The 67,047-nt window shown below is 39.4% G+C and overlaps 1 protein-coding gene across 2 annotated transcripts; it reads right to left on the bottom strand.

Moving 5' to 3' along the window:
• Positions 1–24,400: 24,400 nt before the first annotated feature.
• Positions 24,401–41,128, bottom strand: TMEM106B (transmembrane protein 106B). Of its 2 annotated transcripts, none has more exons than XM_082295053.1 (8): positions 41,024–41,128; positions 37,525–37,746; positions 34,724–34,787; positions 33,311–33,470; positions 32,370–32,510; positions 32,210–32,259; positions 30,618–30,671; positions 24,401–29,886 (listed from the first exon to the last, which is right to left on the bottom strand). In XM_082295053.1, exons 2-8 carry the CDS (start codon positions 37,742–37,744, stop codon positions 29,748–29,750), a joined length of 828 nt encoding a protein of 275 aa, XP_082151179.1. In that variant the 5' UTR covers positions 37,745–37,746; positions 41,024–41,128; the 3' UTR covers positions 24,401–29,747. The 2 variants fall into 2 exon arrangements, with proteins under 2 accessions (XP_082151179.1, XP_082151180.1); XM_082295054.1 differs by lacking the exon at positions 41,024–41,128 and adding an exon at positions 40,411–40,759.
• Between the last annotated feature and the right edge of the window lie 25,919 nt (positions 41,129–67,047).

Genomic DNA, 67,047 nt, shown 5'->3' with positions numbered 1-67,047 from the left:
GCATCATCTTTCCTTACTGACTGTCAAGGGAGCACACCTCTAACTTGAACAGAGCTGGAATCTGAGCCCCAGGAACTTTAAAATCCTTAATGACTAGAGAGCAAACAGGTTGATATTGAATTAAAATTCATGTTAGCCAACAAACAAAAAAGGGAAAATGAACATTAATATCAATAAAAATGTATCAGATCTACTCTGACTCATGTATGTGTGGCTAACAGCTGGAGGAAATTAATATATCCAGAAAATTTTAACATTTGTAGAAAAAAACCTGATCTTTGTCATTGTCTCTCTTTAAACACCCCATTACATAGGTGATCTCCAGTCATTGAGCTCAGCTCTCTCTGCCATTTATACACCAGTCTGCTCCATTTAAACTCAACCCCTTGATGGACACTAACTCTGATGGACACTTTTGTCTGCACTGATTGAATTTTAAAACTTGTGACAAAGATTTAAGAGTGTAATCCTAGAAAATTCAAGCAGATTAAAAAAAAAAATAGAAATCGTAATGTAAAAAAATGTTGGGTTTAAGAAGTTTATTTTTGTGTATCTTTTGAGCTCCTGAAAGGGTGCATAATGATGTTCTTAATTTCACTTTTTATAAATGCAAAATAGCAACTTTGTACATACATGCACACCTGGGAATACATGTTCATGCAAACAGAGCCTGAGGTGGCCTGGCATTCTAGCACAGTCCGAGTCCAAAAATCCTGTAATTCATACTTCTAAGACATAAGATTCTCCATTCACTAGTTTAGACATCCCATCTACAAGCACTAGCAGTGCCATCCCTTGCATTACCTAAGGTGATTTCGTCGTTTGACATTTTTTTAAACCAATTTCTTAGGCTGTGTCTCTTCTGGGAAGCTTCCTTCTCCTTGTTACAAAATTACAATTGCAAGTTATATGTGAATCGCCAGTGTGGAGAGAAGACAATTCTCCTTTTATCACCCAATCATTTCACAATTATTATTTTATTCATGATTATTCTTAAGCGGTTTAAATTCAGCATCAACATAGCTGGCAGATACCAAAATCTGGGGTCCTGGTCCCCACAACTGGTAATTCAATGTAAATAAAAGAGATATCTTTCTGCACCTAATTGCCAGCCACTGGGAGACTTAAAATTAAGAGGTCCTTGGATGAAATGAGCCCCATGGACACAAAATGATCCCATACCTCTGTGCTGATCCCACCCAGAGCTGTATAATGGATGTTGTACCATATATATAAAACTTAGATGATGAACAGAAGAGTGCAGAGCTGTAGCAAACACAGCTCTGGCTTGAAACACAGTAGAAGAAAACTCAGCAAAAATGTTTCTGACAACTTAACCCAAAACACTGACTGTACAAATTTAACTGAGTACACTTGATGAAGATGAGACTAATAAAAGCCCAGCTGCTTAGCACTTTTGACTTTCAGCACTCATACTTCTATGCAAGATGATTTTGGTTCCAAATTGCATGTTGCTGGCTGGAGATTAATAGGTAAGCTGAACATATGCTCTCTGTCTTGTTTTAGGAGGAAGGAATAACCAAAGTTTAAAAAGTGACAAAAAAGTCCAGTCCTGCATTACTTAGCCTCTTCTGTGCCCTAAACAAGGCAATCAGACAATACCAAACAGACCTTCCCCTTTTTTAGATTTTTTTTACATACTTTCATGAAGGGTCTTAGCAATTTTTCTAAGTCAAAACAGAATAAAAGAGCATAAATACAATTTAGTTAATACTGTTAGATTATGATATCTCCATCCTCTCTCTAAAATTATTCCCAGTGGCAGCAGTTTTCATTTCTAAAAATAATTTCATACCCATATTTTTATTTTGCTGCAATGAAAACTAGTGACAAACATGTCACCAATAGTATTTGCCAGCAAAATCCTTCAAAAGAACATATCTGCATAAAAAATTGTGCTAACAGTCTCATACATATTTGCTCATTTTTGGAAACATTTTCTGTCTTGAGACCCTGGACTGGTGACTACAGAGGCTGACAAAAATACTACAGTAAAGGATGTCAAATGCTGCTCTGTGAATTTATTTTAAGGGCTTGTTAAGGTGGATTGCAGAATTAACATAGGTAACAGGACCCTGTTTTAAGACAAATCATTGTTAAAGGGTGCTTGACTTAATTTTTACAGGACTGAAATTTTCGTGCTTTATGCTGTATTAGCTTATGGGCTAAAATAAACCACATGGCTGATGAAGTAAAGCCGAAACTTGTTTTTTGCTGTCGAGTAGAATTTCTAAAGTTGGTCACTTGCTTTGAGAAACTTGGTGTCCTGCTGCCCTGGCACCTTAAATTAAGTTGCCCCTGCATGTGCAAGTCAATATATATTTGCAAGGAAGAAAGTGACAAAACAGCCATGCTCTTTTCTATAAATCATACATCCTCCATTTCCCTTTCTTTTTAATGGCACTCAGAGGAGCATGTGGGCTGCAGATCACAAATGAAGGGCCATCACTTCCCTCCCCAGCCAGCTCAACAGTGGCATTCAAGTGTTCCAGATGCAATTCAAACTGCCCTTCACACTTAGTAATCAATATCACTAATGCTTGACTCACCGTTGGAAGTGCTTTTTACACTGCCAAAAGAAGATAAGGCTAATGGGAATCTGCACCATCCCAATGGCTCCAAAGACACTGGGTCCCTGCACCCCTTCTTAGCCCTCTGAGTCATCCAGTACCAACACCCTACACAAACAAAAACTCTTAGTACATAAAATCAACCTGTTGAGAAAATTGTGTTGTTCCTCAGAAAGAAACCAAAGTATATGAAAGACATTGCAAAAGCTCCATTTGCTTAAACCTGCCTGGAATTATCTTAGTGAAAATTTAGAGAAGCCAAATAACCCTAAGAAGAAAATATTTCTCATCATAAAGAAATACCCCACCAGTGGCTCCCTGCCAGCCCAGTCTGTGAGAAGGAAAGGAGGACACCAGCTCCTCTAGAGCTACACAATCAAAACCAGGTAGCAGTCATTCTGCCTACTCAAAAACCACTCAGTTGGAGTCTCCCTGGTGCAAAACCAGTGTCGTGGCCCAGGTACTGGCCAACAGCAGGCCAATGCTACTATTCCTAGGTGTACTTGTGGATGCTGTTTTTGTGAGTTACTGCCATTGTTGCAATGAGCCTAATCACAGAAATAAAAGAAGCAGTATATAGCCAAAGCCAAGCATGTCTGATTTTAAAGTGGTACGAAACAAGGGAAGTTGCAAAAATTAAAATTGTAAAAGCACGTGTTATATTTCTGTTTCATAATAAGAATAAAAATAATAGTCTGGAAAAAGAAAGTTTTATTTCCTATTTTCAGTGCTAAGAACACCTACATGGAATAATTCCATATTCATAGCTGTTTCTCCTCTAAGCTATTATCCATAAGCAGACATGGAAGTCAACACACAATACAGTCTAGTGCAGTGAATGGAGGCATTATGAGACGGTAAGAATTTTTGTCTTCTTTGTAATCCTCACATTAGCTACTGGCCATTATGGATTTGTAATAGAAGGAGATGACCCAGCAATCTGCACAGCCCATATAGTGCATCCCATTGTCTCACTGGGACTTAGTGAGCTGCTCACAGTTTATGGATACAGCAGAGCTAAAGTGGAGTGTAAATACCTTAATGTCTTCTTTGCTTATGTCATTCCTGAGCATTAGCTCTCCATCTGTAGAATATTGTCTGAGCTGCTACAGATATGTCTATTCAAATGTGTCTTAATATTCAGCTGACTGTGCCTTTTTGACATGTCCCATCAAATAGCCAATAATGATGTATTTTTTGGCACTCCTAAAACTGCTTCCCATGTCTCTCAATTACTTGCCCCCAGCAAAATGGCTGCAGTTATTAGCTTGTGCTTCACTGTGTCATTTGTGTTATTCTAGTTTGATGTGAAGTATGACTTCCTGCCACTTATTTGCTGATGGCAACTAGCTGCCTTTCCTTCCCCCCTGAGGTTTTGTTTCCCCTCCAAAACATACTAGATTTTTTGCTGGCCAGAAGCATAATTATTCTTCCTTGTCAATAACTTCCTCAGTTTCTGTTCTGTTTAAGTTCTGTTCACATCCAGCATATAGGTACTATACCTACTTAGTAACAAATAATCTTAATTATACTGGAGTGTAATTAAGAAGTATTTTCAAACTACCAAATCCAAACAGGATACTGTCTGATATGGTCAAAAAAAGACAGCCATAGAAAAATTACTTGGAACTTATGATTATGACTTTTTGTTGTTGTTGTTGTTGATCACCTTAGATTGTAGTCTTTGATTCCAAAATACAATTCCATATTAACATATGCACAGTAATGATACAAACTGCCTTGGCAGAGGTTTTTAGTTTGGTTTTGTGAAGAAGAAGGAGTGTTTAATTTATTCTGCTTAGAATCAGCCAAAAATTAAAGCCCACTGAAAATCAATCCTGTCTGTATTATTTCCATTTTCCAGAAGAAAATAACAATTTTGTAGATTTTTTAAATTCAATCTCCATTAAACAGTGACAGAAAAAGTCTTTTGTCCATATCTGGGTATCACAAATAGCTGTCCTGGAGTTTCTGATGAAACTGGTGGGGTAAACTCTTAACAAGGAACTGAAAACAAATAAGATCCAAACTGTGAAAAAAGAAACAAACAGCTGAAGTCAGGATAAAAGGCAGTAAAAGCATAGAGGCAACAAAAACATGTCTATCCCACATAATCCCATGTTCTGGACTACTTAATTACTCCTTTTACTGTTTTCTGTACATTGTATTTCCAGACTGTGCAATTAGATGATTGTTTGTTGACTGTACATATTACAAGTGGTACTTCAGCATTCTAATATTTCCTGATCTGTTTAAAGGACAAAGTGTGCCCAGGCCTCCCAGTGTTCAGCTTTGAATTTCCCCCTGAGTAGTCATCCTTCCCCTCCATACTCTATTTGGCAAAGCAGCAGCTCTAATCCTTCAAACCACAAATGGGTCTGACATGATGAATTTGGGATGTGAACCAAGTCTGTAGCTGAACAGCAAGAGCAGATATGAAACCAGCACAAAGATCACGCTAAACCTGTAGGTTTGCATTAAACAGTGCCAGGGACCATGACTGGGAAAATGGCAAATTCTGTGTTGCAGGACACAGCTCACACCCTCAGTCTGGTCCCTGGCCATATGAGCCAGTGTTCTCATAGGCCACTCCCGATGACATTTACAGGGATGAACTCCTTGAGGACCATTCCCAGCAGGCAGTGTGTGCCCCACCACGTTGTTTCATAGCCTAAGACTGTTTACATGGGCAGGGTACATCATGCCTGTTGGTCTCTTCATCAGTAAACAAACCTTGATACTTTTAATACACTAATCCAGGTGTAGCTTTACAGCCCTATCATCCCCCAGCGTGCCATAGGGGTATCTACCCCAGATTCACTATTATCCAATATGTCACCGTGTTAAGATTTGCACACAGGAAAACACACAACTGTGGTTCATCTCTGACCAAAAAAACCTTTCAGTTCAGTGGAACAGCAGCCAGCAGTTTAATTTTATGCCATATGCTATTATATTTTTATATATTGGGTTAGATATGTAAAGTGCTCACTCCACTTTATGTTCTTGCAAGGAAGAATTGCTCAGCATTCATTTGATATTTTATACAATGTCAAATTTAAAATATTTAGGATGAGAAATGTGAGAGAAAGTGATATAAACAGATTAATAGCGGACTGTTTAGACCAATTTGTATTGTGCATCATCTAAATGGAGATTTATTTATTATTTATACAATTGTTTATTTTTTTATTTTACAATATTCTTCTCACACCTTTTTTTTTTTGTAGCAAAAATTCAGCCTCTGTCTGAGCTACATTTCAGACTCGATAGTAGTAAAAATGTTCAGAGTATGTTTTCTTTATTACTAGGACTACTTTTAGAGAGACTCCACAGCTTGACAGGATCTGGAAAGAAGACATTCACAAGAAAGCTTGTTGAAGAATGAGAGAACTGTCATTTAGAGAGGTAATAGAGGCAGGAGGCAAGCACCATTGGATGGTCTATCACAGCTTTTTAGTTCCCAGTCTATTCTCACAGTAACGGATTCATTCCGCTTATGATTTGCTCCTAAAATCAGGCTTACAGTCTGCAGCCTAACATAAAAGCAACACAGAAACAATTGCAAGCTTTACAAAACAACACAAATTACTTTTCACAACATTAATCAATTGGCCTACATTTTACTGGGGAAAAGTCATCAGCGTAGACAATAATCATTAAAAAAAGAAAACAAATCTGTTTCTCCATCAGGTTCAATATTGCTAAACAGCAAAGAAATGAGAAAGCAAAACCAAACATTGTGAAAACTGTTTATAACCAAGATAGCTGGATAAAACAAGCAATTTGAATACATTCTGGAAGCAGCAAATGTCCCTCTAAATTGCCTGCATCTGATGGTTCACATGTATATGTGATTCACATAAAAATCAATATAAAGCTCTAACTATACTTTCTATTGCTCAGCAACTTGAAAGACCTCAGCATGAGTCTCACAGAAGAAAAAGAGAGGCTGATACTTTTACCTTGACACCTGTAACTTAACATAAACTGTAAAAAAAATTGGACATACTTTAAAATGGTTTTTATTTGTTCCAACAACATCTGAAAAGAAGTTGTTGTAGGCTTCGGTTTGAGTTCAGTCCTGCAAAGTACTAAGAAAGAAATCCTGGTGTCACCTCAGACACAGCTTAAAAAAACCATCATGAAAGAGAAACCTCACAACCACCACACTTACCTTACTTGTTCTAGCATAAGACTATACAGCTCCTCTGAAGTAAATGTAGAAAAAATTGGCTTCATCTTTAGCACAAGTGACAAGCACACACTGTAGAAAAAAATTCACCCTCCTTATCTGGGGTGGAGGGGGGGGGGGGTTGGCCCCACTTACACCTAGAGCTTCAAGCATTTCCCTGTAATGGTGCCAAAGGAGTGGTTTTTGGTAAGTGCTTTTGAACAAGCTCCTCTGAATGAAGCCTGCGGAAGCTAATTGCAAGCCATATTAAATTAAAAGTATCAGATGGTAAAATGTGGAGAGGTTAAATAACTGTAAAGCCACAATGGTAAATTTGCCTATTTCATAACAAAGTTTCTACCTATAATGCTGCAAGGGATGGAAAAATCTGGTTTTCTCTTGGCAAATTATTTCAGCTGTCCTAGGCAAAGCCCACGCTTAATTAAACAGGTGATATACATGTAGCCTTTAAAGTCCGGGTATCTGCCTGCAAGGATCACCCTGTTTCTAAAAGATACACTGTTAATTAAACAAAACTGTTCGGGCTCATCATTAAATAAAGCAAGAAGTAAAAGCTCCCTGGGACAGCTCTGTTGCAAATATCTTTCAAAACAGTGAGGTTTCAGCCGAAAAATGTACCATTTTAGTACACAGTACCAATGGCAAGAGGGACAGGTAATAGGAAGGCAGCTGAGCACTGCCCCTGACTGATGAGTAAAGCAATTCCCTGCTGTCTAGGAGGCCAGCAGAAATTGAGATGGTAACTTTGTGAATCAGCAACGCTGGTGAAATGGCTACAGCTTCTCACCTGTGGAGCTGAGGGCTCTTGTACCCCAGCCCATAACAGCATTAAAGCAATTGGCAAAGTGCTGTCCACAACATCCATCTCATCCTTATCAATGCTCTTGAGCACAAAACAATGGAAGGGCCATGCAAACATAAAAGTGAGGTTAGGAAATGAGTTTCCCAGTTTTAACTGCAAAAGAACAGGATTTATATTGCCCACACTAGCACTTTACTGCCCCTGCAGCTTTGATGAGGCTTTGACTTGGTTAAGTGTGAAGGTCTCACTGTGAGGTGAGGGAAACCTGCCGGGGGAGCTGGAGTTGCTGTGGGGAGAAGGCAGAATTGGTGAGAAACACCTTAAGCTCTTTCCAAGAGCTCTTTGGCAGAGTGGGAGGATGTTTTTCAGAGGCTTCATCAGCATCACAGCCCAGAGGTCTGCACCTTAACCTAACCCACATAAGCAGCTGTCTTAGTCTGAGGTGACTCAGCTATCTTGGAAGATGTGCAAGAAAATCCTACGTATGCAGGGTGGTGAAACAGTGGGATTTTTTGTGTCTGGTTGAACTTAAATAAATGAATAATGTTTTTGTTTGTGTTGCATGGTTTGTCTGATGTAGTTTATGGCTATCGGCAGCTCGTGACATTGCAGAAACAGTAACTCTGTAGCAGGGTCCAAGTGACAGAGGCGACAGTTAGCAGTGCATTTCAGAAACCTAGTTATGCTCAGGGCTGCTCACTGCTTCAGCCCCTAGCACAGCACTGATTGGAAAAGCATGGCTATGCCCTAAGCCCACCTTAGCCCACACTGCCTTCAATCTCACACACACATTCCAAGGAATCTAGTTAGTGCTTCTCCTCTTAGTACAGAAATTACGATGGGATCTGATTAACCTGCTCCTGGTGGATTCCAAACAGGCCCAGCAGCTGTGACTTGCACAGTCAAGAAGAAGACAGGAGGTATCTTTCATGTTTGAGGGAAACTTTATCTGAAGAAGCTGGTACTTCTGAATTCAAAGATAAAACATGATGCCATGGAAAATGTCCATGTCCTACATTACTTGTTAGATTTTCCATCACTCTGTGAATGCAGGAAACACTGTCAGCCCATTTACACCTTTGTGGCTCAGTAATGAAAGTCTTTTCTGAAGGAAAAAGAAAGAAAAGCCTAGAAGAGCTAAGCCTAGGAGCTAGTCCTTACTCTTCTTGTCAGTCACTGTATCTCAGTGAACTTTATAAGTAATTCATGATAGTCTTTTTCGGTTTTCTTACTCCACAGCATAGGGGGACTATCCATTAAGACTGTGATTCCTTCTTGGGCTTTACAAAGAGTCAATGGTTGGCCAAGAAGAGACAAAGGATGTTTGTGAATCTGTTGAACTGAGGGGCTATTACATTTTTAGCTAAACTTGAGAGGAGGAAAACGTCATCTAGAGACAAAAGGAGCATACTCAATCCAAATGTCAAAGCCTAATAAATCCTGTCTTTAATTTTGGGATAGTGAATGGATCAATTAAATAGATGTTCCATTCCTGAATGAACCCTTGTAGTTTTTATCCATTTGTAGCATAAAAGCATTTTACTGAGTGGTAACCAGGGGCTCAGAAACAAAGGACTCTTGAGCCCACTTTCATTTCCTTTTCCCAAAGAGCTCAAGTCTGAAATAGTCTTCAGATTAGACCAGAAATTAGGACTCCACACTTAAGCAAAGAAATAAATGAAGCCTCTCCACAACACTGGCACTTCTGGCTAAATGATAAAATTTGTAGTCAAAAGCTTTTCATTTGGAGCATTTCATGAGAGTATTTCTAAGAGGTAAGAGCACTTCAGAAGGTGAGGAACATTTTTTTCCTCCCTTTCACAAGACATAATTCTTCTATAGAACATAGACATAATTTTCCTTCCCACTCTGGGGAAGGTGATAGGCTCTCCTCAGAGCCAGGAAAACAGGTGAAGCCAAACGCTGACATTGTGCCTGCAGCGCCGATTCACCTGTACAGAGTTACAGCATCAGCTGAGCAGTCACAAAGGCACAGATGAGCATGCCAGGACCAGCATGGCTTCACCTTTGCATGGCCAGGATGGAAGAGCCAGCTTCATCCAGTGTGACACTGCCCAGAGGTGATATCTGTTTAATGGCAACAGCGGGGGAGAGAAAGGAAAAGCAGAGGGCATCACGACAAGGGTCTTCTGAGACACCTGGTGCCATGAGCCGTGAGCCAGGTGTGCTCTGCTCCAGCTGCTGCCCTGACTCAGTGGGTGTGCACAGCAGGTCAGGGAGCCACACTTTTCTGAAATGAACCAGGAATGCAGCAATCCCCAAAGAAATATGTCATTAAGGACAGCAACCATGCTCCTGACACCATTGCAGTTACTTCCTGCTCTCCACAATTGATAACACATATCAAAGGCAGAGATGTCAATTCCTGCCAGTGTTTGACCCTCCGACTTCCACCCTCCTTGCACAGATTCATACCAGCTACCTCCTCCTCATCTCAGAGTTACAGTTGGTTCAGCATGTGAATATTTGCTCACTGCAGTGACAAACAGGAAAAGTTAGATTTAATTTTGTTTGTGTGACTATCTGCTTGCCTGTGTGATGTCATTAACAGCACCTGGGATCTGTAGCTCCAAATAAATCACCAAGAGAATAAAAAGTTTCAGCACATCCCTTAAGAGATAGGCTGATCAGGACATCGGAGAAGAAAAACTAGTTGTAACTTGCATTTACACAGGGATCTTCCTAAGTGTCCAGGCTCCAGAAAAGGCGAGTTCATTTTTGCCCCACCTTTTTCAGATGTGGGAAGACTACAACATCAAGAGAGCAAATAATTACACTGAGTTCAGTCTTCAGTCAGCTGTGGAGCAGGACGCAGGTGCTGGGGCTTATTTATATCATCCTCTGCCACCAACACACAGTGACTCAGCAGTGAAGCCAGTTCAAGAAACCAGCTCCAAATCCAGTTCATCAAAGTCACACTGGCTGATGGGAGATGCCTGTGTATCTCATGAATAAGCTTGTTCATTCATACTCCCTTCATGACCACGTCCTTCACCTGCAGGGCATGGTGTAGAGAGATTGTCAGGTTTCTCACATTCACCTGGCACTCAGTTATTTGACCCCTGCATCACACAGAATCCCATTTACGTAAGGAGCTTTTTGAGGCATCTCCAAATCAAAATCATGTGAATCAAATCCAGAGATGAAGTAGCTAACAAGTGCAATCATAATGGAACAGGGACTATAAGCTTTCAGCTTGGTTTTAGAGAAATAAATACATACACACAGTCTATCTGCCTGACTGCAGCTTGCCTATTGTCTTTGAACCCACTAAACACCACCAACCAAACACAGAAGTGAAGACAACAGAGATATCAGGCCTTTGCAATTGCTGCAAAAACAGATACTCATGTAAAAAAGAGATGTCAAAAGTAGGAATTGTAGGAAAATTCCCCTTTTTTGGACCACTGAAGACTCCACATACAAATGGTCCAATTGCAAAATATCTAATCTAAAAGATTTACTGATTTATCTGACAGAGTAATTACTGTTAAAAAAAATGGAAAAGAGGAAGTTCCTGACAGTGTAATAAAAGTTTTAAGTGAAGGCAAATTAGGGGTGCCTAGATTTCCAGACACAGAATCCCTCTAAGAAATAAATCCCAAATTGGTCAGTGCCATAAATAATCCCCTGAGAGCCTATACTTCTGAGATTGTGGGCTCGATTATTTTTGCCATGAGAGTTAGAAGAGATTAAGCAGATAGGAGCAGAGCATGCAGATTAAGGAAAAAGTGGTTTGCTCAGCAGATGTCTTGTCAAAACCACATCCTTTAATCTGAAGTACAAACACACTAAGGCCAGCATTGCAATGATCTGTTTTATCCATTAGAGCATGGAGTATTCTGGGGCACAGCAGCAGGGACTATGAAGGAAGTACAATCATTAGGGTGCAGAGGAACTATATGGTAAATGTCTTTCTGTGAAAGGATAAATGTTCTTGCCTAGGTAGTTTCCCATCAGGAGAAACTGGGGAGCTGGGCACAGCCCTCCAATGTTGTTAACACTCAAGCAGGGTTGTGGTGCCCTGAAGATGCACCAGGGATGGACCCATCTCTCTGCTAGACTTTTTTCAGGGAAAGAATGCTCTGTGCAGAGCCTGTGAGCCAAGCAGCAGGCTGGGAACAGGACCAGTGGTGCAGCTCCAACAGAAACCATGCCAGTGCCTGGGAAGGTGGAGACAGAACAAACTCCTCTCTCTCCAGAGAGCATTGACAAATGCAGAAGATTAACTTGGGCATTGAGCTCAGCTCCATGGTTGAAACTTGGGAGTTCGAAGAAATCTGTAGCCCGAGGGACTGAAGATGAGGCTAAGGAAGTGGAAACCTTAAGTTCTGTCAATGTGGTCACTCACATGACATGTAAACTTGTCTACATGAGAAAATCTGCTTTCATTTTTGTCAACTGTAATACAGTGCTTTAAAGTGTTTGTTCACACAAAATTAAAAATGGCAATTTTTTTTGGTCTAAGCGTTGGATAGATTCAACCAGCCCTTCCACAGTTCAGAGGAGACTTTGTGCAAGCAGAAGCTGTACAGTTAGGAACCAGAGACTATAGACAGTGTTTTGCAATGTTAATTCACAGTTCAATCACGGAGTTGAAAGCATATCCGCAAGAAAAGTGACTTTTTCAGCAAGAGACCTGGGATAAAAAGCCCATTGACAACTCTAGGATTTGGTTCAGGCTGGCTGCAGTCACTACATTGCATCAAGACAGCCCAAGGAAGGATGGAACTTAATTTCTCTGCAAACTCTTAGCCTAAGAAATACCTTTGTTTCTTCCTCCTAATGTAATTAAATTCTATTTAGGATTTGTCAGAATTTGCTTGAATTTATGATGGGACACTAACTAACCCAAGCACATGTTGTTTAACAATATAGAAGACTGTGGGAACCATATCTGCAGTATGAGCCCCCACAGAGCTTTCATTTTTCATTTCTGAAAATGAAGATACATAGCAAAGATTATCTTATTTACAGTATTTTATCCATCACATATTACATTATATAAACCTAGTTCACCTGTGACTTTAAAAAATAACCCCATTTATGATGGTTGCCTTTTTTTTTTTAATCTGTTCAGTTTTCTGAACGTTAGTTTGGTGGAAATCTTAATAGAGTTTGATTAAATATTAACAGTGTATTACCCTTACATGTGTTTTTTCCAGCTAAATGTACAATGACCCAAAGGTGCAAGAGTGTGAGTGTGCATATATGAGGGAGTAAACGTGCACAAAGTCTTTGCCTTGAATGCAGGCATGGAATTAATATTAAATAAACAAATAACTTCTGTCTGTGGACATGAAATCCCCACACTGATGGGGTCTGTCAAGCAGGGTTTGTCACACTGGGTATGGAGGTCTCCTGAGGAAAGGCTCGAGGGACTTTGCTGCAGGACGCACACAAAGATGTGTAAGAGAGCACATCTCTCCTGCCACACCATGTCCATGGAGCACCTGCAGCCACATGCAGAGCATCTGCTGGGAAAAGGCAGAAGAGTGTGGAAAGCTGCAGGGACTCAGGCAGAAGCCACGAAGTGGTGTAAGATGTATCAGAGCATTCTCCTCATGGGTGCTGTGTCTGCACCTGAAACTGAAAGGACACTGTGAAACCTTGGCACTGCCACCCTGTCCTTCTGTCCCTGCATTTCCAACGGGGAATGTGACTGACAAGTTCACCAGATGAGCAGCTTGAAGGTACATTGAACAACCACAAAGCTAAGGGCTATTTTCCAGTTGTCCAACAGGACTGTCACATCCAGTACACAAGCAAATGGAATGGGTCAGAGTGTCCAGACAGTACTTCACATTACATTACAACCTCTGGATATTACTTGGATCCAGCAGCCTCTCCTGTTTAACTCCTCCCCAGATCCAGCTCTGTGCTGCTTCTGAGCAGGAAACAAATGTTACCATAGCTTTAGAGGTGCCAGCCTTTCCATGTCAAATTAAAATCCTTGGCAGAGTGATGATTGCCAAACCAAAAATTTAAATAAGCAAATTATCTAATCTACAACATTCTTTTTGGCTTTGAAAGAAGAAAGCAGCTTCTTGTCGTATTCAAATTATATTAAAAGTTTCAGTAACATTTTAACATAATGTTTGACCAAAGATCTCAACAAAATTTCATAAACTTCACAAAACTCTTAACAAAAGTTTTTAAAACTTAGATACCTAATAAAAGTTATCTTTAAATACGTAACCAAGTACATGAACAAAATTTTAACGAAAAATAATTTCCTTGTTTCAGGTAAATTGTGCTCCAAAATCTCAGTTCAGTGAGTCTTATCCTGACTATACTGGAGCTTAAACCTAGTCCATAGCTAGTTTCCAGTGGAGCAATGAAAAATTTATTCTGCATTGACTGTTTACCTTGGTTTTTGCGGAATGTGACACAAAAGGATGTTTCTGACTGAATGCTGTAGGTTTAACCAGAAGTGTAGAAATAAGTTTTGCTAATAATTTTTTAATGAATATTATTGGCCTCATACTGTTCATGTTTCTTGCTGCAGATTCCACTACAATCTGATGTATAAGTCATGTATTCTGGATATGTGCACAGGCATATATATTCATGAGATAAATAGAAAGAGACAATATGGTAAAAAATGTGTTAAGTAATCTCCTGCCAGCAAAAAGGTGCAACTATATTTGCTGGGAATGGCAAAAATTTAATGTAAGGAAATTAATCTTGAGATGGCTTTGTTGGAAAACACCCCAGCACAGAGGGGAAAGGGGAGGTTAGAAACCCCTAAGGAGGAGCATCTCTTTTGCGTTCTAATTTTCTTCCTTCAAGTCTGTGAATGTGTTTTGTGGATATCAAGTATTTAATCCACAGAATATATGAAGCTTTTAATGTTTGGTCCTTCCTCCTTCACAGTCCCACTCCAGCTGCCTGCCTGGGCAGCCATTGGAGATCTGCTATCACCTGAGTCACCTTTGTGAGCTAGGCACAAAAAGTGTACCTAGATAGGACAGTGTAAGGACTGTGAGGCTGTAAGACTCATTTCATACATGGACAGATGGAAAGTTTTGTCCTGGATGTCCCAGGAAAACACATGGGTTACTTGTATAAATAGTAACTTCACTTTCAATGTATCTCAAATGACAGTTAAACTAGAAACTGTATTTCCAGCATCATCCACCTGACATGTCCAGGCTTATGGCTTACAGGCACTACTGTGTTTTTGCTTAATATGCTTTCAGATACAGCCTACAAGCCAGAGACTTCCATCATACACGTTATGAATGGATGCTGCACCACTTGAAGGCAGAAATTAGGTCAGAGGAAAGCAGGAAACACTGTTGAATAAACTGTGTCAGGAAATTATTTGGATAACGACACACTGAGGCGGGGTGATGTATACCAATATACAGAATCAGCCTTTAGCGTGAAATACTGTCATATGAAACCTTCAGTCTGTATGTCAATTCAGTTTGAGCCATTAGCCATTTTTCCCCAGTCACCCTGTTCTGGAGGGAACATCTCTCTAGAGACAACACTGGATGATACAGTCATTATTTATCATCATGACACCCCTCCCGGGACTGTTAACAAATGGCTCCTGAAAATCTGTCAAGACCATCAGTATATTACAAAGATGTCAGAGATAGTCATTATATAATAATTCTTCCACAGAAATGTAGTTTAAACAATGTGATATTAAAGCCTAATAGCCTATTCATCAGCAAAAAACCAGAATAATCCTTAGATTCAATGACCCCATCAATGTTTATGTCTTCTACCATGGGCCTTCAGAGCTTAGTAACTAAAATGTCTGTTTATGTATGTGTATACATACACATAAACACACCTCTTCATGTGCTGGAGGTCAAAATTATAATGCACTTTTATGCACTGAAGAGAAACAAACCTGATGGGTGAAGGCTGTCAGAACAGCAATGGTACTGGTACTACCAATGTCTAGTTCATTGTTTTTAGTTTTTTTTCTAGTAGGCAAACCAATCACAGTGATTAGTCTCTTATTAAAGTCTTTACCAAATTCAAATGTCTCTATTCCTGATTTAAACAATTTTAGCTCTCCAAAATCCTGGGTTTAGCTATACCTATGAGATTCCATAGAATCTCCAGTGTTTCTTTGTAACCCAGATCCCCCACCCACAAACCACAACAGGGACCGAAGCTGCCTTTGGGACCCTGCTCCTACAGCGAAGTAAAATAAATTACCTGCTAACATCCTTATAGTTTGAGTTTCCATAGTATATTGTAATAATGCTACCTGGAGAACTCCTGATTTTTCTTCTGATTCAAAACAAAATGCAATTTTTTCCATGGATATCAAATTTCAGTCAGCAGCGGTAGTTTAATGCTAAGACTTAGGCATTTGAGTAGTAATTTGCAAACATCTACAGATTATACAGTCTATAAAAACAAAGATCAAGACATTAAAATTACAAAAGCCACATATGTCTGTGGAAAATTGCTTCAGACTTTGAGTGTTGTACTACATTAATAAAACAGCTCTTCCTCCCTGATTGTTTTATTTTTTACTTTTTAATAGAATTAGGTGTGCAAGGGATAAATCATACTTTAACCCTACCAGGAAAGAGCAGTGTATCTTTCTATCCATCTACTTGGAATTCTACTAACATTATCTTAATTACACTTGACTTCCTGCTGCATTTGAATGACTGCTTTTCTTATATATGGCACATTTAATATTTCATTAGAAGGACACTTAATTTTTCAAAATTACTTAAAATTATTTGCTTTATATCTTTAATTTAATGATCAAGTTGACAAAGAAAATCACCCAGTATATTTGTATCAGGCAATGACAAAAAAAAACTACTACATAATACTTATTTCTATTAAAAAAAGAAAAAAATCGGAAATATTCTTTTCCATCTGAGAAAACAACAGCTAAACAATGCTGTAAAGTTGATTTTTGTATTGACTTTAGTATTCCTCCCTCTGATACCTACATACAGATAGTTTTGTTATGCAGGAGCTCATTTTCCTTTTGAGGCTATTTTTTAGTTAGTTCATTGGCAGTGATTCTTTGAACAATTTAATTTCTCCAGGTTCTGCTGCTTCCTGTCACTATCTGCCAAATGGAGAAATACAGAATCTAGATCTATTAAATAAGAAGTCATATTCTTTCCCAAGAGCAAAGCACAGAAGCCAGGAGTCCACTGAGATGCATATTCATCTATCTTTGAAATGAATTAATTTTGGAAGGTACAACACCCATGCAAATCTCATTCGCTGTCCAGGGGATATTTAAAAACCCATCCACTTTAGCAATATATCAAATATAGATTCAGCATTTCAGTGTAAAGTCCCAGCAGAAGTAACATATTTGTTCTTCTTGCCTGGTAATTTCTATTGGGATACACACACACACACATATATATATATATATACATACACATACTGAGGCTTTTTGTGAGTGTGTATATATTACATGTATTACTTAAAATACATATTATACACAGTATAGGAACATTATTTATATATCAGATATTACACATTGTATGGTATATTTAATATATATATAATTTATTTTTTAACATTTTGTTTTCCAGTAGGGCTCACCAACACACTTATTACATGATGTATCGCATCAACCCCAAAGAAGTTAGTTTGCCATTTAAGAGGATTTTGTTAATAAAGACTTAATGTTTCCATAACTTTGCACATACTTATATATCCAGATCTTTCCTAATTATGACTATTCTTTGCTACTTACACAAGGGTTCAATATTCCTCATTTTTTATGCTTTTTTTTCCCAGGGACACTTGATGTTATTCAGTGAAAGTCCTCACAATTCTCAAGCTAAAGTGGAAGCACTACATGACTAGTGGTGATGAGCAGAAATAAAGATCTTCTGTGATTTTTACACCATCATCAATTGTAAAATCAGCTCTAAACTACCCTGATGACATCACTATTTAGCATTTGTGGAATATGAATGCATGTTTTTCAGAGCAGAATTTGTTTACTTGATCTAAAGGATAATCACAGTGGAAAACACAAAGTATTGTTTAATCTTCAAATTACACACCTGAAACCATCCTTTTGTGAACAGTCTTATGCTAATGATAAAATTTATTACCATGAGTTTTCAGCATAGAATTCACAAGCATGAGGGGAAAGCTGCAACTGCAATGGATCAGAAGCCCTCATGGGAAAGTGTACACGTGGCACAGGCACATAGGCATGCAGGCTGAATCACCCATCATCTCCTATACCTCTGTAATAAAGTAATTGCTCTTCTTGACACTTGAGATGAGACTTGGGTCAGATTCTGTGTGGCCCCAGCATGTCTCCTGACAGTTCCTTGCAGACTTCTGTGTTTTGCACATCCACCTCTATCCATCAGCTGCTGGAATGGAGTGACCACTTCTGCTGCAAAGCAGCGAAGCTGTTTGCAGGATGCTCTCCCACAGGAACTCAAATCCCAGAACCTGGGTACATTCCTTTGTAAATCTCTTCAGTAATTAGTTCAAATGGTCAGGCTTGGGAAATGAAACCAACCAAAAACCCCCGCAGTGCTGCACTACAGCAATTCACCAGAGGTCACGGCCACAGTGTCTGGCAACGTGACCACATCTGCTGGAGTCTCACAATAGAAGCTGCCAACCTAGATCCAAACTTCCCTGAAGGTATAAGGGTGAAGAATCGGAGTCTGGATTGCTGGATATAGTTAATCATATGAACATGGACTTTTGGTGTTGAACAATTAGCCAGAAGTAGTAATGCATGAGATTCCACCCACTTACATTTCAGTTTCAGTATCACATCATCAGTAGCAGGAAAAGGCTGTCCAGAAGACTTTCCCAAAACAAAACAGGAATGCCAGGAATGTATTTAGTGAAGCTAATTTTAAGTGCATTACAGTGTCAGATCAAGGCTCTACTGATTACCCTGAAAGGTAATACTGCTAATACTCATTACTGAAATAGCTGATGAGACTAAGAAAATAAATAAATTTTTTTAAAAAGCTATCCTCATCAACCTAAAATCCAAGACCAGTTTGTCTGTTGCATGGTCACTGCAAATATATTTTGCAACAGCAGAGATGTTCTGCAGTGCCTTAGAGATGTAAAAACTATGGAGGAACATGTGACACACTAACAAACATGATCACTGCATTTATTGTTACATTAAACTTTTACACCCTTCCAGTGAATTTTCCCTCCCTCAAATATGAAGAGATAACTCACTCACTCCAGGCTATTTTTTGGACCATTTTTTGGACCAGATATCCATTTTTTACAAAATTAAGTGTCTAAAGAAAATAGATGGCACTCCAGTTACACTGGTACATGTAACTGTCAAATATGGTCTTGTTCATACAATAGGAAAATTGCTTTTCATAGTCTGATTTGCATTAATAATAATGGTTAAAATCAGATCCTGAAAATATTACATCCTGATCAGTCTGTCTGTAAAGAACAAGTAAGAATATCCACATTTTCACAATAAGGCAGTTTGCTTTTTAAAGGTGACAATTCAAGAGCCTGGGAATGAATTCAGGAATTTCCTGGGTCCAAGCCATTAAGCAATACGATATGACTGACTTTAAATAAATTACTAGATACAAAATTCAAGTCTACTATGCGAGTGTGCTAAAAATGAGACAGAGAAATAAGATTTTCTCAGGCATATGTTAGAGACTGAATTTGGGATAGGTTTCTCAACGTACTGTTAACTCACTATCTAAGGATGGTCATGTGGTAAAACTCTGAAAGTCTGAGCAGGTACAATTATATTTCCTTCCCTAGGTAGCAGCAAAAAGTACATTTTGATGTTAAATATTAATTTTATATACTTTAAATAACTGATGAAGACATCTCGTGAAGAACAGGGTCAGACATTTATACCAAGAAAGCACATTTGCACAATGAAAAAGAGATTATTTACATACTAGTACTCTCAAACACAGTATGCATTTAAAGCCATCTCTCTGACACGTTAAGGGAAACATGCAGAGTGGTAAGGTCATGGAGTTGTCTCAGTAATAGCATATGTCCCCTGGGACAGAATCCACAGCTATAGCTTTTAACCACGATCTTCTCTTAACGGTGCTTTCCTAGACCCGAGGCTGAACAGAGTATCTCACAGAGTACCTCCATGTCTAACATGCATTTATCCAAATCTACTACATTCATTTTAGTATAATGGTATCAACTGCTGTGCCAGTACCATCCTCTCCCATAGATTCATAGTGACCTTGCAGAGGTCTAGATTTAGGAACAGTTCAAACCGGCTGAATTCAGAGGCAGCCAAGGGTCACGGTTTCAGTAGGATGTAACGTGTGTTGATTTACAGGGAGTTACAATATTACTCTCTTTTAGAGTAATCTTGAAGTTCATAACTGTATAACTAAAACATTTTTCTTGCTAGTAGAAAAGTGTCTACAAAACCTTTTTTTCTGCGTGGGGTCTTTAATTCACTACTTCATTCTCCACGTGCTTGGCCCCTCACCCCCATTCCAGAGCTACGGACTCACCCGCCACAATTCCACATCGAGGGGTACTGGGAGAAGCAGCTGATGTCCTTGCAAGGCCACTCTGCCATTTTTGAAAGTCTGTGGAAATCCAGCTACACAGACACAAACAAGGGTTGCTCAAGATCTTTAGATCTTGATTAAATGATCTAGACTAGATTAAATGTCTCAGCATCAACAGTATTCTCTCCACTATTCACTTAACACATATTCAGACCTCTTACATTTTAAAATCTGAGATAGACCTCTGAGTGGGAGCATTTCACACATTCAGAATGAAAGTAATATACTGGATTTATTAGATTGAATGTCCATTTCATCTGAACAGTTCAACCAGGACAGCCCTGCTCTTTTCTGGGAGGTTATTTTTGCTTCCGGCTGCACTTAAATACTGGGGTGGGGTGGGCAGTGAAGGGCTGGGAAGCAAAAACCCTTTTAACTCTTTCCTTCCTCAGAGAGCACTTTTCAGTTCCTCAAGCATCACCTGAAATACACCCATCTCACTAAGGAGGCTGCTGCCACTGGCACATGCTGCAGGCTACTGCCGTCACTAATGGAGGGAAGGCAGCAGCACTCGATCACCTTGGCACATTAGTTCTCTCTATTAAAAAAACGCCACAACACATCCCCCCCCCCCCCCAATAAAAAATAGGATGCCTCAGACTGCACTATAAACTATATATCGGTATATAGAGAGAGTTATATATATATAGCTATATAACTATATATATAGTTACATATACAAGTAAATTGTTATTTAATAGTGGTGGGGGGTTGGTTGGTTGTTATGGTTTTTAAGGGGGTGTCTTAGAAGCCAGGGGGCTTTCTGATTTTTTAAATCAAGGACCCTGCACACACCTTCCCCTGGGTTTAGCTGGTCTCATCAAGGTTACTAAGTAACCTTGAGCCGTATTCAGCTTTTCTACTGTTCTTTTGAGAAGAAAATTGAATCCCTCCCATGTTTGAGAAGCTGAGCTTTCAGTTTAAACAGGATTTTTCAAGTATTAGCATATCAAACAGTGTAGTTGACAGCTTGCAACATAAGATTAGCACATTTTATTTTTTCTAAGTCTTAGCTTCCTTCTGTCCTACTGTTTAGCATCTTTAGTGAGAGAAAACCAAAGGCAGGCTTGGTAGCCATCTGCAGGAGCAAGACACTGGGTATATTTACACAACAGCCTAATTTGTTTTCAGGACTCAAAGACTGGCTTTAATCTCCTGCATCCTCCATGAACACTGCTGGCCCTCTGGAAGGCTACAAGGCAAAAACACTTCAGCCCTGACCCCTGAAAATATTTTCCAGTATTGACGAGCTGGATCCCGGAATGCCACAGAGGACGTTAAAGATGTTAAATAAGCCAGGATCCTCTCCTGATCATAAACTGTTCAGGGGACAGTCAGTCATGCAAGGTCCCATAGTATGGTAAAAGGGACATGGAAATAGCATCTCTGCCCCGTCTCTGGATTGGCAGCAAGCAAAAGTGGTTGTAGAAGGTATGAGTTTTAGAATCTACATTCTGCAGCAATATTTTGGTCTTTTAAGTCTTGTTTTAACATTTTGTTGCACATTTGATGAAAAGCTGACAAACTTAGTGTCGGTGTGGAAAGTGAAATAGCTGCATTGATTGTCTCAACATGTTTAAACACACTGAATGTAAAACTCGGTCATGAGTTTATTGTGGGTATGGATCTCAATGAAGACAGCAACTAACATTCCACAAACATAAATGATCTGAGACAGACTTCATAATTAAGAAATAATACATATTAGTAAGATATAAGCCTCCAAAATGCATGAAAAACATAGTACCTCTTTACCTGATTGTTTAGATATTACCATCTATATAGGTAACCCTTATATCACTCCTCTGATGAGTACCAGAACAAGAGTCTAGTGGCATAATTGTCATGAGAAAAGACAGACTGAGGCAAATTACATTCATTTTTCAAACTCAACTATATTGCTAGGGCTGCTAGAAGCATTACTTCCTAAAAACCTCTCAAGTATGACATACATCATTACCTTCCAGGTATCCATAACTGCAGTCAGTGAAATGTTACATTACGGTGATGCCAAAGCTCCTTAATCAAGTTCTACTTTTCCTGCATTAGGTGATTCACTGGTTCATGAAAAAGCAGCTCCATTATGGAGCAAGGTCAGCTCCACAGTGCCCATGACAGCTCATTAAACTGTGTGGCACCTGCTACCCATCCACAGGAAACACACCTCAGCTCTGAGGCTTAAGAAGGAAGGATTCCTGAAGGAAAACAAAAAGAAAAAAAAAAAGAATCACAACAGAAATGCAGCAGGATCTTTACCTCATCTGACATCAAGAGATTTCTAGCAAAATTAAACATGTGATTTGGTATTCCTTAAGTCGCTAGACAGACATCATCTTCACACTGGAAGGCAATTAGTGTCATTCATAATCAGTGTACCCACAGTACTCTCAGGTGAACATATCCCAAAGCCACATCCCAAGTATGCACTCAGTTACACAGTTATACTGAAATCTGTACAAAATTTTGAGAAGTAAAAGGAAAGCAATGTACAGACAGCCAGGGAAATTTCAAAATCTTTCAGAAGTTTCTGTCAATTAGGTCTTTGAAACTAGTCTACTTTAAGATGTCAGACCTTCCAGCAGTTAGATCTCAAAATCGTCTGCTTTGGGTGTTCCATAATAACTTCTGGGTCTTTAAATTTGTCCAAATTCATATTTGATTATCTATTCTCATCTGTCAGTGCATTTATTCACTTTTAATGTTCTTTAAACTCTCCAGACAGGCAAAATGGTGTTTGAAATTTACCTGGTAGAATTTCATCTTTGTAGTCCCCTACCTGCTTTGAATGGGGAAAAAAAACCAACACAGGAGAGGAACCCAAATCATATAGTTTGAAGTTTTTGGATCAAATAAAGCTGTTCATGACTAAAGATACATTTTTGTCTATCCACCTCCAGATCAGTAGAACAAGACAGAAGCAGATCCTCCCATCTCTTCAAGCTTATATCTAAACAAAGGAAACCAGTGCCTAAAGGTTGTTGTTCTCCCATTTACAGTGTTCCATACAGGGCTTAGACAGCTGTAACAAAGGTTATGACAACGCTGGGATGAAAAAATGACTGTATGAAAAAGAAAATAGCAAGCATGACTGTAATTATTTTCCCATCTAAACTTAGTTTAAAAAATCAGCCTTTCTAAAGAGATTCACATGCTGAAACAAAAACCCCACTACACACAAAGACCATATTCATTATCCAAACCAGACAACTGGTGTAGCAGTCATGAACATACAATAGGTTTCTCCAGGACAAACATTAAAAATATCCCACTAAGTTGTTCCAAAACATGTAACATTCGAATATTATGAATGTTCTTATATTCCAAAGCTATGTTCTTTGTTGTCCAGTTTTTAAAGATTAAGGTTTTTCAGCAATAATGGTTCCTTAAAGTAACTTTGCAGGTAGGTATAACTGGGTCTGTCTGGGATGGAGTTAATTTTCTTCATAGCATCCCACTCATACAGCTCTGTGCTTTGGGTTTGGGGATTAAACAGTGCTGATAACACACCAGTGTTTCGGCTGCACAGTGCTCTCCCAGCACCAGAGGTTTCCTTTTTCATTGCCTCCTCCCACTTTGTGTCTGCTCAGACCTGCAGGGCCTAGGCTGTGAGTAGTCAAGAAGCTGGGAGGGGACACAGCCAGGACAGATACTCCCAGATGACAAAAGGGCTATTCCATATGGGATCATGCCCAGCAATAAAAGCTAGGGAAAAGAGAAAGGAAGGTTAATCAGGTCTTCCTGTTGTAAACACCTGCCTGATGCTAGGAAATAAATTCCTTATTTTGTTTTGCTTGTGTACACAGCTTTCCTTCTTGTATTAAAACGTCTTCATCCTGACAAGAGTTTTCTTGCTTTTGTCCCAATTCTGTCCACCATCCCACTGGGAGGGAAGAGTGTATGAGCAATGGCATGGGGGCTGACCTGGTGGCAGGGGCCAACCGACCACAGCAGTCCAGGTTTGAACTCAGTTACTTCAGTAGCTCAGTCAGACAACACTAATTCATTCACATAGAGTGCTTAGCTTTCAGATACTCAAGTTTATTACAGACTTAACACAATAAAACATAGTATAAAAAAAAGTAGATTGCAAAGTCTTCACATCATGGAATGCCAATAGTTACAAAAATTGAAGTAATATCCTTGAAAATACATGAAAGCTAGTGGGAAAATATGGTGGGATAGAGGGAAAACTTGCGGGAGACAGGGAAGAAGGGGAGAAAAATATTGTCAGTTTAAAAAAAAGATATACATGATCCAAGCTTTTTAAATAGAAAATTTAATATCATTCTTTGAGTCAAACAATGTCTAGAAACATATATTCATAATGAAGTTAAGCCCAGATTTTGAACCTCTGAATAACAAGATTCCTTGTGCCCCAGTTAGCTTACATTAATATAGCCCCCTGTGTCCTACAAGTCATTCCAAAATACTCTTTGACTCCTAGAGTGTTTATCATGCTTTACTGGATAGGTTATTTGCTACACAGTTACAGGAACATCTTAAGTTACAAAAATAGTTATCACTCATTAGTATTTCTATACATATCTCAAGCTATTATATGCACACTCTGTACAGTAGTTAAATTTGCTTCCTTAAAACAAACAAAAGAACTAAATCACAGTCAGTCAGATCCAAAATACTCAGGCACCATAATACACTTACATGTGTGGTACTAAGCATCCTGGCCCATGCAAAGCAAAAGCAGTTTCAGTACCCAGGAAACTTATGCATCCAAGTTGTAGGACCCTTGTGATGGCTGGTGGAAGAGGTGAGTATGAGGACCAGGACCTTACTCCCACACTGAACAGCCCCCACCAAACTGCAGGGCTCTCCACACTTAGTGTGCAGATCCCATGCAGACTGCTGTTCCTGGCCAACAGGCCTGACTACCTGTGGAAAAGCAGATTTACACAGCAAAAGCTGTAGGTAGCAGAACTACCCCAAAATACCCCTCTGGTAACGATCAGAATTCCCGAGCTAAACATAAAATAGAAAGGTGACTTCTAAAATGCAACAAACACTGGGTGTTTGCCACAGCCAAATAATTCTTCTCAGCATCTTTTGGCTGGGATCTATTCCTCCTTCCCCAGGCCAAAAGAAAAAAAATTAGACTTTTTGGCATGACCAGGGCCATCACTAACAAATATTTTGCTGGTTGCAAGCAGTCCATTGCTGAAGTATATTGGTTGTACTTGCATTATTTATCCTTCCCTTTGAGTAGTGGAAAGCCGGGAAGCATTACAAGGGTTGTGGCATTTTGTTAGACCAGCAAGTACAAAATTTAGTTTAGAGCTACCATTGCTAGTCTTTCTCATATCTTAACTCTACAAGTCCAGTTCAGCTGATGTGAAGCTTCCTGCAGCTGCCCAACTCTGAAACAAGTCACCCATTTCACAAGGTGCTGTCTGGGAACAGACAGATGTCTCGCTATAGATTTGGGGGGTGGGAAGAAAAACAAAACCACAACTACCACCCCTCAAAAAAAGGAGGAAATAAAAAAGGAAACTTTAAATGCTGAATAAGAAATAATGCTATTTCTCTTTTAATATTGTCTAAATAGAGAAATTTTTCTCTCATACCACTCCAAGCACCATCCTTTCCATCATGAGGGCACAACACTTCAGTCAGGTTAAAGACCCTCATGGTTCAATCCAAGCACTTAGAGTTCGGTGTTTAAATGGTTCCTTTATATAACACATGCTGAAAAGCCCAGGCTATTTGCAATGTACTACTATGAAAAAATATATTCACTTGCAGAACTTCAAGGACAATTTGAAGCAAAGTCAACTAAAGCATGTACTCAAATATGCCAACGCCAGGCTGCAAAATATAACTACAAGTTAATATCAAGGTCATGCACACATCAGAAGTGCATTAAGAACTTCAGTTATACCACAAAGGAAAAACATACTTATGGTTTGTCTTCACAAAAGATTAAGAATTAAGCAACCATCCCCTAAACATCGAGATGAGTAAAGAAATAACGAATGAGCTTTAACAGGCTTTTTCCCACACCAGGAATTCAAGAATGTCAGTCTTCCATCTTTTAGTAAGAGTCTCCCTTTAAATCTCTTCAAACAGATATTTGATGGTTAGATCTTTGATGGTTTGGATCTTGGATGGTTATTCATTCATTTTTAAAGCAGTGTATTTGAAATGTACAATAATTTTGTTCTCCAATGGCCAAACAGTTAACCTTCTTATGCATTTAAGTGTTCCATACTTACTTAAGTTAAAATTTTGAAATTTTACAGTTATTCTAAACAGAATATATTAAGCTGATTTTTAATAGTGCCATTACAGTGCAGCATCTGGACTATATTTCTTACTATTTTAAGAAATAACAGAGTTTCCATTTTAAAGTGCAACAGGTTTTGGTAAAGGAACTGCTAGAAAGCATTCAAGTGAAAAGAATTCTACCAGAAATAAACACACAGCAATACCAGTATAAAGGTATTTGATAGCATTTGAAGACTAGGGGAAGTTACACATGAAATATGGATCACTTCAGAAGACACACAGAAGATAAAATAAGGAAAAAGATTGTAATTTTTCAAGCTGACTTTCTAGAGAGAATTGTACTTACTGATTTACAACTGAACTGAAAGGCTTGCCTTTTTTTTTTTTTTAAATCAAGATAAAATGAATGCGAAAAATGAAAGATCTATCACTTGGATCTATACTGATACCTTGTTTACAAAGTTATACAAGTTAATACTGAGTTCCCTTGCTCCCTTAGCATGTTTCCAAGCTCAGTCACATAAAGCAAGTTTAAGTTAAATATTCACACAGATGTCTACCTTCTTATGTGATGAGATGTTATATTAAAATCAGTAGATAAATTTAAATACTTGCCTTATTTGGTTAGTAATATGCTGACATTTGTGCAAGGGCATACTAGCACTTGGAACGTAAAGCCTTTTATTCTCCCATTACTGACTTAATTTGAGAATTCAGTAGGATCTTTAACCCACAATTTGTTTCTTAAGATGAGAACACTTCATCATTCAGTAAGTCTATCAGAATTTGATGTTACAGATATCCTAGATGACAAAAACTGAGTTTTATCTTCCCCCTTCCGACACATACATGGAAAAAATAATTCCACTCAATTCTTTAATTTAAATCAGCGAATTTCAAGCACTTCATGCAAGGTTAAGAACCACAGATTTACGTATTGATCTTGCTCAGCATGTCCACCAAAACTTCAGAAGTCAGTTTGCATCTCAACATTGCATAGTGTAACTTCCCCCCTGCCATGCTAGTTCAAAAGCAGCATTCACTACTGTCACCAAATAATTCCACCATTCCAGTTATTTTAGATTACCTTTCATCCTTGGAAGAAAAATTTGTTTTAAATCAATGTAACTATCTGCCTACAGCTGTTTCCTTCTTTTTCTATTTCAAAAAAACAAACAACTCCCAAACAAAAACAACACTCTAGTGTGTAAATATTTAAGCCTAGAAGAAAAGAGCCTGTGTGACTTGCTGGCAGACTTCAGTTCTGATATGATTTAAACCAGAATTCTCTCCCTACTCTCCATTATCAGCATATCTTTCTACAACAGGTAACATGAGTTTACCTCTCTGCTCCTAGCCAGCTCCCACTCTCCTGGTCTTTAGTTATCACCTGTATCTTTTCAGGCCATCAGATGAGCTCACGCATTTCAGCAGCCACAGGACTGAACCTTATCTAAACTCTAGAAAGGTGAGTCAACTACGAACTAGTTTCCCTTATGACTTCGAGTTGTAATAAAGACTGTTTACTTTTAAGGGCCCAAAATCAAGAACAATATTCAGAATATAACTACAATAAGTCATTTGAATTGACTACTCTAGTTACAGAAGTTCTCTAAATGCAAAAGATGAAGTCTTCATCTTATCAACAACTATATGAAACTGTCAGATGAGGTTCCAAAAGTTTTCATAGACTGTCAGAGTAAATGCTCATAGCAATTCAAATAGAGAAGGGTGGGGGGTTTATTATGGTTACTTAATGCCTTTTAAATCAGTCTTACATCACCCACATTCTTTTCCCCACCCATCCCCTTAGGTCCATCTAAGAGAGGCTAGTAAAGAAAAGAGTAATGAAGATGTATCTTCACTGAAGTACTGGAGCATCAGAGATTGTTAGTGGCAAGTTACTCAGAAGCCTTTTTCCATAGTGTTTATTGCAAATTCATTTTGTGTAGCTTATTTCCAGGAGATAGGCAGCATAAAACCAGTAATATCTATTTTAAAAAATACATCATTCATTACAATGCAACAGTCTCAACAGTATGTTCTTACAGCTGCATCTTACCTAATTCAGAAACAAAACAATCCTGATCTGGCCAATTAAAAAGTTAACCCTTAGAACAATCAGCCTTGAGGAGTCAGACAACTTTGGACCCAAAGTTTATACTCATCATGATTCACAATTACCCCAGAAATTCGCATGTGCAAACTGTGCTACAGAAACTATTTAATGCTATCAGTCAGTACTCTCATAATTACATCAGCATGTACTCCAACAGAAAGAATTGCTTCATCTTCCCTTACATAACTTTGATGTGACCTTTGAGTGCTCTGTAAGTACAGATAACTACTGCATTTGCTTAATGAGCCTGTGCAAGAAATAAACACAACCCAACATATTAACACTTAAAAGTCGCTTAGATGCATAATATATTAAAACAGTAAAAATCACAAAAATTTACACCAAGCTCTCCAAACCCATGCTCAAAGTTTCCCACCTAGTTCCAACCGCACAATCTTGATTTTAATACCTGTTCTAAAAAGTTTACTAAAAAACAGACTGGTAAAGTCTTGTTCATTTTCTAGACCCTTGGTTTTTTTTCCTTTGTCAGTAATTGTTGTGGAGGTTGTTTTTTGTTTAGTTTTAAATCCAGCTTTAAATATAACAATATATATTCTCCTTATAACATCCCAGAGGTAGCAAGAGGGAATATGAATGAAAAGATGCCAGATTCTGGAAACCGCACATTCAACTATTGTGTCATCCAAGAGAGCTTTCCTGGCTTTCATAGACTGCATGTCACCTCTAATCATGGATAGCAAATAAAGTGTAGAATCCCAAAATAAAGAACAATTGCCACTGGGTTACTAATAGAAGTTTCACTAATAGACACCTCAAAGTAATCTTGTTATTTAAGTAGTAATACTTCATTTTCAATAGTCAAATATCAAGAACTGAAGTATAAACTTAAAATTTATGAGTATTATCTTTTTAAAATTCTCATTAGTGACACATTTCACCTAAACATAGATATACACACAGTTACTCTAAGTTGATGTACCACACTGTAAGGAAAAGTCCCAGTTCTGTTCAAGAATCTGATATTCCCCCTCTCCCTCCCACCACACAACTTGACAGAAGTGCTCACAGTAACAGAAAGCAAACAGAAGGGGAAAACACAACATTTAACAAGTGCACCTATTTACAATTTGCACCTTTCCCTCCTTGCATCTAAAGTGAACAGATCTCAATGTTTGCTATGCTGTACATTACATGTACTCTCCACTCCATGTAGTACCAGTTCTATCCAAAGGATCTCTGCAAGCACCAACAGCAGTCATTCCACACCAAACAACAGGTGCTTTTACTGTGGAGGCTGAAGAACATTTAAATATTCTGACTGGCCCAGTTGGTAGGTCGTGTTTCCTCCACAGTCCACATACTGGTATCTCTCCTGGGATATTTGCTCAGGGTGGCCTAAGTACGAGGTTGTCACTGTCACTCTTAAAAAGACAAAGAGAAGAGATTTTGAGTTTCCTGTTCTAAAAATCACTGGATTTATATTACTAGGGTTATTAAAGAAAAGGTTTTGGAACAAAATATGTTTTAAATAAATTTAAGAACATTACTGATTTACCACTATAGATTTTCTCCATAAAAGACATATGGTTCCTTTTTCTAAAGATGCTAAAGCTGAGTTTTACTTGTAATATCTACCAATACAAATAATATTCTTGTTTGTAACAAGAAAGCAAATGACTAAACAAGCTACAAGCCATGCTATATCTAGTCTAAAGACACCCCCTGCTCCCTCACCAACAAAAGACCCCACCATGCTGAAATTTATGCGCTGTCACGAGAAGCAGTCTCTGACTGAGTACTAAAGCCGGTAATTCCTTCAAGATCAAAGATCTCAGCAAGTTTTGAACAGTGGCCAACACACAAAGTAATTTTAAAGTTTTTGAGACATCAGTAGCTCCATGGCTATAGCTCACCCAACTGCAGAGCAGATACAGTAACAATGATTCTGTTTAATCTGTCTTTACACCACCAGAACCGGTCGAAAGACACAGTTCACTTTCTATAACTAGAAAGCTACTACACTAGAAAGCAAGTTGACTTCATTTTATCTGTGATGCAAAGACTTCAGGTTTAAGTATTTGAGTATTATTTCAATGAGAATTATATGGCTTCTTAAGTTGTTTCCCACACACAAGAAGACTACCATACTTACTGCATCATCACTACTATGTTATGTACTTTGATAGATGGTAAAGTACAGAAGTCACTGCAAAAAAGAACAATTGTTAGATTTACATCAAACTTTTCCAAGATAATTATCTAAAAAGCAAGACTTGTGGCTTCAACTGGAAATTCTGCTGCTCTGTCCACAGAGCTGCTAGCAATGGCAACAGAATCATTTGCCAGTGACTGAATTCTGGGCCTACTTTTATATACATAGTCTTGCTTTCACAGGTTCTGTCTTCACATGGGTTTGCTTTCATGTAATGCTTGCCAACAGAAGTGTCCTGAGAAAGTGATCATTCCATCTTCCAGAAGCTAACCAAGGTTAACCTGAGCCCCTACATTTAAATCCTGCCAGTATCACTTTGTCACCTTTTTTTTTTTTACACTCATCCACTTCTGTATTATGCAAAGTAACCTTTAACTAACATACAGAGATTCAGAAGTCAAGGTTATTGTTCTCTTGCAAGATAGATAACCTTTTCAGACTTATATTTTCTGACACACACCTAAATACCATAAAGTCATAAAGAGCACCATGTAAGTGCATACTTTTAAATCCTGCTTCCTAAATCAATGATCTTGGTCACAAATTTATCAGCTCTAGAATGAACAGCATGTGATCAGTGCAATAAGATTGCTTGGCAGCTACCTACAATATTTTCATATCCCCTCCCTGCACCAGCAAAAATAAGATATAAACAGCTCATCCATATTATAAGGAAATATGGTATTATCATGAGTTCTATGAAGGCTATTTATGAAATTTATTTATTCCTCATGCATCCAAAGAGATTCACAATATAAAAAGTTCACAATATAAAAAGTTAGCTTTACATAAAGCTAGCTTACATACTTTTAAAAGGTGACAGAGATTCAGCATTTTCTGTTGAAGTTTGTGCCTCTCTTGCCATTTCATACCTATTTCATTTTATTTCAACACTTCAAAGCAATGAGGTTTCAATGATTTCTCCCACCCCAAAGGGGCTGGCATCCACTAGAACTGCACACAGACCTGAAGTCTCAATAGTTAACTCTTTCTGTTCAGTCTGCATTTCAGTGTTAAGAGAACTAGAAGTGGGTTTTTTGACCAAGATATAATGAGCTAACAGTCTGTTGGACAAATGAACTTTCAGAAGCTATGAATAAAACCACTCAAAGGTCAGTCTGTAACACTGCTTACCATTGTATACACAAAGTGTGAAGAAAAGTCTCTAATTTGCATACCACTAAATGCAAATTTCCTTCTAGTGCAGAGAAACTTGTGCAAAAGTTATTAGAGAACTTGTGACGGGAACACACCTGCGCTTCCACCCCCTAAAGCAGCAGTCCTAACTAGTGCCAAGGCCTAAAATACTGGAGTAGAGATACCTTTTAAAGGGTTTATAGTCAGGTACAGCAAGCCACTATATGAAACTAATCAAACAATTGTGGCCTACCCTCTTTCAGTACTATTAAACTTGAAGAAAATGCCCCAATGTCTTTTCAAACAGATTTCTGCTAACTTTGAAAAAAGTTGGTTTTAATGTCATCACAACTTTTAATAAGATCCATGTGATATTTACAGGTGAGTACACTTACTACATGTAGCTCATTTCATCTTGTATGACTGTAGGCACCATATAATCAATCTAAAAAAAAAAAAAAAAACCACACAATAAAAAAGCAAGGAAAACACAAATAAGTAGATTTATATATGAAGATTAACACATGTTTAACTCTGAAAGCCTAAGCTACTTACCTGTTTCATATCCAGCGGACCAATGTTGGTGATGTTGTTTAACCGTGCCTTGCCAATAACTGTTTTTGAAAACTGAACTTGGGCTGTGATATTTGCCACTTCAACAGAGTAATAGTTGTTATTCGTTATATTCAGTGTGTTCTGAAAAAACAAACACAAAACAGCAACAGCTATCCATTCTGTGTATCTTGATGAGCAAGCATTTTGAAACCTGTGCATGAGACAGTAATTCCTGAAATTATGCAAGTAAATTTTCCTGTCTGCTAGGATTGCAGAGAGGAGTGGGGTCATGGACCATCACTTTCTAAGTTTGTTTAGTGAACATATTGAGTAACACAAACTTCTGCACAACTTTCCTGGTAACAACCCTCCACTGCAAATACTGCATTTCTTCCAATCCTCAGTTATTCCTTCCAGGAAATTTAGCTATCAAAGGACCTCTTTCACCCATGGCAGCTTTGCTTTATTTAAAATGAAGAACTGTACCAAAAGTCTTTAGGCAATCCCATATCAAGATCATTACGAAGAAATCAAGAACTATGTGGGAACAGCTCCTTTAAGTTTAAAGGTGGATAAGAAGTATTTTTCCCCAACCCCATAATTTTTCCCCAACTGCATAATACCAGGGCAGCAGCAAACAGCATTCCTACATACACATGCTACATTTCAGACACATTTCAAAAGTAACACTAAGAACTCCAAAGTTACTCTTCCCTTGAAAACAGAAGACCCAGTGTCAGCCTGCAACTACAGCTCTATTAGCTATAGCTACAAGAACCAGCCACAGCAGGTCCAGTTACATTTTTCAAACTGGTCACCAATTCTATTTCTTAAGGTACCAACTAAGCTTTTCAGCCAGACCACAGTTTGTATGTACATTAAACTCTCCAAGCAGTATCTCCTGTTGCATTTATGCATTGCAAACACCCAGTCAGACTTACTGTAATATTTAGATAGATTATCCGTCTATCCTGTTCGTAAGTGACATATACTGACTTCACACCAATGTACTCAACGTCAATCGAGCGAGGAAACAAGAAAAATACAGCCAGCCCAGAAAGTAGTAAACACACAGTTACAGAAGCAGTCACATAGAGCTTTCTGGAGGAAAAAAAGAGCACATTTCAGAGTCAAAAGCACATTAAACAACAGTGACATACTATTTTCTTTTAAGTGATAAGGAGCAGAACTAGTCAACACAACTTATTCAGTCTATTTCTAGCTTCCATTAGCTTCTAAAAGGGGAAAAAAACTATGCTGCACTTCACAGCTATGTCTTAAACAGCTGTTACTCTTGTATATACATCAGATATCATATTTCAAATCATGTGGTTATCTCAACATTTGTAACTTGCAGAGGAAAATGGAAGAGGTAAATACTTATGTGCTTTGAAACAAACTCACTTCCTCTTAACGTTTATTTATAGCAGAACTTCTGTCATTTTGTGGAAGTCTCACAACACATCCAGAACACAAAATACAGCTCTCATGACAGAAAATCCCGACTTCCAGGGAAAGTGTCAGGACTTCAGCTAAGGAGCAGGAAATTCACAATTAAGCTAACACAAAAGGGTGTGTTTGTGTGGGTGTGGCTGTGTGTGTGCATAGGAGGGTGGGGCGGGGGTAGGGGTGTGAGAGATAATAAAAAAACCCTCCAAAAATAAAAGGATCTACTTCAGCTCCAGTTTAGTCAAAATTAGAACACTACAGTAATATGTTTCAAATTTGTACTACCATTACATCAGATATATTATCCAGAATAGTATTATGTGAAGCTATTGTATTTCTTTTTCCTGGCACTCATTTCTGTTTATTACAAAAACATCAAAACATTAAGAAAAAAACAAAGTAAAAACCAAAACAAGTCAGAACAAGAAGCCCTGAGCATTGTAGTGAAACCCCCAAGTAGATCCTAGAAAAAAAATTAAATATGCTGCATCAGAAATTACTGATTTTTCTAGCTGCAAATATCAGAATGTTACAAATCAATTTCAGGTGACTTGCTTTTTGTAGTGGCTCAAAGACATTACCGATGAACTTAAACAGTGAAGATATGTCTGCTTAGATCAATTAGGATGCTACAGAGATTGAGAAATACCTCATTACTGTAAACATTTACATGAATAGGTCATACAGTATTACTTAGCTTTGATGTACTGTGATGGAAGTATGCACACCTGTTAATAAGTAACTCTCCAAGAGTTAAAGGCTGGTATTACCCACAAGCCCTGTTTTTCCAGTACTGAAAGCATTCCAGTGATCATCTTATTGCTATCTCCTTTGAATTGCTGAATTTTAACTTGAAGAGAATAATTAACTGTAGATTCAGGTATCACAAATAGCTATTGACTTACGTTCTTCTTGGCCTCAGCCTCTGATCACTGTATGGAATTAGTGCTACCAGCTGATTTTCCTGCCCTGGAAACAAAAACACCCTTTCAGAATTTAAACAGAGAATAAGTGTTGTTGAAGCTCTTTTACACAAAGAGTACCCGTTTTAACTTAGCAGCACCAAAGAATAAACACTAAAGATAAATATTTAAATTCCAGATAAGGACCCAGGCTGAATGCTACTGTAGCTGATGTCACTTTCTGAAATAGAGCACAGCTTACACAACATCAAGATGAGAAAACACCAAGTCCGCAAAGACCAAAACAGCAATAAATTCTGCCTCTGCACTGCACACAACTGAAGGCAGCATTGCCTCTGGCACCTCTTCCTGGAGAAAAAGAGACATAAAACAGCTCTGAGCTCTCTATGCCAGACCATAAGAACTCATGTGACAAAACATGCAGAAGCTTGGGCAGTAAGAACTGATCCAGAAGGCATTCCGCATGTACTCTCCTGAAAAGCAGAGGTCAGTCTGGTTAAAAAAACCCCAACAAACAACAAGCCCAAATTGAAACAACCAAAGCTACTATGTATCAATATAGGTGGTATTGGCAACACAAGTTATACACTGCATTCTGGAAATCAGAAGTATATAAAAATATATTTATCACAGTGCTGCTGAGCTGCAGCACCCTGGAAGTCAAAATTAGTATCTACTGGAATTTCCCCATACAAGTTACATCACTAGGCAGTATTTTTAAAGGCAGATATCTTAACAGCAGAAATAAAGAACACATACACAGATGAGCTGTTGAAAGTACATGTACTACATCTGCCTGTAGAGCTTTTGCTATTGGTTGTGAAACTGTATGAGAACAAAGGCCTCAAGGCCAAGTCAGATCTGCAATTTTTAAGCCAACTGCAGAATTTGATCAAATCATCACTTAGCTAATCAAGCACTTGGCAATGATTCCACGCTGAATCACTAAGCTAAGCAAAACATGCTAACCAAGCATATAGTAGCATGTAAAACATTAACCTTCTAAAAAGCCTCTACCAATTCAAAACACATTTTCATCTCTACTTCAATGAAGCACCTTTGAAGAAAAAAGCATAGTCCTGCTTTCATACTACAACATGCTGAAAAACCAAAGCTTTCCAAGTAACTAAACATAATTTCAGGGATTTATTATAGTTTAGCCATCATATCACATATTAATTATAGTCTTACTAGTCATGCAGTCATTCTTGATTTTTCCCCTCTCCCCTCAAATGACCTCCAAATGTGACTTTTTTTCTTCTCTAAAATACTAAGGAATAATTAGAAAGACAATCCTCTTAGTTCTAATAACTCATTTAAAGTTCTAACTTTAACCATATCGTTTCATTAGAATGTATTGACAATGTGCATGTTTTAATAGTTACTGCAAACTATTTTAGTTAATAAAATAATTAACTTACATTTATTTAAGTATTACATTTAAGGATTCTACAGTGAAAAAAAGAAGCTTTTGAACATAGACATCCTGCTATATCTCCATTTGAGTAAAACATGCTATTGATATTAACAAGTGTTTCAAGTTAACAGAACAAACTTCTTTACCCTTTTTGGCTAAGGTAATTTTTAGTTTCATTGCTTTTCCAGATGCCAAATTTGCTGAATTTAGAGCTATGCAAGAATACATTGTAGCAGAAAGTTTAACAGCCAAACCACGAATCTCCTATGGTATTTGCAACCACTAAATATTCTGTGCTCCCTGATCTTTCTACAAAGGTGATACACAAGGGTTTGTAAACTGTATCATAACCTAATCTCACTGAAGCACGTGCAGAAAGACAATACGGCACAGATATCACTCAAGTTTCCTGAGCTGCTGGTCAAAATCAGTTCTGAGAGCTTTCACACCCAATAATCTATTTTGGATAAGAGGTGTGGCAAAAGCAGACCTGAACATGAAATCATCTCATCAGTTCTTCCCCGGTCAAAGGGAAAAATCTCACAGCTGAAGCAATAGGCTGTGGCTTGGCCCACTGCATTTGTCACACTCTTCTTCTGCCCAGTTTCAGATATCCTGCAGTCTCCTTTCACAGGTCTCTTCATAAATATTTAGATAGCCTATCATTTAGGACAGAAGTGTAACAAAGCAGCATGTTTTACCAAAAGGAAAAGCAAAGGATGAGGGCAAAGCAAACAAAACAGTTAGGTATGAAGAATAATGCTGTGCAGCCTACTCCTTCCCGAGGCAGCCAAGGAACCTATGTATTTTCAACTCCAAGCTGGAATTATCCACCTAGCAAGCACCAGTGGGACAAAGGGAGCATAAAGGAAGACAAGGGGCACTGATGGCAGCAAGGGCAAGAAAGTTCCCTATAAATGACCAGGGAACAAGTGTTTCAAGCCAGGTCTACTTTTCTGTCCCTGTATTTGCAGCCATTTTTGCAGTTATATATTGATTAAAATAGCTTAAAATAGGTAATTAAAAAAATGCAATAAAACGTCATGAAACAAAAGGTTTTCTCATTCAGCTTGCAAGAGCTAAGGTTATGTGTGGATTCAAAGCTGAGAAGCAAGAAACAGTTGCTTTACGCAGACAAGAGGAGATCCAACCTGTAACAGCCAAGGTGTAACAGCCGACCCAATTTGTTACACTTATCTGGAGTAACAAAACGCTTACTGCTAACACAAAAAAAAAGTCAAAGAGATGAAAAAACTTCATCTTGACTTGAAAAGCTATTTGTTATGAATTATTACAACTTCACGTGGTCACGATGTAAATTAATTGGTTAAAAAATGAAATAAAAGGAATAAAAAAGAAAATTTACCTCGTGGAATTCTTCCTGTTCCCTGGCAGGTTGGGCAGGTCACACTGTCTCTTCCTGTAAATTCCACATAAGGAAACTGGGATACATCTCCACATCTGCTGTCTTCATTGTGCACTTCCGAGTGAACTAAACCGTTCCTCACGTTATCAGACACTGAGCTTCCATCATAGCCATCTTCCTTGCAGGTATGCATTGGCAGGTGAGAAAGTGATTTTCCCATGTCTAAAAACAAGGTCAGAAGGAAGTTTTCAGGGACAATGGTTCAAACATGGCTTGCATTTATTCCTCTGCACCAGGTAACTGTTAGTCTATGGCCATAGCCTGACAAGACTCAGTTCTCCTTTGTTCAGATCCCTTAAGACCTGCAAAGCACTAAGGCTCTGTCAAGCTGGAGTCAATCCCAAAATGCAAAGAACCTGAATTAACTGGGAGCTTTGTTCAGATTCTCCAATATGCACAGGTTGAAAGGGGATCAATGAGAGCCTTTAAAATTAGAACAGTACAACTGCTGGCAAAAGTTGCAACAGCTTTTCAAAGGATTGTTACTGTACAGGCTTTAACACAACACACTAATCTTTGTATTAAAAAAAAAAAAATCAAGACTGGGCCTTAGAAAGCAATTTTGCAATTTTGAGTAAATTCTACACACATGACAGACCCAATTTTAGTAAATTGTTTAGCTCAGACTTGTTTTGAGAACATAGGATTGGCTATTAGTTTCCAAGCTAGAAATACAGATCGCCAGGTGTTTAAACTGATGATTCCCTTTAATTCAAAAGGGGAAAAATTCACACGGAAGTAAAAAATGGGAGTTACTTAAACATAGTAGCTGCCAATATATAGCATTTATAAAGACTCGTTAAAAAAAAAAGGATTACTCACAAAAGCATTTTAGTTACCTATGTGTACTTTAATTTTCTCATTATTGTAGCTTTTCAGCCACAACACTAAAAATACCTTGAAACACAGAACGCTTGAAACTAAAGTCTGTAAAAAGTACTACAAGCAGAAATCTCCCCAGTTCTCAACATGTGGAAAACAAACTCCAAGTTAAAAAAATAAACCTCTACAGCAATGCCAATTAGTTGTCCATCTTATCCACATAATCCATTTTATTTACTTAACACACAGAGACAGCAGTCACTCAATTCATCAGTGTTTTGAGGAACTGCATGATTTAAAAAGAATCTGCTAAACTCCATTGAGGCTTTGTTTCCATTAAGAGTCATTTTTAAAGTGGCAGCTAGCAATTATCATGCTGGTTCACTAAGAGGAAGCTCTAAGAGGAAGATTAAAAGAGGAAAATGAGTCAGAATATTTTAAACCAACTACTTAAGACAGAACAGAAATATCTCAAATACGGTGATGGCAACGCAAACAGAACATTAATTCATTATCTTGCTATAAAGGCTAGGTGAATGTGAGAGAAGGAAAGTAAGTCAACAAATGCCAACTAGTCCCAGTTACTGCTCCAGCAAATATGCAGGATTATTTTTTTTCATTTATGTCATTAAACCCTTACAAGCAGGAAAACTATCTACCCTTCTGCTGCTACAGCACTTTTTAAACATTCTAAGTTTGGGAGCCATTCAATAATGGAAATTGTTAAACTGAAAATTAAAACTACTGAGCTATTGAAAGGTAAAAATCCTGAAAAAGCTGCTGACAATGTTGACAATTATTTCACATGGGGTTTTTGTTTACTTTTCTCCTTGCAGCTGACCTACAGCCTTCAAGCTATGGAACTTGAGTCTTGCAGCTTAGGCAATAACTGTCACAATTATGGATCTGAAAGCTTAGGGATCATGCTGTTCTCCTACCACTACATCCAACTACTGACAGTAGGCTCAGACTACACCTACATTAAGAACTGCATACAGACCAGGCAGCAACTCTGAAAAAGAAACAGTTACTGAGGACCCAAAACCCACACTGTACATGTTTTTGCATGTTTATTCCATAATAGCTCTTATGTAGACTTACAGCACCCACTGACAACTGAAGTGCACATTCCAGTTTTAACTTTTTCCAAAATTAAAAGTTCACGCACTCCCTCATCACACTGTGACATGAACCAAAGTGCAGCAGGCAAGGATGACTGGGAAGTCCTTTCAAGAGCACATCCTTTACTTGAATTAAGTCCTTTCAAGAGCACATCCTTTACTTGAATTAAAGTACTAATGCAGGTGCATCCTTGAATGCCAGCTGTACCTGAGCTTCAATAATTAGAATGTAATGGTGCCAGAGACTTGGGAGAAACATCTCAGTTCACAAAGAAGAAAACGGAGAACCACCTTCAAGCAAAATTTGATCCACCAACATGCTTTTCCCCCCAGCCATGCCCAAACCTTACTACAGCTGACCACAAATCAAGAACACATTGTGCTTTTATCCAGCACTTATAGGCCGAACAGCAGTAACTCTGAGAATGTAACGGCTCCATTTGTCACAGCTTCTATATGGTCACCAAAGTCAGAAATCCTACTTGCTGAACAGCTGTGCTTTGGTCCAGTCTCCCTTATAACTGATGTTACACTCCATTCCCCTTGGACTTATCTGGAGTTTCTGTGAATTCAGTCTGCTAAAACGAGTTTGGTAAATTAAAAATGTTGTGACAAGTGGCATCTGTTTAAAACCCCACCCTTCAACTTGCTACACACTGCAGCACAATGGTACACAGACAAAACCCAAACAGTGTCACAAGACACACTGAACCACCACATCCTGAGCTACATGCAAGACTAGGGGAAAAAAACTTTCTGTTTATAGACTCAGTGAAACTTCATAGAGTCAAACTAAATTGTTATACTTCTCCAGGAAGTTAGGCTGGTGTTCTTACCCTTTCTATGCAAACACATAAACTTGAGATTACTTGAGATTACCTACTTCTTTTTCAAGATAGCAAAAGATTCCGAATCGCAACCACCGTCTGCCCCATCAGCTATGCCTTAACCGCGAACATCACAATCTCCTCCAAAGCAGAGGAGGCGCCAGGCTAAGGCAGTGACTTAGCAGCCACAGGCTTGTCCAGCTCGGGTGGGCACGACCAGCGCTGCCTTTCACGACCCCTTTACAGACCCACGTCTCGGACACTGCCTGAGCGGTAAAGCGGGCGCTGCTAAAATAAAGGAGTCAAAAATCCTGGGATTTAGGGATTTTCTCGCCCATCAGTGCTAGCTGCTCTCACAAACATTGCGAAGTTTACAGCCGGCAGGCTTGGACCAAGGCCCGGTGAGCTCGGCTGCTGCTGGGCTGCCCGGGCGGCCCCCGGCCCCCGCTCGGCCTGGGGTGGACTCGGCGCGGGAGCCGTGCCCGGGTAGGGCTGGGCAGGGCAAGGCCAGGCCAGGCCAGGCCAGCCCAGCCCAGCCCCCCCGCCCCGCCGCGGGCCTGCTCAGGCCCGGCCGAGGCCCAGGGGCGGCCGCGGCGACCCCCGCCCGGCGCGCAGCTCCGCCAGCGCCCACAGCCCCCGCCCGCCGCGGCAGCGCGCTTCCGTCCCCACCTGCGGCGCGGGCTCGGCGGGCCGGGCCGGGCCGGGCCGGGCACGGCACAGGGGCAGAACCGCAGACACCGAGAGCGACGCAGCTGCGGCGCTGAACCCCGGATCGGGCGTGTGCGCAGCCGCGGGGCGGAGCCGGGCCCAGCCCACCCGGCCGGGGGCGGAGAAGGCTCCACGCTGTTGTCCTCCCTGCTTGCCCGGGCCGTGCCAGCCCCCAGCTGGCCCAAGGGTCGGGAGTGGCGCCTAAGCTGCCGTCTGAAGGGATGCGGGGCGATCCCGTATCCGGGAGTGGAATCAAGGGTGGGGGAGAGGGGAATAGGAAGGTCGCGCAGCCCCGCTTTGCGGCAGAGGGACTAAAGGGGAGAGAGCAGGATTCCATCCGGGGTTTCAGCCGTGGTTCAGAATCCAAGTAACAGAGTCATGTAGGTTGGAAAAGACCTTTGAGATCATCGAGTCCAACCTGTGACTGAACCACCATGTCAGCTAGACCACGGCACCAAGGGCCACGTCCAGACTTTCCTTAAACACTTCCAGGGACAGCGACCACCACCTCCCAGGGCAGTCCGTTCCAATGTCTAATCATCCTTTCTGTGAAGAAATTCGTCCTAATGTCCAACCTACCCCCCCATTCCCCCCAGCCGGTGCAGCTTAAGCCCATGTCCCCTCGTCCTATTGCTAGCTCGCCGTGCTGCTCGCAGCTATGAGCGCCCTCTCCTTCTGTCCTCAGCTTCGTGGTACCTTGTGAGGCACCATTGCGATTTTCTGTGCCCTTTTTGGTAGTCTGGTGGAAGTTCCTCACCCTATTGTGCTTTGGGAGAAAGGAGATCCTTGTGAGAGCAAAGCGGTGGCAGAGGTGCCAGAGACGAGGTGCAGTGCGTTTTCATAACTCACGTCACATTATACAATGTTGCTTGTACTGCGGATGTTTGTCCCGGGCACGGGTGTGAGATGTTCTCCCAAGGATTTGCCAGAGCAAGATGAAGTGCGTTGGAAGTGAATTACTTGTGATGGCTTCTCTTTATGGGTCTGCCTCTTGTTCACAAAAAGCACTACCCACTGTCTTTGGAAACGCAGGAGACGACTCTGTGGGGATGCGGGAGCACTAAAGGGATGAGAACTGTGCAGGGGGGACACAGCTCAGATAGAAAGCTGGGAGCATGTGTCGATCTGTTGGACGGTAAGAGGGCTCTGCAAAGGGACCTGGACAGGCTGGATAGATGGGCTGAGTCCAACAACATTAAGTTTAACGAGTCCAAGTGCTGAGTCCTGCACTTTGGCCACAACAACCCCCTTCAGTGCTACAGGCTGGACAGTGGCCAGGCAGAAAGGGACCCGGGGGTGCTGGCTGGCAGCTGACTGAACGTGAGCCAGCAGTGTGCCCAGGTAGTCAAGAAGGCAAATGGCATCCTGGCCTGTATCAGGAATAGTGTGGCCAGCAGGACCAGGGAAGACATTCTTCCCCTGTACTGCACTGGTGAGGCTGCACCTTTAGTACTGTGTCCAGTTCTGGGCCCCTTAGTTTAGGAAGGACATTGAGATGCTCAAACACATCCAGAGGTCGGCAATAAGGCTGGTGAAGGGCTTGGAACACAAGCCTTATGAAAAATGGCTGAGGGAGCTGGGCTTGTTTAGCCTGGAAAAAAGGAGGCTCAGGGGAGACCTTATCACTGTCTACAAGTGCCCAAAAGGAGGGTGCAGTCAGGTGGGGGTCGGTCTCTTTTCCCAGGCAACCACTGACAGAAGGAGAGGGCATGGTCTTAAGCTGCAGCAAGGGAAGTTTAGGTTAGATGTCAGAAAAAAATTCTTCCCTGGGAGAGTGGTTGGGCAATGGAAATATCTGCCCAGGGAGGGGGTGGAGTCACTGTCCCCGGACGTGTTTTAAAAAAAAGACTGGACCTGGCACTTAGTGCCATGGTTTAGTTGATGAGGAAATGTTACATTAGGTCATAGGTTGGACTTGATGATCTCAAAGGTCTTTTCCAACCTAGTTCATTCTGTGATTCTTTTATTCTGTGAAGAAGCTCTGCCTGGTTTGGGAACATCGACTTAGCTGCAGGAATGAATCAGGCTGGCTGTAGTTCATGATTCACACCATGTATGGCAGTGCAAGGACAAGCATAGGGTCAAGGTTTGAGAGAAAAAATGAGGAAGAGAGGTCCTTATGACTACTCGGGATCACCACGAGGCTGGGGCAGGGTGCTCCAGAGGCTGGGAGGAGACAGGCTGCCTCCAGCAGCCACCCAGAGCAGGTGCAGCTCTGGGGCCATCTGCAGTACAGTTGTGCCTGCAGTGTGCACAGCACCTGGTAGTGGGACCAGGATATGATCAACACAGAAAATAACTTTCTCCCAGCCAAGCATGTGCTTAGAGAAAAAACCCTTTCATTTATTTTTAAACAGGCCAATGCCAGCCCACTGATTCTCTTTATCCTTGGAACTTCTTGGTATTTTCTGGGAGTGTAAGAAGTCTTGGCTTGCAGTAGTCTCTAGCTTTCATTATCCAGTTCAAGTACTGGTGAGTCCTGCATCACAGGGGGCTTGACTCTTCTTATCTAGCCAGGCACAGTACTGGAAGAGACTGGCATGTCCCATGTCCCTCTGCTAGATCTCCACCCGAACTTTTGGCCCATCACTGTTCAAGGTTCCTGACGTATCCATATAAAGCTCTCTGTACAGCCAGATTGACCATGGTATTTTGTGAGTTCTTAACTATGAAACTGTATGTGTCAGATACCTTGAACAGGTGCCTGGCATGCTCAGGACCAATATGGAGTTTGTATCTCACTTTAAAGCATCAGCTAATCCCAAATTTGGAAGGCTCAGGTCTAACTAGTAATTTCACTGGTTATTAGCTTTTGGATCTGGCTCAACTTTACACTGATCTAGGGAGCACAAAGCACAGTGTGAAAAATACTCATAGCTTCCAGCTGTACAAACAGAAAGTAAGAACACCAAGTCTTTGCCTTTCACATTGTTTTAAATAATAGTGGCAGCCAGTCGCATTGACCTGAATCGTCACACAACAGGGGATGTGCCAGAAAAGGTCGAGCAAAAAGGTTTTTGGAGTAGGTTTGGGAGATCCCACTGAATTCTGGCAACTGAATTCTCTCAGTACAAGTTTATTCAAGAGAAATATTACTAGTAAATTACAATTAGCATGGAGTTTTTTATCAAATCAGAATTTTGCACCTTAAACTGCAGCAGTTTTTATCCAATACTTCCAGTCCTCAAACTAACCTATAAGGCCCCACACAGGCAAGAATTTTACAAGACTGCTGGAGAGAGATTTTTCCCCTGCCGTGATAGAAGCAACAGTTGAAATCAGTAAGGGCTTTAGAGATAGTTCTCCATATCTGTAGTGAATCTCGAGAGATGTTTCCAGTTAAAGACTTCTCACTACTTGGCAGAGCATTTCCTCCATAGCTTTGGCACAAACAGAATGCTTTGGGGTTTTTATCTCTTTACAGCTGTCATGATGAAAGGGAACATATCTCTGACTATCTGTTTGCCTTGTGTTATTTTCACTTTGAAAGCACATGTTAAAGATAACATTATAGTAAGAGAAATAGAAACACTGTAAAATCAAGCTCAGCCATAAATCCTCAAGGTCACCTTAAATATAATTTATTTGTTATAAGCTGAAATAACTCAAGGAAAACAGATTAACCAATAATATAAAGGTAAAGACTATACACCAACTGTATAGTCTTGAAAAAAAATGAAAAATATGTGGTAAGGAGATGTAGAACTTAGAAGCAGTGCTTAAATATGTGATGAGGTACTTAAAATGTTGCTGAAATGAGACACTGAGATTGGGATAATCAAGACATGGTTCCTGTGATTATGAAAGAGTATTTTGCAGTAAAGAGGTACAGAATGCACAACATCCAATATTGCAGGTTCATGAATTGAATAGATTATGTCTATATGAGGATTGCATGCGTAAACAGAGATACAGAAATTAATCAGTTCAGAAATACATGGTAGGGGGTAGTATGCAATACTAGTGCTAGTAGGAGGGGTATGAAATAGAAATACTCAGATGGCAGAAGGAGAGAAGCTGAAATCATCACCTTTGGACTGAGTTATGGGACAGCTGCAAGTAATATGAGCTCTTAGTTCTCATAGATCACTAAAGGAGTGCAGTTTGTACTTCCGATAGTACATCAGTAAAGAAATCCAAGCAATGAATCTGCTTTCAAGTTGAGTTTTGTGGCTGGGATATGATAAGTGAGTCAAGGCCTTGAAAGGTCTGGAGTTAGCCATCCATAAAGCAGCTGATTGCACCAGTGTGCAGCCTCCCAGGTCTTGCAAGCAAGAGACTTAGACCCTGGAAGTACCAGTGAAAAATTATATTTACTTCTAATTTTCTCCCAAGATGAATAGCAATCCACTAGCATTGGTTGTCTGAAAAAATTTCAGGCTGCCCACATTTATTTCATCCTTTAGGAATATAAGCTGCTAATTCTGTGAATATTGAAGGTAATGAAACCTGGTTTTCTATGGATTTTTCTCTTGGTTGGCTATTATTTACCTGAATTATATTTTCTATTATGACTGCATGTACCTAACGTCTTCTACTGTAGAGCATTTTGACAGCAACATGCAGGCTGCCATGCTCAGAAGTGGAAATTTTTAGAAATTTGCTGACTGGATAGGAAGTTACTATATGTTGGCTCCTAAATGTTCAGTTCCTTGTGTCTCCTGCCTGGTTATGTATTTCTATGAAATTTCTGTAAACGATATTATCTCTCAAACTCCACTGAAGCTGGGTAATGCTTTCAAGGTTATTGGAACTTGGGACAGACAGAGACAGAGATTGCATAAACCTTGTTTTCATATAGCCTACCAGGCTAAGATTGGATTGCGTCCTATCTGAATGCTGAGCTGGGAACAGAACCCATTTTTATCTACAAGCAATCTCCAAGTCCAGAAAAACGAATGAACAAACAAACAACAACAAAACAAACAAAAAAAAAGAATGTGAAAACTGTAATCCCCATCTCATCTAGAGTATAAAGAATGGGGGATTGTGTCCATTTGTCTATTGCTGGTGATAGAGAAGATACTTATGATTTCCTGTAATTACTTTATGTTCATCATTACTTCACTGGGAGTTTTGTATATAAGGAAAGGAGGCTTTGCAGAACTATTACAGTTGTTTGTGTAGATTGGGTTCCTTCTCCACCATAAGTAGTCCAGGAAATAGTTATGCTGCTATAATGTAAAGATCATGTTTTTTTTCAAAATTTCTCACTAGTTCATGAGGACACCCAAAAGAAAATGTTCATTCCCTATACTACAGTTTTCTTATTAAGAAACTTTGGAAAAGAGATACAAGTTAACCAGACAAAAATAAGAAACATAATTTTTAGTGATCTTACCCTTTATTCCTGTTTTCCTGCAAGTCACCCTAGTCCCAGGATGCACTAGACTGATTTATAAGGATTTGCAACAGTGACTTCACTGCAATATAGCAAAATATGTTAAGTTTCATAATTGAAGCGCAGGTAAAGTCACACTCAAGCCAAAACAAAAAAAAAAACCCCTCATACTAATGTGTATTAAAACTTATACTAATGTATGTTAAAAACAAATTCCACTATCTTATTTTGGGCTTTTGGAAGTTCAGTTTTGAAGCATCCTTTTTTGCCCTCCTAAAGTATTATCTGTACTTGAGAGTTGCTGCTGTTAGTGGTATTCTATGGTAAATATTTTCAACACAATACTTGAATGTAATTTGTCACAGACACTTTCAATGCTCTGTATTTTCTGATGGTGGGGCCTGGGCAATGAGTTATTTTGCGTGAATAAAACATAAGCAGTATTTTATAAGTGATGTATTTCTGATACACTGCACAGCTAAAGGTAGCTGTTGTTGCAACACTCCACGGTCTTCTGCTATATGTACTTTATAGTTGCTCTTTGTTCACTGCATGTGCACAAACCTTAAATTCTGCATTAGTTGACAAATCAATGAGATGATTACATTCTGTAAGAACATGGGTTTTGCTCATTCCTCCACAACTCTGATGCTGTATAGGAACTGTGTTGCACTTGCTGCAATACATGCTTCCTATACCTTCTGAGGAAAATGGCCCTTATTTCTCCTGTTTACATATTCTCACCTTTCTTTTTGAAAAAAACATTAGCTGAATATTGATGAGGAAAAACTACGACTGACAACAATCCACAGATCTAGACAAAGAATAAATCTTTGGATCGACTGGGTGAATGTCCTCATGATTACACTTGTAATGCTTTTGAATATCTTCTTTCAGAACAAGGTTTTTTACAAATTATATGCAGAGCCATTTGTCTTTACCTTAGAGGAGTGGCTTTGGGTGGCAGATGTGGCCACCTTCAGCCATGCATATGGGCATAGAATAATACTATTGTGAGCAACCCCATTGATCTTAGGCTCACCTAATTTACATGTGATCTGTGCTGCAGTTTTTGATGGAGGAAAGTGCAAACAAGGATAGTCCATATTATTTCTAATGCATGGCTTGTCTAGCTATTCAAATTGGCTTTATGAAGAGTTAAAACTAATACTGTGAAGTTTTTTAAATTATGTAGCTCCTCAGGGGAAGATTTCAACTACCAATGGAACATTTGGCCTTTAAGCACTCAAAGTTATTTAACTTTTAAAAAGAATATGTTTTTAACACATATTTGGGGGAAAATGGCATGTGTATGAGTTACATAAACCTCTGAGAAGATCTAGTTTCATGTGTTTGGAAGGTTGTGTGAGTGATGATGGCTGTCTCTCACTTCACTAACACAACAAAATCAGTATGTCATGATGCAATAAATAAAAACGGTTTTGCTATTTTAAAATTTTTTATTTAATTTGATCAGCACCAAGAAAATCCACTTTTACTTAAAAAGCTCCCATACTGTTCTTCTAAAACACCTTGGGAGAAATCTGCTATTGAGTTCTCCATCTTGCATTTAGGGCTCTCCCACCTGGTGTAAGACTCAAGAGTCAATCTGTGCAACCTTCTGCACAGTTTATTTCATTATTTATGTAAAGAGATTGATTATGGCATCAGTCTTACAGATACATGAGTACTTTTCTGAGCCACAAAATACAAGAAATGGTACCCATAACAGATAAGTAAGAGACAACAGAAGGTGCAGCCTTAGGAGCAACAATGTGAACAGATAACATTGAGGAAAATATTTCACATACAGCCTAAAGCCTGTTCCTGGTATTTTAGCTTAAGTGTTCTTTATTGTATGCACTGCAGCAGTAAATATCATATTTATCAGTTGCATATGTCAAGACATCTTTGGTAGCCTATTGTAGCAAAATAATAGACTGTTTGGTCAACGTTTAAAATCACATTATGTTAGCCTGACAGCTAACCAACCTGCAAACGCATGTGTATTTTGGGAGTGCTGTTCAAAACATTAAGCAGTGTAAGGGTTTTGTTATTGTGGTCATGTCCAGCCACACTCAGTCTCTTCTGAAAGTTTGCCAGGGGAAGGTGCCAGAAGATGTGAATTTTTATATTTTGGAAAATAGAGGCAACCAGTTAGCAGAGGTTACTTACATTTCTAGAGGTTTAGCTTTCCATCAATTACAATTTTTACTTGTTACTGACTAGACCAGAGTCAGAAGCTATGTAAGGGATTTAGAAATTTGTAAGTGGCTTAGAAATGGAACACCCTGAATTCCCTTACTTCTTAACAGGGTCTTCCACATAATGGCAATGGTAGTTTTTAATTCTTGCCCACTCAGGTGGTCTTTAGCTTTAATAGTTCATTTAATAAACAAAAGCTCTTTTTTCTCCTATGTCCATCTCATATAAGTTTGATATTAGAAAACATTTTTATTATAAAAAACTGTGTCATAGTTTGTGAAAGCAAATAAAAATAAATAAATCTGTTTTAAGCAACTGTTCAGCTAAAGGTTACACTTTAAAGTTAATTTTATTTCTTTAGAAAAATATTTTAATAATTTTTAGTTGGGATATTTGCGGTTCAAAAGTGCTTTCAGAGACTGTTCATGTTTCTGTTGTAATATGCTCTGCAGTATTTTAGTGGAATACATATAGAAGAGATGGAACTAGAAATTAATATTTTAACTTATCATTATCATCAAAATAATTTGTCATGGAAAAGATGATTGTATAATTGCATTGTGATTATCTTAAGAAGTATAATCTGTTATGTCTGATTTTTTGTCTACTTTTGCACTTCTTCAAAATAGGATCCTATTAAAATGTTTTTCATTACTGTCATGAGAACTGCATTGAAATATTTTATTGATAATTTAATCAAGCTATTATTGCATGGTCCCTTACTGCAAAAGTAGTTCAGCCTGTGTGATGGGTTGACTCTGGCTGGATGCCAGGTACCCTGCACCAAAGCCATTCTATCAGCTCCCTGCACAGCTGGACAGGGGAGTGAAAATACAGTGAAAGGCTTGTGAGTTGAGATAAGGCCAGCGAGTTCTCTCACCAATTATTGTCACAGGCAAAACAGACTGAACTTGGGAATGTTAATTGAATTTATTACTAACAAAATGAGAGCAGGATAGTGAGAAATAAAATTAAATTTTAAAAACACCTTCCCCCCACTTCTCCCTCCTTCCCAGTTCTACCTCCTCACAAGCTTTACCTCCAGCAGTGAAAGGAGACAGAGAATGAGGGTTATGGTCAGTGAATCACATGTTTTTCCTGCCGCTGCTCAGGGAGAGGGGTCCTTCCCCTGCTCCACCGTGGGGTCTCTCCCACAGGAGACAGTCCTCCATGAATTTCTCCAGCATCAATCCATCCCATGTAGGTCACTCTTTCATGGGGTGCAGTCCTCCAGGCACAGCCTACTCCAGGATGGGTTCCTCACAGGGTCACAAGCCCTAACAGGAGACCTGCTCCAGCATGGGCTCCTCTCTCCACAGATCTGCTGGTCCCTCCCAGGACCCTGTTCCAGCATGGGTCTCCCATGGGTTCACAGCCCCCTCTCAGGCATCCACCTGCTCTGGCGTGGGGCTCCTCCATGGGCTATGGATGGATCTTCGCATCCCCGTGATGCTCCATGGGCTGCAGGGGCACAGCAGCTTCACCATGGGCTGTACCCCAGGCTGCAGGGGAATCCAGCTCTGGTGCCTGCACCACCTCCTGCCCCTCTTTCTCCACTGATCTTGGTGTCTGCAGAGTTGTTCCTCTCGCATATTTTCACTCCTCTCTTCCTTGGTGACAATACATCTGCACAATAACTTTTTTTTCTTCTTATCACAGAAGCATTACTATCACTTATGACTGGCTCGGCCTTGTTCAACAGCAGGTTGTCCTGGAGCTGCCTGGCACTGGCTCTGCCAGACATGGAGAAAACTTTTGACAGCTTCTCACAGAAGCCACCCCTGTAGCCTCCCCCACTACCAAAACCTTGCCACACTAACCCAATACAGCCTAGATGGACTTTTTACAAAGAGTATGTTCCTACAGTAGTGTCTTTAGTCAGTACACAAGGACAATGTATTCATTCCTTTAATACGCAACATAATTTAATTATTTTTCAAGGAAGCAGAGAATTTCATTCCAACAAAGAGCAATGCCATTTCTAAACATAATAATACTATATAAAATTATATGTGTGTTTTTTGTTCTGTAATACAGGAGAGAGCTTTAGTTGTTGAATGGCATTGTGGAGATTTGAAGAATACAGACTTAAGTTTCTTAAAGATTAAACTAACTTTTTTTCTTTATTTTTTTCAATGAATCATGCTTATTTCAATCTGCACATAGTGCCCACAGATCTCTGATTCTAGATAGAGTGTTATTCATTCATAATTGACTGCTTCTCTGTTGCTATGGCTTTAGATTTCAAAAATTAACCTTTTCATTTTCCTTCCTTTTTTGAGTGGTGGGTACCACAAATAATATGCATTTGTTGCTAAATAGATCAGAGAATTTCCATTTTATCTTGTAGCTGTGAGCCTCACAGAGCTTTGGTTAACCTTATGTTTTGTCTTAGCAAAGAGTCCAGTAACAGGATTATAAACTTGCAGTTAAAGGATTGGTGTCTTGGATAAAGCAACAATCATTAAGAATAAGTAGATCTAACTGTGCACTTCATTTCTAGATGTTTAGTATGTTGTGTGTCCAATAATCTTTTAACAACCAGTTTCCCACAAGTATACATATCTTAAAGTGTCACCATAATTGGGAAATAATCTAAAATAACCAGAAATCATTTTATGCCAGTTGTGAATGGAAAAACAGCTGTATAACATTTGTATAAGGTCTGAAGAAGTTTTTAGCAGTGGTAAAAATACACCTTTGACTAATTATGAGATAAGTTATTCAATTGATAACTAACTTGTTTGAAATTAAAACCAGAGTTGTAAAACAGGTAGCCTGAACATTCAAAGGAAAATATACAACATTTATGGTTGTGCATAAGGCAAACAGCAAAATGGATTACATGAATTAGCCTAAATTAGACCATGAGAAAATAAAACCTACAGATGAACACATTTAAAACCATATAAAATTACTGCTTAGGTTGTTTGGAAAATGGAGGAAAAAATAAATGCTTGAAGGACAGATTTTATGAATTGAGGAGTTCACAGCTTATTTTGGAAGTGTGAAGATTTCACTGATGTAACACAGTCATGAAATCTGTGTTTCTGAGGATGTTTATGTGCAAAGTAGAGTGTTTGGACATTTCTGTGAGCAAGTGTGAAGAGCAAGAAGATTTTATCTCTCAATTTAAATTAAACATGTGGAAAAAGTTGGCTGACGTTTTTCCAGTCTGCTGATTTGATTTTCTTTCATGTAATTTCATGCTCTGTGAGAAGAATAACGTTCTTGAGGGAGGACATGCCACTACGAGGATTGGTGGAATATAAGAATATCTGGTGTGCAAGGATATCTAGCTAACAACTAGTCACCTTAAAAACCAGGGACAAGAAGCAAGAGAAGCATTGAACACTGATACAGAAACACTGAGGGAGATAGCAAGACAATGAGAAATACAGGGGTCCTTTGGACACTGACTGATGGCCGCTGAAGGAACCTCAGAAGAATGACCTTGAAGAAGTTCAACCAGAACTTTGTTGCTGAAAGAACAAAGAAAGGAAGAAACAAGATTTTTGTAGACCTCATGGGGAGGTGCAAGCTTCCAAAGGAACATTTGAAGGGACTTCAAAGGTTCTGTAAAACTTACTAAGGCTTTTTCAGGGGGTTGTGGGAATGAACAAAATTTATTATATCACACATGGCCAAAAGCAGGGAAAGGAAGACAGGATGAAGGTCCAGAGAGGAATGAGTGGAAAAAAGGAGAGGAGAATAAAATGGATCGGACATGAGTGAAACAAGCTGCTGGCCAGTACAGTTCCCTAGCTAAGCCTTTGGGCTTGATTACCTCAGTGTAGCTTATCATGCAGTTAAACTATTGTTCCCACGTGGATGTGTCTGATCAACAGTGAGCTTCACAGCAGACTAGCAGGTGGCTGGGGTGAAAGTTCAGGGTGCTTACACATGTATGCTGGTGCCACAGGATGAAGGGACCCATAGTTCCAGGGGACAGTGATGGGAGAGATGGTTCAGCTGCCAGAGGGGCCCATTTGTGTGTGTGTGTCTGTGAACAGCACAGCTGGAGTAGCTGGTGAGTTGAGTAAGAAGACTGAGCTTGGCACTGGAGGGGCTGGCATCTGATAGTTGGTGATTGAAGGGACTGTAGACCTGGACTAGCTGGCAAAAAGCCTCGTCTGTGCATGCTAGCAAGCATTGAGCCTAGTTAGCTGGCAAGTAAGGCATGATCAGACCACCAGTTTTGTTCATGTTCATGTTAGTGCTTTTGGTGTAAACCTGTGGGTGTGCAGGGGCCAGTGAAGGCACTGCCCTCTCCTTGGGTTGCTCTGTGCTGCCGGATGTATGTCTGTGCATATTTGGGATACCTGGCTAGCCAAAATTCTGGACCTGGGAAAAGCCACAGCAGCATACTCTGCAACAGGGAAAAGCCCTGGGGGTCTTACGGCCCACCAGGTTAGCTTATCTTAACAGCCAGCTCCATGTCCTTATGCCTGCATATCTACACCATGCCCTTGCTGTGTACAAACATAAGAGCTGCATGTTGGCAGATGCACTTGTCTATATGGAGAAGTCAGTATGTCAGTAATTTGAGGCCTTTCTTTTTAGCTGATTCTCAGAGGTGGCGATAATGATTTTATAAACATACATATGTCCCAGAATTTGAAAACTTTCTGGGAATAACTGAAGTTAATGTGCAAGTGCAGAAGAGAAGTCTGAAATGTCTGTCTAAAACGTAGGTGTGTTTATAGGAGCCCTATTCATATATCATTGTAGCACATTGATTTGATGTCTTATTTCAAGTCCACCTAGTGGATCTCTGGGAATGACATAGCTTTTGCCATCAATATTATCAGACTGAAAAGTTGTTTTTCTGTCTTCATTTTTATCCCCAAATGTACACTTTTGACACTTGATTTGTGACGGCTGACACCTCAAAGCTTATATATGGCTGAAGAGTTAAGCAGCAAAGGGCCAGACAGAATGAGATAGCTATAATCTCTCAAACATACAATACTCTCTGACATAGAGTGTGAAAATCATCAGCCTGTGAATAGTGTCATATAGAAAAAATACTAAAATTAATAGAAAATTACTTGAGTTTTGACTTAGAGAATATTACACTTTTAAACTACCTGGTATATATTTTTCATCCCCTTCTCTTTCTTTTCAAGGATATAGTAATAAAAATTTTATTCCTGTATTTCAAATCCACTCACGTGTCCCGCTTGATAAGGAAGGGAAGGGAAGGGAAGGGAAGGGAAGGGAAGGGAAGGGAAGGGAAGGGAAGGGAAAGGGAAGGGAAAGGGAAGGGAAAGGGAAGAAGGGAAAGGGAAGAAGGGAAAGGGAGGAAGGGAAAGGGAGGAAGGGAAGGGAAAGGGAAGAAGGGAAAGGGAAGAAGGGAAAGGGAGGAAGGGAAGGGAAAGGGAAGGGAAAGGGAAGAAGGGAAAGGGAAGAAGGGAAAGGGAAGAAGGGAAAGGGAGGAAGGGAAAGGGAGGAAGGGAAAGGGAGGAAGGGAAAGGGAGGAAGGGAAAGGGAGGAAGGGAAAGGGAAGAAGGGAAAGGGAGGAAGGGAAAGGGAGGAAGGGAAAGGGAAGGGAAAGGGAAGGGAAAGGGAAGGGAAAGGGAAGGGAAAGGGAAGAAGGGAAAGGGAAGGGAAAGGGAAGGGAAAGGGAAGGGAAAGGGAAGGGAAAGGGAAGAAGGGAAAGGGAAGAAGGGAAAGGGAAGAAGGGAAAGGGAAGGGAAAGGGACAAGGAAGAAAGAGCCAAAGTCTTTCCCAGCAAGTTTCTGGATTTTTCAGTGCTGTGCTAGAAGAAGGGACAACTAAACTACAAAGATAGACTTTGTTCTCTGTATTTGCTTGGAAAAGGATCATTGAAATGAAGGTAGAATTTACCAGGCTTTTTTACCAGGAAAGAAAAACTGAAGTTGCTACACCCGGAGTTAGTATACCAAACCTTTATGTCTGTTTAAAATCAGTTTGCTGTAAAGCTGTATTTTCCTGATGGGAAGAAACATATTTTGTATCTCAAAAAATCCGGAAGATGATTTTGAAGGTTTGGAAGAGTTTAATCCCACTACTACATGTGATCATATATAGATGATGGTTTTAACTCCTTAGTGTTGGTCAGATTGGAGTTTGGGTGAGAATGGCCTGCCTTCCTCCAAGAAAACAGATGATGGAACAGATTTTGTAGGCAAAATGGCCACTAAAAATGTACAGATGGGTAAGAGGCTTAGAAGAAAAGACAAATACATGATTTCAGGCCTCCATATATGATCAGCTAAATATGTTTTGAGAATAGTTACACTCACAATTTGGAGAGTGAAACCTGAGTGCATGGGAAAGGCTATTTCAACCTCCTTGAACTGGGAAAGTTGCAATAATGCATGAAAGCAATTCCCAGACACTGAAAGGATTTTTTGTGTCAGAAAGTCAGAAGGCTTTTCAAAGAAGCCAAATTTCATAGAACTGTAGACTCATAATCATAGAATCATAGAATAATTTATGTTTGAATGGGTTGGAAAGATCACATAGTCCAACCCCCCAGCAGTGAGCCGGGACATCTTCAACTCCATCAGGTTGCTCAGAGCCCAGTCCAGCCTGACTGAATATTTCCAAGGATGAGGCATCCACCAACTCTCAAGGCAACCTGTGTCAGTTTCTCACCACCCCCATAATAACAAAGTTCTTCCTTATATCTAGCCTCAATTTACTCTCATTTAGTTTAAAATCATTACCCCCTGTCCTATTGCAACAGGCCCTACTAAAAATTTGTCCCCATCTTTCTTATAGGTCCCTTTACATATTGAAAGGTCTCCACTGGTGCCTTCTCTTCTCCAGGCAGAATGACTCCAACTGTCTCAGCCTGTCTTCAGGGGAGACATGCTCCATCCCTCTGATCAAGTTAGTTGGCCCTCCTCTGAACTTGCTCCAACAGGTCCATGTCCCTCCTGTGCTGGAACCCCAGAGGTGGATGCAGCACGGCAGGTGGGGCCTCACCAGAGCAGAGCAGAGGGGCTGAATCCCATCCCCCTCACCCTGCTGGCCACAGTGCTCTGGATGCAGCCCAGGGCATGTTTGGCTCTCTGGGCTGTGAGTGCACATTGCTGGGTCATGTAAACTTTTCATCCACCAGTATCCACAAGTCTTTCTCTGCCGTGCTACTCCCAGTCTCTTCATCCCTAGTATTGATACCAGGGGCTGCCCTGCCCCATGTGCAGAACTCATTTGGTTCACACAGACCCACTTCTCAGTCTTATCCAGGTTCCTCTGGATGGCATCCCATCCCATCCCATCCCATCCCATCCCATCCCATCCCATCCCATCCCATCCCATCCCATCCCATCCCATCCCATCCCATCCCATCCCATCCCATCCCATCCCACCCCACCCCATCCCATCCCATCCCATCCCATCCCATCCCATCCCACCCCACCCCATCCCATCCCATCCCATCCCACCCCATCCCATCCCATCCCACCCCACCCCATCCCATCCCATCCCATCCCACCCCATCCCATCCCATCCCACCCCATCCCATCCCATCCCATCCCATCCCATCCCATCCCATCCCATCCCTCAGGCGTGTCAGTCGCACCACGCCGCTGTGTTGTCCACCGCCTTGCTGAGGATGCTCTCAATCCCTCTGTCTATGCCACTGATGAAGACATTAAACAGTACTAGTCCTAGTACAGGCTCCTGAGGGACACCACTTGTCACCAATCTCTGTCTGGGCATTAGCCTCACTACTGGTAATTAGCTGCCTCATGCATCAGGGAAGATGTGCCATTTCTCCCCCAAAACAGATCACTAAACAAGTTTCAGTAGAAAGAGACATAAATATACACTGGATGTTTTGTTTCATTTAAGAATGTTTAAATGGGGAACAAAACCAACCACAGTGTCAGGAAAAGGCTTGTTTCCATTCAGTAGGACAACTATTTTCCATTTCAACCTACCAAAGAGAAGCAGTATTGTTTGGCTCACTAGAGTCTAGGTCAGGAAACTGAGGTGTTTTATGATCCCATTGGGATGGTATCAATCTCATTGAAGTTTATAACCCAGCAGTGAAGAATACTAATTTACAATCATGTTTTTAAAACAAAGGACCTACTAAAGTATTTTGTGGAAGGTTCAGTACTGCAGCTGAGTGCCAGCTGTGCCTACCTGTTCTTAAGTTTAAGTTATTTTGTTGCATTTCTAGGTCTCACTGAGGATTACAAATAAGGGTAAATTCTGAACTCCTGAGAAGAGTAGTTCAGAGTTGTCTCCAAACACGTGATGTTTGGTGAGCACCAGGCATCACTCAGATCTGCAGCAGATGGTGCTCAGGGGGCCTTCATGGCTCTGGACATAGAGCGCGTTATGAAGCCTAAGTCTTCTTTTGGATATGGATGATATTCTAAGCACTTTTTTAATTCAGAGTTTAAGTTTGCTTTGAAGATCTCAGGAGAAGCTAAGCAAGCAGAGGGAGGTTGAAATCACAGTCTGAAATTTGTTCTTTAAACTTGGAGATATTCATGCAGGATGCAACTCTGCTTTTCTTTTTTCAAATTTTTTTGTCTTGTGTAACTTTTAATAATAAAGAGTCTACAGATTTATATCTTTATAACAATCCCTCCTCTTTGCATTCACTAACTCTGCTGTCTGCCTGTACAAGTGCAGGCTGAGCAATAGCAGAATACTTCTGCTGCCTGGGGTTAGGGTGACTTAAACAGAGGGAGAATCCTTCTGCAGTGCCCTGAGTATCCCATCAGTGCCATCAGTGGTACTAGCACTTGTGAATCCTCTTCCAGCTCAGCATTTTGGTGGCTTATAGTTACTGATACCTCAGATTGAATTTACTGAGTGAATTTATCTTTCTTTTGTTTGTTTCTTCAAGCTTTTAAGGCTAAATAAACAACATGTTCTTTAACTTTCTAGCCATAAATTGTTTAAACTTGATTATGTTTGCTTTTGGTAACAAAAGCTTCCTTAAAATAAGCTGTGTAACACGTGTAAAGATAAGACTTTTCTTTGCAGTCTGATTATGGCTTTGGACAACACTTTAAAGCCTACTAGCAATTGTAAATCAATATATGTCTATTAAATGTACATGTGGCTGTCAGATCAAATTTGTTCTATATTTATTTACTCAGTTCACCTGCTACCAGTTATTTCACCTTTTATCAAGTACAAGCAGCATGAAGCTAACAATGAAGAATGATGCAAATGTAATGATCCTATTGACTGAGTCAAAGATTCGTCGCTTGAGAGAGATTGACTGCACCTACTGAAACAGAAGATACTCAGGTAATCGACTTAGATGAACTAAATAGCAACTGAAGCTCTTACAGAATGGGCATCATGGTATTCTCCTCCTGAAAATACCTAGATAATAGTCAATTCTTGTCAGCAGCTGAACAGCAGCTCTGCTTCTGGGAACATTAAGGTTCACCATAGTGTCCTCCACAGCTCAGAAAGTTCAGAAATACCACAGAATGAAAACACAAGGTACTTTCACTTCAGAATACTAAAAATAATTCACAGCTATGGTTTTCCTTAGCCTTACAGGAGATACAGCCCCTTCTTTCTTTTCCTTTATCAGTTGCATGGCCAGGTTTCCTGTGGCTTGATTTCAGCCCTACCTGTGATCGTACACTGCAAGTGAACAGTAAATATAGAGAGCTGTCAAGTACAGCACTGTTTTCCCTTAGGAACAAATGGGGAATCAATACTGCCTGAACTCATTATCTGCTGGTGCATCTACATTGCTTGTATAAATTGTTATTCCTAATAAGTGACTAACTCAGCATCCATTTGTCTACATTACTGTGATTATTTCAAGATTTTTCTCTATTTCAAACAACCCTCTAGACAATTGCATTGTTACAGGAAGGTACCATCTCTGTGATATTATCTGGCCAAGTTAAATGTGTGATGGGAACTTCGATTCATACACTAAAAATGTTCTTTCCACTTATGCTTTTAAGATGTGTGAAAATTTTCCTTGTTCTTTCAATGGCCAGTGCATATGAAATCTCATCTTCCTGATGGAAAAAGAAGTCCAGTCATTTATTTGCATAAAAACTGAATCACTCAACCATCCTCAATGCTCTATTTTTAAAATACATTCAGAATGTAGACTTGTCAGTTTTCCAAGCTTAGGAGGCAACTGCCAGTTCTAGTGCCCCAGACTGACATCCAGTTCACAGTATCGAACTGGTTATGGGCCTCATCCTTCACCTGCCCCTGTGCTAGGACTCCATTTTTGTTTGGTGCATTGTTGTAATTTGAGTAAGAGATGTCTCTATGCAGAGAGAAAGAACAAAATATAAGATCTGGTAGTAATGCTCTTTCTTTAGCACAACCATCACTGATTTGCTAATAGATTGTAATATGTGTAATCTAGTTAACTTTCTATAATAACTTTCTATAAAATACAAAAGCAGAGCAGCTGCAGTAGAATATGCTGTAGTCTCCTGAGGATCACTTACATGGACTTTTATCTGTCCATCTACCTAAAGACATAGTGACAAAATGGTCTTTTTGTTCCTGTGGTTTGCACAGAGCAATGCAATCTGTTCATTGCTATAATGGACATTAATCATTATTCATAAATATATGTGGAGTTTTCATTTATTGGTCAATCTGACTTTGATAAGAGGCATCATTATTACAGTCTCCATGAGTTAATGAAGTGGTAAATGCTTCTGTCACATGTCTTGGAAAGGAAAGCCAAAGAATGTGGTGAGATGAAGCACTGAAACTTGAATTGAGCAATTCACTGTTTTGTTTTTTTTAATGTAGCCTTTCTAATAATAAAATTATTTATATTTTTATACATTTTGTTTGGTTGGTTTTTTCTGTTTTTTGGGGGGTTTCTTTTGTAAAAATAAGAATTCACATCATCTGATTTCAAAGCAAAAATATATCCTCCACACTTTATCCACAGAACAGGGACCGTGCACTGGCAGCCTGCTGACATGCAGCCAGATTCAGACTCATGAGAGCTACTCCATTAAGAATTAGAAGTCCCACACAAATAGGAGAATGTATAATTTAATTTTCTTCTTTTCATTTCGGATGGTTCTGCCAAGGCTCTCAGCCTGTATTCTGACACTGAAATGCTTACACTTGTACTGATCTGCATGATTGTGAGATGTTATTCTCAATACAGCAAGGCCAAAACCAGAAAGCCTTTGAGTCAGAAATGCTGCTCATGTGCACAAAACTGTGCCAACATCTGCAAGATCAAGGCTCAGGGGAGCAATTAGCACAGATGGTTTTGTGTGGTACATATCTGTCTGTTAGGACCTGGCCTGAGACCAACAACTCATTTTACATTGGTCAGTGAGTAACGTTTCATATCAGCTGTAGTTTACTCCTGGTCTGAACTGAACTGGAAATGATGAAATGGGATTTGACCTCTTAATGGGCCCATTTCTCTTTCCAAGAATTTGAAATGCTAATACATGATTTTTTTTTTATAGACTTATTTGAAATTCATTTGAAAGTTATGCTCTAGCTACTATTTCTTTTATTATACATTCTCATGAAACATATCATAAGGATAATTGAACTAAATTAATATTTGAATATTTTCATGGTCTAATTCACTGTAGTTCTCCTCTGGCCTGAGTTAGCATGGTTTGGGTTTTAGTTTTTTTGGGTTTGGTTTGGGTTTTTTTTGTTTGTGTTTTTTTCTTGGTTTGGGTTTGTTTGTTTTTTTTATTTATTTGTTTTTTCTTTGTTTTTTTTTTTTTGTTTTGTTTTTTTTTGTTTGAGGGTTTTTTGTTTGGTTTTGTTCATTCTCACTTTTCTGAAAGAGGTTTCCAGGTTCTCTTATGTCACACATAACTTCCTCCTTCCTCAGAGGTGGAGTATAACTTATGTTAGGACTACTAGGCCATTTTTTTCATGTGTGTGGCCTTTCCTTCCTGAAGGCCCAGTAAATGACTTTTGGCCTTCAGTTTATTCCTTTGAGAACATGTAATACTTTCAATGTATAATTCAGCTAAATTAGCAAATCTTGTTTTGTTAGAACCCCCTCACTAAGTGAGCAGGGAGCCTAATTAGATGTCAGCCCCCTGGGGTACACCAGCACCAGCAGAAGCAGGCTTAGATCTCAGGTGTAAGCCTCGGGGTGATTTATCTCTCCCCTCCCACCCCTTCCCTTACCAGACTTGTTATTTTACCTTTAAATGCTGATGGATTGCCAGCTCCTGAGCTGTGATGGATTCTGTGTGGCAGGGTGGGTGACAGTGAAGCAGCTGTGTGAGAACAAAGACTGGTTTGTTGGTGCTTGTGTGATTCTATCTGTTGGGGTTCTTTCTTTTAATGGCAGCAATTTAGACATGCAATAATTTGGCAGTTTTCTAGTTATATTACACTTCTGCACCCAATTTGTGAGAATAGCAAAATGCTGGCATCTCTTTAAAGTAAGAATGTTTATAGCACAACTATCTTAGTTGGTTAAGAGCACATTTCCACTATTCTTCATTGATCCACTAATCTTTTCCCTCTTAGTGCAGGGGAAATAGAGTAACACAATATAGATGATGAGGCAAGTGTGGCGGGGAGAAAAGCACAGTGAAAGGAAGTAGGAAATACATCATAAAATTATCTGTTTAAAATACTTTCAGAATGCTTTGTTGTTCAGAAGATTTTCTACAATACTTTCTTGAAAAATGCTGTTTTCTGCATATAATAAGGAATATTTCTCCTGTCTGTAACTTTAAGTACCCACTGCAGTTGGATGGATAAGATACTTCAATGTTGGTATTCTTATTTAAACTAAAATGCAAAACTCCAACAATTCCAAAGACAAAGGAGCCCAAGGGCAAAGTAGTAATTAACACGTGAAAAAGGTTGCTGGGTGAAAAAAACCCTTTATATATTTGCATGCTAATGTAAATTAGAAGTGAATAAATTTCTGGAATAGTTTAAATGATTAAATATTTACAGCTTTGTTCAATATTTGAAATCACCCTGCCAAATTTTTAAAAACCACTTGTGCTCTCAACAAGGTGACACCGTGAAAATTACTTTTAATATTTGTTCTTTAGTCTTCTTTATAATTGTTTTCATTTTACTTTATAACTGATCACAGTAAAGATGTGATCATCCTCCTACTCCCTATAAAGGTAAACTACCCTGAGAACAATTTGCATGAATCTATGCCCTGTTGGCATATGGCTTTGTTAACAATATATATACACAGACAATATGAAAGGAACTTCCGGGGGAATTTTTTTTGTATAATTGAAAAAAATGTCTGAACTTGTAACCATACTATCAGGAAAAAAAATTAATTGATGTAACTCCTATTATAGGGGGAAAAGAAGAAAATACAGAGAAAGCAATATGGAGGTAATAGAAAATTTTGTGAAATAATGGGTTCTTCTGACACTCAACCATTTTATATCAAAAAAACAAGTTCCTGTTTTATGGTGGTAAACAAGAAGGAACCACCGAAATTGCCAAATTACCTTCTAATTATCAGATATTATACAGGTTAAAAAAAACCAAAAAAAACACTGAGAGACTTCTTAGGTTCTTCAGCCTTGGATGTGTCACAGCTCGATCTCAGAGTCTTATCACAGATTGTCCGTGCAAGGCTGTATAAATAACCAAAGCTTCATCAGTGAAGTGCATTTTCCTTCCTATTTCTCCCTCATCTGTAACATATATACTCTTTGTGTGTGTGTGTGTTAGTCTGGGTTTTTGATTCCATATTAAATTTAAAGGCTAAGAGTTTTTGAACAGAATGGAAATCTAGCTTAAAAAGAAGAGAAAATGGAAGGGAGGCTGTAAAGGGAAGTTTGACTTTGCCTAGTGTTGGTAAAAGGCCATTCAAACTTCATGTTAGCAGGTGCTTTTATGGTTTGAGGCTTTTTCCACATAAATGATTTTTATATGTGGAAAAAAAGAAATCTTATGAACTTTTAAGACCTAAACTCTGGTCTGAAAGAAGGGTAATCTTAGATCAGATACTGATATAAAAGAAATTAGGAAAAAACATTGTGTCCAACTCAAGCTGGAGAGAGGGTTTTGCTTATTGTTTTTTCAAATCTGTAACCTACCTGAGAAACCAGCTGCTGTCTTTTTAAATCTCCATGGAGTGTGAATTTTCTGGGGAATGCCTTCTACAGAGTTGTACCTATCTGTCATTCTGTAGTGCACATGCATGCACACATGAAGACCGTGAAGTAAATTTAAAAAAATATTCCTGAATGTTTTATAGATATGGAGATGAATTCTTGCATTTCATGTTCAAAGTTTTGTAAACCGAAGTCTTCAACAAGTACTTCCTTTCCTGTTGCTCGTCTCCACTGTGAAAAACTGGCAACATACTTAACATCTGTGTTTATCCAATACATCAACAGATGCTTTACTAGGAATTACACCTTCTTCAAGAATTGCACCTTCTCCTTAAGCAATTAATCTTGCTGTAGCAGGATCCTTATATGGTGTTCTGATCAGCAGAAGGCATGGGTTATTTATTATAATTATAGTTAGTTATCTAAAGGGCACTGATACTCGTTATGCTTTATGTTCATATTCACCCAGGCATGCGCAGAAGAGGAAAAAGTTTCAGGAATAACTGTGATTGTCTAAACCAGTAAGGCTACATGGCTGGAAGGGAAATGACAGATTGCATCTCTTACAACTCAGAGACATAAAGAAGCATTTGTTATATTCTTTATTTTAGGAATTTTTAAACAGGACTGAAGATAATCTCCATTATTAATTACCCTTTAGATTCACTAATCTTACAGGGAAAAAAAGGTTTCTTGTGGTTTTAAGATCTTTTTAGTACTCAAAGTATGGCTATGTAGTAGAACTAAAGCACCATAATGAACCAAAAATACTGTTTAGCCAAACGTTTATTGGCGGGATTTAAGTAAAATAAATTAGTTGAAGTTGATTAATACTCTAGGACATGTTTTGGGATACAATATCCGTGGCAGATTATATACAAGGATGATGTGACTGTGAAACAAATTAAATGAATCATCTCCAGTGTGTGAAGTGACAGAATAATGAAATTTAAATCCAAATAATGACTTCATTTATCTTAATTTAGGGTCTACACCCTAAATCAGGTGCAGATATGAGATAAAACAGTCTGAAAAATGACACTTGTTCTGTAAACTCTGGAAAATTGTCTATTGGGCTTTTTTTTTTCTCGGAAGGATACTTATTTAAATACCAATTATATGTTTGATCAGAACAGAGCTAAACAGTTCTACTAAACCTAGATCTGCATAGTCTGTACATGTTTTTCAATGCATTTTTTTTTAAAAAAGCTTTATGTCAAGTCTAATAGAAGCTATTTAACTTTTTGTCAAAAATGTGATTCCTGTGGGCTACTCTGCAATATTCTTTTTATCAGAGCCAAGCACTTACAAAGAAAGTTTGTAGGGCAAAACCTTCTCAAAACTGATTCAGAGTTAAACTGAAAAGTGTAAGCATTTCTGAGTTTAAAATTTGAGCTAAGAACCTGGGTGGGATTATGACAATTCTTAATAGTTGTTTACAGGTGCTTTTATAATTGCAGTCCTGCTGCTTAAATTAACTACAAAAAATTCAGTTAACAAGGTAAATCTGACAAGTGGGTCATACAGAGCCACCTTCTTGATTTTTCTTTCTTTCATTCTTTCATAAATAAATGAAGAAAAGTTCAAGCTGTTTGTGCTCAGATCTGTAAGATCATTTGCAGTACAAGCAATTGCATTTCAAATAGGATTGGGGGCATTTTTTTTGGCCTGGGTTTTGAGGCCAGTATTAACATTTCATAGTTTCCTTAATAATGAAAGGCACAACAGGGAAAACTAGTATCTATCTAATGAAAAAGAATATCTAGTGATTGCTATGAATAAACCAACAGATCTTCTAAAGTGTGTAATGGCAAGCTGCAGAGTTAAATGAAAGCGAGTGACGCTCATTAGAGTCTGCTATGACACCTAGTTAGATTCATTAGTGCACAAACAAAGGTTTAAACTGCAGAAGACAGGCATATAGTTTCATCTGCAATGGGTTGTAAGTGAACAAAAGGAAAAGGGAAGAGTTGAGAAAGAAAATGGTATTGCAAAAGTGCCACGTGGGAAACTAATTCATTACTGGTTGCTTACCTTAAAAAAAAAAATTCTCTTTGGGCCACTTACATTATAAATAAGCATCTAAAAATCACAAAATCCAAAACGAAATAATCAAAGCCTCTGAACTGCCCTTCTGATCCCTAGCAAGCTCTTTGCTTTAAGGTTACCTGTCTCAAACTCATAAACCAACTCTCCATCAAGGGATATTTCTGCTGCTCTGTTTTCCAGCAGGACATCCAGGGTGATGATATTCTGTTTTAAAGGATGTTGCGAATTTTCTTTTTTAAATATTCTACCCTCATTTGTGTTAACAGTTTAGGTTATTAATAAAAAAGAATATTAATCTGCTAAGTTCTTGGCACTATTTTTACAAGTCATTTCTTTTTGACCTAGCCAAATACAATGGCCTAGATGATTTCATCACATTTTTGAGCTGCTAGCACAACAGCATTGAATTTAATAATATAGCTGCGATCTCAGCTCCTTACAACAGGAAGGGAGTTCCTGGGAACTCCTTTCAAAGGGACTTCCTACATTGGCACCCACGGAGAGGAGCAGGCTGGGGCACACTCCTTTCCCTGAGCTGGGAGAGGAAGCCAAGAGGCAGTCACTGCCTCAGGACTTCTCAGTTGGAAGGAGGTAGGAAGCCAGGACCAGGGGAAGTGGACACAAGAGGTGCTGTCCTGGCTTGTGGTTCTGCTGGTGGAGAAATGGTGAAGGGTAGAGGAGCAGAAGCAGTTCAGCACTCTCAGAATTCTCTTCCTCGGTCCTGTGTCTGTGGCATCCCTCAGCTTCTCCAGAGGGGAGCCTCTACCACAGGGAATGTGAATTGGAGAGAATCCTCTTCCTCAATGGTCTGCAATATGACCACTAGAAACTAACAGTAGGCAGAGATACATGAATTTTTCTCAAAAATATGTGCAGGTTAGTAAAAAAGTTAAAGTGACAAAAATATTAACAATACAATTATATTTTTTTTGGTGGGAACTTTTCCCTGCTTATTTGTGGCTATTTCTTTGCTTTTTCCTGTGCTTATATACAAGAAGATAATGGAATTATATTTCTAGATTTAAGTCCAACTACAGGCTTGTTTTGCAAATGAGCTGCTGTAAATACTGCAGACAAGCATGCAGAGTTATATCACTCCTGTAAGTTTGCAGAGCAGTTGTCTGTTCTGGGTTTTGTCAAATGGCAGGAGGCTGCTGTTTGGATCTAGCTGCTGGAGTAAGAACCTGTTTTTCAGGAGAGTGTTTTGGAAAGGGTAATTATGTGGGAAGAGTCATTTAAGTACACTACTTCATCATAATTAATAATAACTGAATGAATGAGTCTAGTGAGATTGAATTACTGAGCCAAATTTCAGTGTTACAATGTGCAGCAAATCTCATGCCTTTCTGCTAGAAAGCTTAAAGATTTTCATAGACGTTAACTAAACAAAACTCCAGTGTAGCTTTGGCAATGGTGCTGATTTATATCATAATAAAAACTTGTGTTCTTTCAGTCATTGCTACATCTCCTTACAATTCCTTGTCATCAGTCACAGCAGTTTCAAAATGTTTAGGCTACTTCTGGGGCATCAGGTTTGAAGTGAGGCAAATGATGGGTTCACACTTCCAGGCATCATGTTTTATGACAGTCCATTGAAAAGGAAAGGTCACCAGTTGCCCCAAAACAAAGAAGGAATTTTAATTATTGGTCTTAGCAGACTAAACAATTCAAGTGATGCAAATTATCTGAGTAGTGTCAGGTTAAATCTTGACACCACAAATCAAACCCACGGATGAGCTGTGTAACTTTATGAACTAATCAAGACCTTCACGGATCTTAAATGGGCATTGTCCAGCTTATAGGTTCTGAAAACAAGACGGTTTGGGCAGGGTTGCCTCTCCAGACAGCTCTTGAACAAGAGAAATCCTATGTTACAAAAGCTGAAGAGCAGAAATGTTCTGGGCTTCAAGACTCTCCTCAATGAACTGTTTGCATAGTTCTGGAAAACTCTCATTCCTTTTCCAATTAACCCAGTACTGCTTTGGCAGCAGGCCCCTGTCTCTACCTCCACATCTTTTCTAGAGTGAAAATTGGCACAAAGGAGCTACAGTGTCTGACTAGGAATCCGAACAGCTAGGAAACAGAAGAAATTTAAAATAATGCTTTATTAACCCAAGTCAACATGCTGCTATGTTGACACAAGTGTGGAAAGACAAAAGTATCTTGACAGATGCTTTAGTGTAATCCAAACATGAATATGTCTCAAGCAATGCTGTACTTCCTGGTGGCAGTGAGGAGCTGCTCTGCATATGGATAAAACAGAGGAATTAGAAAGTGCCGTGTTAGTGTGGTCAAGAGGTTATGAAAGGGAAGTAGTCACAAGATTTCTTGACTTTGGGGCGACCACAATT

This window comes from Coloeus monedula (genome assembly GCF_965178545.1).
Source record: "Coloeus monedula genome assembly, chromosome: 1".
NCBI lineage: Eukaryota > Metazoa > Chordata > Aves > Passeriformes > Corvidae > Coloeus > Coloeus monedula.
This window is presented reverse-complemented; position numbering and strand designations above follow the sequence as displayed.

Excerpts from the sequence above, each read along its gene's own strand:
- TMEM106B (XM_082295053.1), bottom strand. The coding sequence starts at position 37,744 with ATGGGAAAATCACTTTCTCACCTGCCAATGCATACCTGCAAGGAAGAT. Across the intron at positions 32,511-33,310 it reads TAATCTATCTAAATATTACA|AACACACTGAATATAACGAA; the intron begins GTAAGTCTGACT and ends TTGTTTTTTCAG. Across the intron at positions 30,672-32,209 it reads GATGAAATGAGCTACATGTA|TGACTTCTGTACTTTACCAT; the intron begins GTAAGTGTACTC and ends TCTTTTTTGCAG.